Source organism: Cupressus sempervirens, chromosome 11 (assembly GCF_028749045.1).
Source record: "Cupressus sempervirens isolate cs-2001-9-10 chromosome 11, ASM2874904v1, whole genome shotgun sequence".
Taxonomy (NCBI): domain Eukaryota; kingdom Viridiplantae; phylum Streptophyta; class Pinopsida; order Cupressales; family Cupressaceae; genus Cupressus; species Cupressus sempervirens.
The window spans coordinates 694102940-694175028 of NC_143128.1; positions in this window are offsets into that span (position 1 = coordinate 694102940).

Sequence of the window (72089 nt, forward strand, 5' to 3'; positions counted from 1 at the left end):
GTCATCGGATGAATATATTTTTCTCTTGAAACTAGACTGTCATTTTTCCCAATTGACATTGTTTACACACAACATTGTTAAGTTTCTTCAGTTTAGGAAATCCTCTTACTCTTTTCATTTTACAAATGTTAACCAAATTGTTAAAATTTACATGACATAACCTTTTGTGCCATAACCAAATATCTTCATATTGTGCAATAAAGCATGTCTCATTAGATAAATCTAGGTAGAACAACTTACTTCTTGTTTGTTCACCACTTTCAATCAGTTTACCATCATCATCAAATATTTTGGCCTTTCTATAATAGAATTCAAGTCTGTAACCTGAATTGTTTAACTATGAAATACTCAATAAATTATAATTAAGTCCTTCAACCTAGTAAATATTGACATATTTAATTTTATCAGTTAGTTAAATTGTCCATTTACCTCTTACAAGACATGGAATATCATTACCAAAATTTATAAATCCACCTTTGTATGGTCCAATGTCCTCAAATTGACTTTTATCATTAGTCATGTGATTAGAGCAACCACTATCAATTATCCATCTATTACTTTTGTTTACATAAGAAATTGAAGTAGTTTTCTCATCTTCATAAGAATCTTCTTTCATGAAAACATAGACTACTTCTTCATTATTACTTTTAGACTCATTATCAATTTCTTTTTAGCAATATAATAAGATTTCTTATCTTTGTCCTTGTAGTTCTTGCTTTTCTTGAAGTCTTCGTCATATCTTCTTCCTTTTTACTTGCTCTCATCCTTGTATTATCAATTAGAACTCATTGTAGCAATATGGTTAGCCTTGTTGCATGAAAATAGATTATAGGAAGCTTACCTTTATATTTTCCTTTGCCTCTTCCAAATCTCCTAGCTATCATTGCCTCAAGTTCATCAATTTCATCATTAGAAGTTGTATCCACTAAAAATTGTCCTGAATGACTTTATTAATTTAATTAATACTAGTCACATTCCTCTACTTATTTAATTAAAATTATTTTAATTAAATGAGTTCATTTTTGCCTAAGTATTTAAATTTAATTTAAATACTTCCTAGCTCTAATGTGTTAATTTAAATTAACACATGATTCTCCACATATTCTTTTTAAAATAAATTTTATTTATTTAAAATTCTCCATATCCTATTAATTTCTTCTAGACCTAAATTAAATTAAATTTTATTTAATTTAATTTTTATCCTAATTTATGAGCCTAAGAGTACGTGTACTCTTATGAGTTGTCATCATAAGAATTTGTATTTCTTTTTAACCACATGGTGTCTACAACTTGAGAACTTTCTACACACATGTGCCACCTCATCATTTTATCCTCCTAAGAAAGGATATGAGATAAGGAGATAAGATGCTTAATCGTTAATCCTTATCCTTATCCTTATCTTCTAGACACCCTCTAGATGTTTCCTGAGAGTCTTTAAATAGAAACCTTGTCTCAAGCATTGCATATAGAGAGGATTATTGGATTGCATTGACATGCTGTCGCTTTGAGTCTAGAATCACCACATTGAGAGCTTGCATTATAGGTACATTTCCATTTGGAGTTCATAGGCTGCATCTTGGTGATTGGTTAGTTGGTAAGGTTTACATTTTGTATTGCATTTTAATTTTTTTTGTGCATTCATATTTAGTTTACACATTCACTTCTAGTTTTAGTTTTCATTCTAGTTATTAGCTTGCATTCATAGATAGTTTTTGTCATTTCATTGCATCATAGAGTACCTTTGAGTGTGACTTCTTCCATAGTCATATCTTGAATGTATTCGTCTTATCATATAGTCTAGGATCATATTGCACATCCATTTTGCACTCACATTCACATTTGCACTTCCACACAAGGGATTTACTTATTGTTGTGTTTGTGAGAGCATACCAAACATACCCTCCATTAGAGATACACCAACAATGGCTACACATAGCTGCCCTTGTTGAGTATTAGAAGTGGTTGGAATTTTGGTTTGTTGGTTGCTTTTGTGAATTTCTTTTGAATTAGCTTGATTCCTTAGGCTTCCAACAATTTGCACATTTTTCCAGCACACATTTTGGCACGCTCAGTGGGACCCATGTCCTTGATCTCGCTTCAGAAGTCTGCTAATATAATTTCCTGCAGTTCAGATTAGCGTTTTGTCATCTCTGATAGTCATAGTGTCGTCTACGTTGTGCGTCTCCGAGAACAAGCGTCTGCGCCGTTGCCAAAAAAAATTAGGTCAAGGATTTGTGTTAGAGGACGAACTAAAGGGAAAAAGACTGGGTCACATTTGAAATTGGAGCATTTTAAACAAGTACATTTAGTATAGAGCACATTTGGATTTGGGCCTTAAAATGAACTCACATTCAAAGCCTTAAGGAAAATTAACTTCCTTTCAGCATTTTCATTTTAGCATTTTCATTTCAGCATTTTCATTTTCAGCATTTTCTTTTAGTATTTTATTTTCTGCTATTTAAAGTTGGAAAGAACCTTGTATGCTCTAAACATGCGTGTCTTCAATTAGAATAGCAAACTTAAATTTTTGTGGATAACGAACAAGTGTCTTTTAAACCCCAAGTCCACTTACGTATTCTCTCCCCTCGTGCCTTTGGGTGACCTTGGGTGCACAAGAAATAAGTGGATTTGTTTTTCATTTTATTAGGAGGCCTGCTTGGGGATTTCATCACCCCTTGGGACGACCTCAACTCCAGCGTTCTGGCGGAGTATAAAAATCGGGAGGTGAATCGAAAGACACCTCTCTTGGAAGTGTAAATATTGTCACTCTTGGCTAAGCCCCAAAGAAATTTATACCTTTGGAAAGTGAAGGAGGAGATTGGGTTACTGTTTCCCCCCGGCCGTGTGGTAGTATTTCTTTTCATCTACAGAATTGGGCCTCACGTACCTAGTGTATATCGATGACGCCCCTTTAGCTAAGCCTTGTACAGCCTAGTATCAGCCTTATTAGGATTGTTGTTGTGTTTGGTGTGTTTGTTCAAATAATATATATATATATATATATATATATATATATATATATATATATATATATATATATATATATATATATATATATATATATATATATATATATATATATATATATATATATATATATATATATATATATATATAAACACAAAACAAAAACTTCAAACAAGCCAAAAAATGAGTGAAATTGTGAGGGAGCATTTTACAGTAAGATAGGTTAGGTGAGGTCTCTTTGACACACAATCATCTTTTGGAAGCTTTGCACTAGAGTCACATTTTGAGTTTTGGTTGAGTTTATTTTTGATGTCAAAAAGTTTGAGTCTTGTTTTGTTCTTGCCATGACCAAAAAAAGTCAACCCAATCAAGCATAAGAAAGTGAAACTGTCCAAACCCCTTGTCTACAAAGAAAGGAAGAGACTAACCCACGGTGACAAACAGTTTAGCTACGCGATCAAGGACATTCAAAAAGAAGAAGCTAGGCAAGATCGCTACGATAGGATCACCTATAACGGAAAACTTCGGAACTAGTCTGCTTTCCCAGGTGTAAACCCAAGGTTTTTATTTCCCGTCAATGAAAATTGAATCAACCGTACAAGTGGCCATCATACATTCATCTTTCTTATTCATTTCCATTTCTTCCATCTCCAAACTTTCTTCTAAGAGAGCTAAAAATCTAAAAAACATCTTTTTATCCTGACATTAGACCTTACATCCATAAGCAAACACTTTATCCTAATCACATTCTCTTATTTGGGACCACAAGTCAGTCTCCAAATAGCAAGCAATCCATTTAGTGTCCTATCTTACTTATAAGATCATATTTGACTATCTTTGGTAAGAGAAAGATACTTAAGTCTTACTTATTTGGGATCACAATTCAATCTCCAAATAGTAAGCAGTCTACTCAATACTTTACCTTGCTTATTTGGGACCACAAGTCAGTCTCCAAATAGTAAGTGATCCATTTGGTGTCTTATCTTGCCTACAAGATCATATTTGACCATCTTTCGTAAGAAAAGGATACTATTATCTTTCAATATCATTTTGTTTGCTAAACTAAGGTCTCTTGTTCAAATTTGGGTAGTTGACCCACTAATCATCTAAGGTTAAGAGCTCTCATTTTCATTTTCTATTTCTCTCATAAGCCTTCATTCATCATTTGGCCATTCTTGTATGGTAAACACATGATCAGGAAGGTTTACATTCAACCCCAAAACACATTTGTGGGAATCAACAAAGCAATCAGAAATGGAGAATCTTCCTCCTTCAGCAGCAACTTCATTAGGGGATGTGCTTCCCTCTAATCCGAACCTTGGTATGCCTAATATCCAAGAGCCACAACATTTTCATAATAGCAATCCAGGTGATAATGATGAAGAAGTATACCAAGATGAAGACCCTATTGATTTTGGTGATATTTCTAGTGAGGTTAAGACCTTCCTTGTAGACCGTTACAATGTAGAGATGATGGAGAAATCCATTAAGGCAAACAAGACCGACATATTCTTAAATCTGATCAAGGATGGTGTTAATGTTCCTACAAGTTTTGATGAGAACATCCTATTTACCCAAGTCAAGAAAGGTGGTGCTCCCTTAGCACCTAGTTCAAGTGCAAGGCCAACATCAAGCAAAGGAAAAGGACCTACGGTGACAACTAGTGCAATGCCCACATCTAGCACTTTACCACAACCAACGCTTCAAACCAACCCTGATATCTTTCAACAATTCATCAATGCTCTATTAAACTTTGCCACATATGCTAATGCTCCACAAAACATATCAACAACTTCAAATGTAGGAGGCGTTGGTATTAGTCAAGCACCAACTCAACCAATGGTCATTTCTACACAGCCTACACCTTCACCTCAGTTGCATGTGGCTACGACCATGGTAACAACATCGGTGCCAAATGCAACGAGTGCATATAGAAAGGGTAGTTCAAATGGAGCAACTCCACCACCCCAGCAGTCACAAGCCCAAACAAACTCTGAAGTAACACATCTCACTCAAATGATTCATGAACTACAAAATGAGGTGTGCAACACAAACCATAAAGGGGTAAAACACTTGTCTCTTGATGAGATTTGTCCTTTTGATAAATCTGTTCCTATTACTCCATTCCCGGTAGGTTTTGAGATTCCAAAGTTTGACAAATATATGGGAAAAACATGCCCTGTTGCACATGTAATGGAGTTCTATATTTTGTGTCAAGAAGTGGCATACAGTGATGATTACCTTAAGAGACTCTTTCCACGAAGTCTCAGAGGCCCTGCGTTTGAGTGGTTCATAAATCTGGATAAGGATTCTTATACTACCTTCGATGAATTGGCAAATAAGTTCATAGCACAATACTCTTACAACACGGACAATCAGGTTTCATTAAGTGACTTGTGTAATACTAAGCAACGAAATGGAGAAACTTTTGCCAATTTCTTGCAAAGATGGAGACATCTTGCTAGTCGTATGCCATACAAAATTGAGGACTCTCATCTTGTAGATATGTTCATCAAAAATTTGATACCTGAAATGTCTTTTCACTTGAAAATGATGAGTCCTGAGGACTTTCCTACTCTAATTAAAAATGGTAAAAACATTGAAAGTGGACTTTTAGAAAAAGGCACCATCAAACATTATAGTTCTTCATCTTCCCATAATGAATCGAACAACAATAACAAGCCTAGATCATGGTCTAAGAATAGGGGTGTTACACACGATGGTGTTACGGATGTCAAAAACCTTCGAGGAGGTAGCAACAATAATTACCGCAACCGTAACAACAATAACTCAAATCAAGACAACCAGGGTAATCAGCAAACTCGATTCTTTCTGCGTAACAATTACAATCGTGATTATGATCGAAATAGGACATTCACCAACTTCTGTGAACCATTGGAAGCCATCTTTCAAAAGGTGGTAGATCATAACTTGATGGTGTTTCCTAATACACGTCCTTTTGATGAAAATCAACCAAAACCTAGGTGGTATCAAGAAAATGAATATTGCAAGTACCATTGCGTCAAAGGACATGATACCAATAAGTGTTTCAAACTCAAGGTGTTTATCCAAAATCTTGTTGATAATGGAGAAATTGAAGTGGAAGGAGGTCCTTCCTCTAAAAATGCTAAGTTGAAAATATTTCAAAAGCCATTTCCCGATCACAACGATGGTAACAATAATACGAATCAAGCCTCCACATCAAATGCTGTACCTTGTGATTACTAACCACATATCAGGGTTTGACTCCTTGTGTGGTAAAATAGATACCAACGATATATGTGGTTTTGACTCCTTGTGTGGTCACATCGAAAGGGTAGAAACTCATGTGAATACCCTTGTCTTACAAGCAGCTGATTGTGATGCAACCACTTGACGTGGAAGACTCACTTTGCAAGCAGCTACTCCTAATAACAGTAATTCACCAGCTCTACACGCGCCTGCTGTGCCATCCACTCCAAAAAGGCCCGCTTCACGCTATGATGTATTATCCCAACTAGGTAAGACTCCTGCACAAATATCTATCCTTGAGCTTCTTACCACCTTGTCTGTACATAAGGAAATCTTGGAAAAGGCCCTTTTAGAGTCCCATGTCCTTGATAATATTAATGCCACCCAATTCACTGCCATAATTGGAAACCTTGCTGCTCAACAACATTTGGTCTTTACAGATAAAGATTTTCAAGCTCCCAATCCCAACCATAATATGTCGCTCCATATTGAAGTCCTTATACAATGACATAAAATAAAAAGAGTCCTCATAGACAATGGATCCGGTCTAAACCTTTGTACATTAAAGATGATTCGTTTCCTGGGACATCCAGAGGATCTCCTTGATTCTAGCAAAAGAATTACTATAAAGGCATATGATGAAAGAGAAAGGGAATCAAAAGGAGTTATTATGTTGCCTCTCAAAGTTGGACCAGCCATTATCAATACTGAATGTCATGTCCTAGATTTAGATTTGCCATATAACATCTTGCTTGGTAGACCATGGATACAGACTCTTAAAGTAGTGCCTTCCACATATCACCAATTATTGAAATTCCCACACCAAGGGAGAGAAGTTACAATTCCAGGGAATCCTACACCTTTTGAATTTTGTAGAAGATTGGAAGGTACTCTGACAAATCTTTGTCCCATAAGTGAGTTTTCTGCAATCATACCTAAGCCTCTTGTCATTAAAGAAACTGCTTCCCATACAGTACCAGAAGTAGCCCATGAGAGTTCAAATTCTCGTAAAGGAAAAGAGAAAGTTGAAGATGTTAAAGTTAGCACTACAGGGAAAAAGACTACCTTTACTGACTTGGGAATGGGAGAGTATAAGTTCGAAAATGCCTTGTGTATTGGACAATTACTACTTTCCCCTCGTTCCCATGGAAAGCCTTCACAATTGCCATCTTCTACTAATAAGGAAACCATGCAAGTTAACAAAATGACATTTGAACATTGGGGTTCCCTTAGTGATGAACACATGGAAGATAACATTTTGGATTGGCTATATTATGATGGCAAAGACAAACCTGTGGAGTTTCCTAAGGACAAATATGTCAAAGCACTTCCCATTGTTGAAAACATGGGATATCATGGTACTGGTCTTGGCCCAAATGAAAATGGAATTAGACAACCCTTAGAAGCTAATAGCTATCCTAAAAGACGCGGTTTGGGTTCCCTCAAACCTAAGGTTACCTTTGTTGACAACTATTTGGCCGAACCTGAATCTGAGATTGAAGAGGAGGAATTCTTCGAAGTGCCTTTCCAATACATTGAAGATGACCTAAACAATCATGTCCATACCATTACCATAAATGACCTTTCATCCATTGATCTACCTCTCACTAACCCTGAAATGATAGACTAGGACCTTCAAGATACGCCACCAAGTTTGGACATTGTAAGTCTGATGAGGAAGTGATGGCACTCTTTGGCCTTAAGAATCTCCAAGATTATGAGCATGAGATCCAATATGATGAAAAAGCCTACTTTGGTAGCCAAATCAACTCTCTTAGTTGCAAAAATGAAAAGGAAAATGAAAATAAAAAAATCAAAGAAACATCCTCTAGTGAAAACCCTTCTAGGGTGCTTTTGGATGATGAAAAAGATAAAATAAAGGATGCATCTTCTGGTGAAAACCTCGTAGAGGCGCCAGAAGAGAAAGAGTTGAATTTTCCATTCAGATCCTTGCTGCCAGAAAAGTCATCCATTTAAAATGAAGACACCATTGCAATAAACTTGGGAACATAAGATAATCCACAGATTACCTACATTTCTGCCACCTTGAGTCCTGAAGAACAAAAAGCCATGACAATATTCTTGAAAAAAGGAAAGATCATCTTTGCTTGGACCTATAAGGATATGCCTGGATTGGATACAGATTTAGTGGTACATCATTTGACAGTTGATCCCAAAATCAAGCCAGTCAAACAAAAGTTGCGTAAAATGCATCCTAAGGTAGCACTTCTAGTCAAGGCAGAATTACAAAAAATGCTAGAAGCAAAGTTCATTCGACCCATTGATTATCCTGAGTGGATCTCTAATATTGTTCCTGTAGGAAAAGTGTCTGGGGGCATTCGCGTTTGTTCTGATTTTCGAGACTTAAATCTCGCATGTCCTAAGGATGATTTTCCACTACCCAACATAGACATCATAGTGGATTTGACAGCTGGACATGAGATGTTGTCTTTGATGGATGGATTTTCTGGTTATAACCAAATCAAGATTGCAGAAGAAGATCAACATAAGATGACATTTATCATGCCTTGGGGAACCTTTTGTTATCAAGTCATGCCCTTTGGTTTGAAAAATGCTGGCGCCACATATCAATGCGCGATGACTACCATATTCCATGATCTTCTACACATCATAATGGAAGACTATTTTGATGACATCTTAGGAAAATCCAAGACTAGAGAAGCCCACATTGATGCCTTACTACTATTTTTGAAAGATTGGAAAAGTACAAAGTGCACCTTAATCCAAAAAAGTGTGTATTTGGGGTCAAATCTGGTAAATTATTAGGCTACATTGTATCCAAAACAAGAATTGAAGTAGACCCTGCAAAAGTAAAGGCCATCATGGATATGCCTCCTCCTTCCACATTAAGAGAGCTTCACAGTTTTCAAGGAAGATTACAATCAATCAGAAGATTTGTGTCACAGTTAGTTGATAAAGTTCATCCCCTTCAGCATTTACTTCGTAAAGGAAATCAGTTTCAATGGGATTTCTTGTGCCAAAAAGCATTTGAACAAATTAAAGCATATTTGACTAATCCTTCAGTCTTAGTCCCTCCAGTAGTAGGAAAACCATTGATCTTATACATTTCAGCTACTTCAGTTTCCTTAGGAGCACTCCTGGCACAATTAGATGATAATGGAAATGAACAAGCCATATATTACCTCAGTCGAACACTAGTTGGTTATGAGCTGAATTACACTCCTATTGAAAAAGCATGTTTGGCCGTAGTCTTTTGTACACAGAAACTACACCATTATATGCTTAATCATACTACATTTCTCGTTGCCAAAATTGATCCACTCAAATACCTATTATCAAAAGCTGCTCTCACTGGTTGAGCAGCAAAGTGGGTCTTAATCCTAAGTGAATTTGACATTGTGTATAAGGATCGTAAAGTTATTAAGGGACAAGTAATCGCAGATCAGTTAGCTGAAGCACCTCTTCCAAGCAATCACCCTATTGTGGCAGACTTTCTAGATGATACCATTATGACTATAGCCCCTAGTATATCATGGAAACTATTTTTTGATGGATCCTTTACACAAAAGGGATCGAGGGTAGGAGTTTTGTTTGTAACACCACAAGGGGATTTAATTCCTAAGTCCTACAAAATTTCATTCCCTTGCACAAATAACATAGCTGAGTATGAAGCATTAGTGATAGGAATGCGTCAGGCCATTAAATGGAATATTAAGAATCTTCTTGTCTTTGGAGACTCACAACTAGTTATTAAACAAGTGACTAATGAATATCACACCAAAGATGAGAAATTGTTGCCCTACCACCGAATAGTTGAGAATCTTAAGCAACACTTTACAGAAATTGTCTTTCAACAGGTTCCAAGGGCTAACAATAAAGTAGCAGATGCCATGGCCACTATTGCTTCTATGATTGCCATGCCAGAATATAGTCCAAAATGTGAGTTTCTCATTGAGAATCTTGTTACTCCTACTTATGAACAGAATGATTCTGAAGTGGTGTGCGAGATTGTTGGTCCTGAGTCTCCATGGTATGCCGATATCTTTGCCTATCTATGTCATAAAACTATTCCCATAACCCTCACTCCAAACCAAAGTAAGACCTTTATTCACTGAGCCGCTTGCTATACTATTATAGGTGATACCCTTTTTTGAAAACACTTTGATGGAACCCTCCTTCGATGTCTCAATTCAGATGAAGCCAAACCGGTGTTAGAAGAGGTTCACCAAGGGATTTGTGGTGCCCACTCTAGTGGCTTTATGTTAGCGAAAAAGCTTCTTAGGACAGGTTATTATTGGCCCATTATGGAAGCAGATGCATATCATTTTGTGAAAAGATGTATCCCTTGTCAACAGCATGGCGATTTGATACATGCTCCTACCCAAGACTTGTAACCTACCATCACACCATGGCCCTTTTCCTGCTGGGGATTTGATCTTGTTGGTCAAGTGTATCCTAATTCCTCTAATGGACACAAGTATATTATTGCCGCAACTGAGTATTTCACAAAATGGGTTGAAGCCATTCCCTTAACCTAAATCACCAGCAAGCAAATTTCTATTTATCCTAAACTATATTATTTGCCACTTTGGTATACCTCAAGATATTATCTCTGATAATGGAACCCCATTTAAAAACCAAGAGGTAGCCACGTTATGCTGGAAATTTGGAATAACCCATCATTTCTCCACCAAATACTACCCTCAAGGCAATGATCAAGCCGAAGCCACAAATAAAACCCTCCTGAAAATCTTAAAGAAAACTGTTGATGCAGTTGGCCGTAATTGGCATCTCCAGATTGCTCCCACACTTTGGGCCTATCGAACCTCTATTCGCACCCCCACAGGAGCCACTCCATTCTCCCTCATTTATGGTTCTGAAGCCATTTTACCCATTGAGATTGAGTTACCCTCCCTTAGAGTCTCTCTACAAAACCTCATATCTGATGAAGAATACCGAGTTTCTCACTTGCAAGAGTTGGCACTCCTTGATGAGAGACGCCTCCATGCCCTTAACCACCTCCGTGTGTATCAACATCGCCTCCAACTACAATATAATAAGAGGGTCCAACCGAGGGAATTTGAAGTGGGTGATCTAGTGCTACAACATAATATGAGGAACCTCTAGAACCGTGAAAAGAAAGGAAAATTTGAGGCAAATTGGCTAGGTCCATTCGTTGTTACAACAAAATATGGTTCTGGGGCATATTAGATTGCTACACTTGAGGGAGATCCGCTCCCTGAACCTATAAATATTCAGCATCTCAAGCGCTTTTATGCTTGAGCAGTTGTAGATCTTGTACAGTCTTTAAAAGTCCTGAAAAAAAAAAGAAAAAAAGAAAAAGAAAAAGAAAAAGAAAAATGCCAATCCATTGTCTATTCAAACCATTTCTTTCATTATTCCCTTTTTGCAGAAGTAGTACTTAGTCTTTCGCTTGTTGCTCAATCCAACAAAAGACCTCTTGTCTGCGAGGCCTCATTTTCATTTCCATTCTTGCATGCTTCCTATCAAATGGTTGTTTAATTACATTCTGTTGCACACTTTTACGATAGTGACCACAGTTGGATACACATAAAATCACCTTTTGGAGGCTTAATGATTTGGGAAGTTCATTTATTTCACAAACCCCTGCCGGAATCACACAATCATATTATCATAAAACACTTGATTCAACATTTCCCCGTAGGTTGAGTCCTTCCTGTAGGCGATATGGGGACTTTCACTTTTCCAGACTTAAGGCTCTTGGCAGGAACTGTGAGATAAATGACTACTTGGTCATGAGGTCTCTTTTGTTTGGTTTGTCATATTTTCTTTATGTCTTTTATGGTTTTTACTGTGTGTCTGCCTCGGATATTAATGCCTACCACAATGGAGGCAATTACACAAAGGAGCTTTTAACATTTATGCTTCTATAGCATATAATGTATGTACTCTTTTGCAAAATAAAAATAATGGTGTGCTCTCCACATAAATACAACAGAATCCCTTGTTTTCACTTAGTTAGGGTCCATGTAGTATAGGGTTGCATTCGAGTTGTGCTTGAGACAAGGTTCTATTTATGTCCTACTCCTATGCTATGCTCCTGGATCTTTATGGGCGATGATTTTGAAAGATATTCATTAGGTTGCATCTTTAGATGGAGTGTTCATTTTTCATCCTTTTAAGTTATATTTCAGTATAGATTGCATTAATTTATTCATCAAATTAAGTTTCTTAATGCTCATTACATAGTCCAGTTCATTTTAGCATTAGCATTACATTTAGGGGCACATACATATCATGATGCATAAGTTTCATAATCGCCAGCCAATCTGCATCACACATATTAAGCATCATATAGTAAATAGAAAAGATACATCACATCCTGCATCATAAACGTCAATCTCATAAGCATCACATAAAATCCATACATATGCATCATAAACACTCATACACATATAGAATCATCAACTCATGTCATGTATATATATCACAAAAGAATCACTGTCTGTATAGTCCAAATACATATAGAATCATATAGTACAAATGCATCATCTGCATCTATCTATCAAAATCTTGGATCTCTATACAAAATCTAGGAGCCATGCTATGAGGGTCCTGCTCCTCCTATGTCACCCCCTCAAGGTGGTCGGCTCTGCCCTACTGACTGCTCTGATCTGGCTCTACCACCAGTAGTCCAGGAACTAGCCCCTCTCTCAAAATTAGGCTGTCGCTGGTCGGCAGGCATGACATCATGATATAGTGACCTGTAATAGGCTACTTCTCATACTGCCCATGCCTCAGATCGCTTGGCTGAGATGGCCTCCTGCATCACTATCATGCTAGCCCCCAGCGTAACCATCTACCTCGCTATGTCTCGCTGCCTGCGATACTCATCGACCTGAGCCTGATATGTCGCTCGCTCGGCATGCAAGGTAGCCACCTCTCCCTGTAACCTCGCTCGCTCCTTAACATCAGCACACACTGCCATATCCAAAAAATCTCTGGCATCCACTCGTGCCTGTAAGGCTGCTAATGCCTCCTATGTGCTATCTGCTCTGACTCTCTGCAACTGTACCTCTACCTATAGCCTAGCAACCTCTACCCGTAGACTATCCCGCTCAGCTCTGACTATGTCTGGCTCCTCTCCCGGTACTTGTCTCTGTGGAGGCACCTGTGGTGGTCCTTATGCCTGTGCCTGAACCTCAGGTCCCCTCTGTGGTGGTACTTTTCCTTATGCATGTATCTGAGGTCCCCTCTATGGCGGCACCTGTGCTGCTACGACACCCCTCCTAGCAACTGCCCTGCGACCATCTGGTCCCTGCTGTGCTCCCTGAGTTGGCACTGCTACCATAGTAGCCTATTCCCCATCTCTTGTACCATTTCCCTCTCCTTGTGCCTGCTCTACTGGTGGAACTACTCCAGGCACTATCAGTCTGACTGGCTGGTGTGCTGCCCACCACTGCGCATATGCCGCTGTCATACCAGCATCGCCCCTGTCCTGACCATGCACCCATGGCACTCTATCCAGCAGTAACCATGATGCCCGGGCAAATTGCAGTGTTGTCCCCTGACCCCACAGTCGACCATACTCGCAAGTCACTACAGGATACAGGAATCTGTCTAGAACCACATCTTGGCTATGCCCAAACTGTCGTCGCACCCGAGAAGGCATATATCGCATGATCACGTGCACGGATCGACCAATAATCCAGCAATCGGTCTGAGTAAAGGGGAGATACATCTGATCCTCTGTATCATCCTCACCCCCTACTACCTGTACTCTCCCCCAGTGCTCCACTCCATCATAAGGAGTCCAGTCAAACATGATGATCTCATCTAGGCACCTGCGCCAGAATCCCACTGACTCTATCGATGTATACTGGATAGGAGGCCGATATCTACATGCATATGGCTCTCCAGGCTGCCTGGTCTCTCTTTGTGTGATGGGTCGAGTAACCCCGATGTGCTCCCAAGACCAGACCATCAATAGTGTCAGTCCTGGTCCCATAGTGCGCTGTGTCTGGTATGCGCACATATGTAGATCATGGTATAACTCTGCTAGGATGGTATGTCTCCAGTAGTAGACCTCGCCGTCCTCCTATAATAGGGTGCTCAACACCCGTGCCCAGCCAATAGGCCACCCATGTCCTGCATGATCTGGTAGCATCTGCCATATCAAAGAGGCTAGATATACCGCCAGTCTCGATAGTCTCTGCTCTAAGGCTCCCCGCCAGAATAACCAGGATCGCTATACTCGTAGTCTCTATCGTCGCCTACCAAAACACTCTCTTAGGAAGGGATCAGCTCTCTCAACTACATACTCTGGATATGTGCCTCTGATAGGCACTCTCAGGATCTGCCATACATCAAGGAGAGTGACGGTAGCCTCCCCTATCGGTAGATGGAAGCTCCTTGTAGGCATCTGCTATCGCTCTATGAGAGCCGATAACTATGCTGTGTGAGCTCTCAAGTCTGGCCACTCATGGACATGCTCCAGTCCACACAGTCGAACGTGTCCCCAGTCCGCGTCTATAAGTCTCTCCTGTATCACTATGGTCGGTGGATAGTGCTCCTGTGACCTAAACAACACCGTGCCCTCCTGCAGCATTGACATGCAGTAAGTTAGTCATTTCATTTTCCGAATGGGGCATTTCATGCTTGCCATTTCTCATGTCTATTTCATCCGACGAAGACGCTGATCGGTGGAGACGCTGATCAACACAGACGCCAATTCGCAGAGACGCTGGTCTGCGCTTACGCAAAACCTATCTTTCATCTCTGCTCTGCTCGCGCAAACGACAGCCTAAGGTCTGTTGTCTCCGAGGCCACTTACCTAGCGTGTAGACGACAGACTATGGTCTGTCATCTTCGTGGGTCTTATCGCAGCCTTAGCTTCTGCACAGACGACAGGATGTTCCTTGTCGTCTCTGCAGGCGCCGGTATCCCTTCTTTGTCGTCTATGCAGACGATAAGGTGGAGACTGTCGTCTCCACCCGGTATTGGTTTTCACCGTATTTAGGGCATCATAAATGCTTCTAACCTAATCTACCTATCAAATTATCAGAAGGATCAGATGACTCATCGGTGCCCCCATCGCGGCTGGTCTCTAGTGCTCCCGAACGCACTCACCAAGCTCCAATCTCTCAATCGAGTCCATAGCTGCTCTGGATGCTCTTCTCGTGGTGTGACAATGACCTTCCTATAGGTCCATTGGAGGCTTATGTATACCCCATGGACCCCATTTGCACCTTTCTCCGCTCTGAGTCGTGTCTGTCCCATGATTCCTCCATATTTTCATTCTATTTTTTTCGTTTCTTTCTTTCCCTTTTTTCCGTTCCAAGACCTTTTCACGAAAATTGCCCAAATTTGTATTTTTTTTGCTCAATTTTTGTGAGGGGGCATCAGGATTCTCCTTCCTTCTCTGGGGCAACCTACATTTTATTTTCTTGATATGATGTCGTCTTGACATCACATCAAAGAGGGGCAAAATGTATATACTAAAAATTGTCTTGAATGACTTTATTAATTTAATTAATACTAGTCACATTCCTCTACTTATTTAATTAAAATTATTTTAATTAAATGAGTTCATTTTTGCCTAAGTATTTAAATTTAATTTAAATACTTCCTAGCTCTAATGTGTTAATTTAAATTAACACATGATTCTCCACATATTCTTTTTAAAATAAATTTTATTTATTTAAAATTCTCCATATCCTATTAATTTCTTCTAGACCTAAATTAAATTAAATTAAATTAAATTAAATTTTTATTTAATTTAATTTTTATCCTAATTTATGAGCCTAAGAGTACGTGTACTCTTATAAGTTGTCATCATAAGAATTTGTATTTCTTTTTAAGCACATGGTGTCTACAACTTGAGAACTTTCTACATACATGTGCCACCTCATCATTTTATCCTCCTAACCAAGGATATGAAATAAGGAGATAAGATGCTTAATCGTTAATCCTTATCCTTATCCTTATCTTCTAGACACCCTCTAGATGTTTCCTGAGAGTCTTTAAATAGAAACCTTATCTCAAGCATTGCATATAGAGAGGATTATTGGATTGCATTGACATGCTATCGCTTTGAGTCTAGAATCACCACATTGAGAGCTTGCATTATAGGTACATTTCCATATGGAGTTCATAGGCTGCATCTTGGTGATTGGTTAGTTGGTAAGGTTTACATTTTGTATTGCATTATAGTTTTTGTTGTGCATTCATATTTAGTTTACACATTCACTTCTAGTTTTAGTTTGCATTCTAGTTATTAGCTTGCATTCATAGATAGTTTTCGTCATTTCATTGCATCATAGAGTACCTTTGAGTGTGACTTCTTCTATAGTCATATCTTGAATGTATTCGTCTTATCATATAGTCTAGGATCATATTGCACATCCATTTTGCACTCACATTCACATTTGCACTTCCACACAAGGGATTTACTTATTGTTGTGTTTTTGAGAGCATACCAAACATACCCTCCATAAGAGATACACCAACAATGGCTACACATAGCTGCCCTTGAGTATTAGAGGTGGTTGGAATTTTGGTTTGTTGGTTGCTTTTGTGATTTTTTTTTGAATTAGCTTGATTCCTTAGGCTTCCAGCAATTTGCACATTTTTCCAGCACACAGAAGTATCACTATCATTTTTCACATATTTTCCTTTTTCCTTTCTTTCTAAGAACCAGTTGTGATTTAAAAGAATATTCAATAGTAGTAGAGTGTAATTATGAATATGTGACATCTCAAAAGTAGCAAGCCTACTAATTACTCCTAGAGTTAGGTTATTACTTGGTGTACATCTTAGCTCTTGTATTGAAGAAACACTAATAGCATAAATATTAAGTAGAGTTCTCAATATCTTGCTGATTATTATTTCATCTACAATCTTTCCATGAGCTCCTCTAATAGTATTGACAAATTCTTTGATTCTCATATAATATTGTACTATGTTCACACCTTTTGTCATTTTCATCTCATTGAACTTACCTCTTAGGGTTTCTAATTTGGCTCTCAAGACATTATAATCTCCTCCATATATAGTCTTTTCTTTATCCTACATTTCCTTTGAATTTTTGCATTCCTTTAGGTCATCAAACTCATCATAGCTTAGGGCTAAAACAATCTCCAACATTGAGTGATTATGTTCTTTCTTTTCTTTCAGTTGTTGGGTAGTCAGAGGGATTGTTGTAATGTCTACATATGCATTATCTAGAAACTCCAGTGCAACATCACTAATGTTGGCTATATGTAATCTCATCAACTTATTCCATGCAGAAAAGTTAGCTTTGTTCAACTTTGGGTCCTCTCTCTTGTATACCATGATCTTTAACTTTGAGTACCTTAAAACTCTTCTTTACATGCACCAATACTCTGATAGCAATTGTTAAAATATTTAAAATAGCTTAGAGGGGGGGTTGAATTAGTTATCGGAGGTCCAAATGTACCAATTGAAAAAACATACAATTTCATATCTTATCATTCCATTGCTTAGACTTTACTGTAAACTATTAGCAACATTAACTGGCTATCCATTGTTTTTAAAAATAACAGACTTGCTGAATGTCAACATTTAAACAATAAAGCATCATAATAACATGTAATGCCCCACTTGGAGATCCTTGGAACAAGGATGAAATACAAGCCAAGATTTTTTTAACAAGTATGAGTGCACATGACAACATCGTACTCAGATCACATAGATCACAATGGAAGACTTAACCACCATCCTGACAACAACAAATTTCAAAATGCCACTACCTGAATTGACACACACACAATAGAAAATAGAAACCCAAAAAGAAAATAAAACAAAGAATCTAAGATTTGTTAAGGCATGGAAAATTAAGTAAACCCAAAGGGTACTAGAATCACCAAAAATTGATCCCAAAAATTAGTGGAGATGCCTCCTTTTTTTGCATGAGGACCACAAACTGACATATTTTTGTGCAAAGATGTGCAACATGCCATGTGAGGAAGTATTTTCCATGCAAAGGATGTCCACCATACAAATCAAGAAAGTACTTGACCAAACAACCAAGATACCCAAAACTATTGTTGAGTTTTGCATGAGAAAGTGCCAAAGGCCATGCAAGGAAACCCAACAATCTATGTGAGATCTTGCATTCTCACATGAGAAAGGATGATTTAACATGATATCCCAAGACACCAAACTAGAAAAAAAAGAGATAAAAAACTAAGGAATGAAGTTCCTCCACACTAGGGAGTATTAGATCCACATTATGAGGCATAAACACTCAAACAATAACTGAAAAATGGAGAGCCAAAATCTTAATCTAACGAGTAAACATAGCATTGAAAGGAAAGTACAAAAGGTAACATTGTAGTGTACTAATAGTAAAGCATAAGATAATCCTACAAATCTAGATAACATTATCTATCATATGCTAATCGACATAATAAAGAAATGCTTCAATAACTAATAACATCTAAATATGATATACAAGCATTCCAATGAAAGCATAAACCACAAGAAAGCATACTCTAGAACCTAAAGTACCAAGTAAAAACATCCATCAACAATTGTACTAGGAAAATAGACCATCTCTATACACCAGTCCCTAACAGTGATATAGGTAGTTAGACCTCCCAACCACATGGAACCTGTAGGACCACTCTCATCGTGCTGATGGAGATAATGATCCAACTACAAACACATAGAAAGAAAATGTCGATAGCTAACACATATGCTAGACAATATATGATTGAAATAAAAACCATAAAAAATGCATAAACTACAGGTCCTAGTTAGACACTCAATGGGCTACTAAGTAGGGGTTAATATCATGGAGAGTCACTTAGCATCAAAAAGCTCAAGCTAGTATTGACAACTGAACTCCCAAATAGGAAATGCACACTCCAGTCTGTAGCTCTTCCCAACAAAAGGCACATGAGCTCAATTTTTTAATTATCTTATATTTATTACCACCCAATATTTTAATTTAGTTATCACTTATATAAAACTTCCTCTGCCAACTAGTGGGAAATAGTCACTAGGTTGTGAGATAGAAGCCCCTCCATGTGCTACCCTACCCTATCCAAGCTCATCCAATGATGAGTTCCCATAGGCATGAAAATTCCCAACCCAACCCAAATGATCATAAATTTCGAAAGTACCATGGAAGATCAAGACTTGCAAGTCACTCAAAAAATGTACACAAATGTACTAATGTGTGGCACATCACCATCACAAAGATCGTAACATAAGGACTGGATAAGAACACAAAGCAGAAAGTCACTCAACCAAAAATAGGCTCAGGAGGATGGATGTAATACACATCCCAATGCAACATAAAAGTACAATAAAGGTTCGAACAACATCCAAACAGATGATCCAGGTCCATGACCAAACTCATGCCAAGAAGACCTAAGAAAATAGGTTGACACACAAAATGAGGTAAAAACCCCAAAATATTGAAAAACTTCAAAATTAAAAACCATTTGGTCCTTGGGTACAAAAAATCCAAATATTCAATAATATTTAGGTTTAAACATAGTATGCAAAAATGGCCAGCATAATGGTGCGAAACCCCAAACCCCAATCCTAAAAATAGGGAAAATGTTCATATCTAACCAACTAGGCAGAACCAACAAATGGCAATGGAGGGGAACACTAGTTCTTAGCCTCCTAACAAACTACTACCAGAAACAAAAGTTGAAATAAAACAAAAACAAGAAAATAGGAAAGTCCTACCTGACAGAAAAAGGGATTGAAATTGAAAACAACACAATAAAATAATCTGCTTGCTAAAATTGCTAGAAATCATAGCAAAACAAGGTCTCCCTGAGCTGGATCCAACAAGTTTGATCTTGTGAAAATCCCATGCTTACAACTTTTAGAATGAAAAGAAAACCAATCCTTCAGAAAGAGGATTTCATAAAAGCTCTTCAATTTTCTAATTTGCAAAATAGAAAAGTGAGAGTACAAATCCCTTTTTCAATACTTATTCACATTTTTGAGTGAATAGTCAATTAGGGAAAATAGCCAGTTAGATTAGCTAGACTCTAAATCAACCCATGAAAACAACTTATTCCTCATAATGGGAATTCACCTAAGGAAAAGCTACCATAAATTAAATTTGAGAAGATTTAAAGCCCAAAAACCCAAAATCACAGAAAATCACTTAACAACTTTTGTGACAATGTGAACCTCTAAATGCACAGACGTGCTCACTAGTCTAATCACATAATGTAGATGAGTTTGAATTTAATAATCACCAAAGGGTTTAATTAAATAATTAAAATAAGGATACGTCAACCATACATGGACGACATTGGTAAAACATGAATAGTTTAATCACTAACTCCATGTGCCACTACCAAGGATATGATTCCTACACACTAAAACACACTATCAAGTGCAGTTGCATAATAATATCATAGCTGAAGCAATAATGTATTAAATACCTAATTAATCCATTTACATCACTCATGTTTGAATAAAGCATAAAGAGACAAGAATGAAGTAAATAACCATAACATAAAATCCATCACATAACATAATTAGAAAATGTGTCCAAATACTAGATAATCATATATCATCATAGATCTACTGTCATCTCTAAATGGCATCAACATGCAAATATGATAACTAAACAACATAGCAGTAAAGCATTTATGGTACTAAATCAAAGTATAACATTCAACCCTCAGATCATCTCAAAGTACATAAAAAAGAGTATCAAGTATCTCTCAAATAAAAAATAAACAAGGTACAAAATGCAAACACGAGAGGCACTACATAACTTCCACACAAATTTGCCACTAAGATTTTACATGAAAACCTAATTTTGGGAAAACCATCAACAATATGTCACCAATTTTCACTCTTCTAAAGTGAGCCTAGTTAGGAGCCAACCCTGTTAAAGGTTACAATACATACTATTAAATGTAACCTTGTTAAAGGATTTAATCACCATATTAGGAGTGGCCTTGTTAGAGGAATTTAAAACATTCCATTAGAATGTCACCTGGTTAAAGGATTTACATAGATTGTTCAATCCTTATGATTGTTAGGTTAACCTTGATTAAAGGATTTTAAATACTATTCACAATGGTTAGAAAGTACTAGTAGGTTTGATCTATTTAGTACAACTAACTTTGCATGTTCAAATCTATGTTCAACTCCTCATACATATTCATTTTCTGGCTCCATTACCATCTCAATGTTAGATTGGCAACTCTTCAAGAAACCACCCTTCACTTCTTCACAACTCAATTTAGCCTTCTACTTAGATTTGCTAGTCAAAAACATCAATAATAGCTTCAAATCTTTGAAACTCTTTCAAACACACACTTGTTCTCTACTTTCTTCTCTTCCACATAAGCATACTGAAAGTGATGTAGGAGCATCCTTGGTTTGCTAGAAATCCTACATGTTGGCATGAATTGACCTTGGAGTTGGAGGACTAAGTCAAAGAATGAAGGATGACTAGGTTGATATTGAGTTAGTTTGGTTGTTTTATTACCTAACTGACTTGATTAATGAAGATGTTTGGTGATGCTTAGGCACTTTCCAGATATTGGGAGCTCAGTTTGCATTGGAAGCTCAACAGTAGTTTTTCCCAAGTTAGCTTAGTTAGTGAAGGAAATTGGTCATGTCTAGTGGAATGCTAACACTTGGCATAGTTTTCTTTGACAGCCAGTTTGGTCTTTGTTCTTGTGGTGCTTGAGTTGTTAGTGAGCCAACTTTTGACATTTTTTAATGTATGAGTATTTAATTTGTGTTGCAACCAACTTGTGGCTTATGGAAACATCTAATGTAAGGGTTGATTTTAATTTGTAATGGGCTAGGTTGACCTGTGGGTTAGTTGGGTATAAGTAGGGGTATTTTGTGGAGTCTTAAGGAATGAGATAGTAGATCATCTAGCTTGGAGAAGAGGATGAAGTTTAGAAGCGAGTTTTGAGAAGGGCTAGTAGCCGAGACTTAGGAAATAAGCAGATTGCTTGGTGGGCTTGCAAGCACAACTTTAGATCTTCCTTGGAGGTTTCTACTAGAGTGTGGATTTGGACTAGATAAGGTTAGTGTTGTGAGTTTGATCTTGAGAGATCTTGTAGAACTATTTTGTAATTTCCTTTTGTATTTAACCCTAACCTAGAAGGCCTTACAGTTGGACATATGGCATTTAAACAATTGCTTTATAAATAAAGAGTTGCATTGGTATCATATTGTGTATCTTATGGCTATACTGACACTGTGTGGTTATTTATAGGGATCCAAATTACCTCCAATAAGGGTACCCTCATATTCTCACTCCATCAAGTGGTATTAGAGCTCAGTTATTCCTAAGTGTGTAGATCGAGTGCTGAAGTTGAGGTAGTTTGCACCAAGACTTGGGTGAAGGTTGGAAGAGAAGGTCGATCTTTTGGAGCTGATTGATCTTCTAGATTTGTTGCCTTGGGTTTGCAAAGGATCTTTTAAGATGCCTCCAATAATATTGGACCCTAGAAAAATTGATGATCTTACTGTTGTTGTAGAAGAAAGGATCTCTAAGAAGATTAAAGCATAATTCAAATCTAATATAGCATTGATGAAGAGTGACATGATTGCTAAAATTTTGAGTGTTATAGGTGGTGTACCTTGGCATGTGGGTAGTGAAGCTGGTTATGAGGAAGTGGCTAAACACTTTGAAGTTACTCGATCTAGTGGTGAGGACAAAACTAATCATGTGGAGAGACATATTGAAACTAGGGCTGGTCAATTTGCTAGACCTAGATCTTAATAAAAGTTGAATCATAAAATGGATGTTTCTAATTTCTTAGGTACTTTTACTCCTAAAGACCTGATTGATTGGATTGGTGAATTGGAATACTACTTTAAACTTGAGAATATTGAAGATCCACTCAGTGTAAGGTTGGTACAAACTAAGTTTAAAGGACATTCTAATCTTTGGTGAAAAGAACTACAAAGAGACAGAGAGGAGGAAGATGAAATAAAGATCACTAAATGGAGGTTGTTGGTAACTAAATTTATGGATGAGTTTATTCCTACTAATTATGAACTTGAGTTGTTCAAAAGGTTACAGAAATTGAAACAAAAAGGTATGACTATGAAAGATTATACCAAGGAGTTCTATTCAGTTTGGGCATAAAGAATTGTCAAAGGAGAAGGTAGCTTAGATACATTAATGGTTTGAGATTCAATATCAAATATGAGGTTGGTATTTTGAAGATTGATTTGATTGAGGATTCTTATTAGTATGATCTAAAGGTAGAAGATAAGTTGAAGAGGAAATGTCAAGGTAATTCTTGAGGGAAGGAGAAGCAAAATATCTTGGCAAAAGCTAAACCAAGTTAAGAAGATGAACCAAAACCTATTAATCAAAAGAGAAGGATAGGTAGAGGTGAGTTTAAAGGTACTTTCTATTGATATGGTGAAGTAGGGCATAGATCATTTGAATATCCTCATAGTAGGAGAGATGTTGAGAATGAGGTTGAAGGCCATGATAGTCAACCTAATCAAGGAGAGAGTTTATTGGCTTGATTAGTGTTGATTGGTTAGAGGACAATGGAATCTTGTTAAAAGAATGGTTTTTTAGGACTCGTTGTAAGTTTGGTGGTAAAGTCTATAAGGTGATTATGGATGGTGTTAGTATTGAAAACCTTGTTGCTGAGGAGATGGTTCAGAAACTTGGTTTGAGAAGAGTAAGACATTTTTATCCTTATAGAATTGCCTAGTTGCAAGATAACTATTTTTTGGAAGTGAGGGAGCAATGCCTTATTGATTTCCAGATTGGGTAGTATAAGGATCAAGTATTGTGTGATATTGTGGACATGAATAGTTGTTATGTGTTTCTTAGTACACCTTGGTAGTATGATTGCATAGATGTGCATGATTGTGTCATGAATGTGTTTATAATTGTCAAAGGTAGAAAGAAGCATTCCCTGATTCATTTTTTGAATGAGGAGCTTAGTAGGAGGAACCTAAGTATTAGAAGTCAAGTTGAGTTGGAAGATTCTAAGAGGGTTGGAGATCAACATGGAAAACTGACCTATAGCACACCAAGGATAGATGAAAAGATAAAAAGAAGCAGAAGAAGAGAAAGGAAAAGGATGCATAAGTTGAGGACTTGGAGGATATGTATGTGAAGAACCAAATTGGGATTTATATGTTGAATCCTAGAAGATGTTCTTCCAAATATTGAGAACATCTTTTCAAACCTGGGGTGTCTAATGCAGCAACATCCATGGTTGGCTAGCAATCCTACATGTTGGTATAGATTGACCTTAGAGTTGGAGGACTCAGGAAAAGAACAAAGGGTGGCTGAATCGATACTGATTTGGTTTGGTTGTGTTAACCGAGTGTCTCAGTTAATGAAGATGTTCAATGATGCTTGGGGCCCACTCGATAGATATTGGGAGCTTAGTTTACATTGGGAGCTCAAAAATAGTTTTTCCTAAGTCAACTCGATCAGTAAAGTATCTCGATTATGTATGGTGGAATACTGACACTTGACATGGTTTTCTTTGACACTTAGTTTTTTCTTTGTTCCTATGGTGCCTGAGTTGTTAGTTAGCCAAATTTTGGCATTTATTTTATGTATGGGTATTTAATTTGTACTGCATCGACTTGTGGTTTATGCAAACATTTAATGAGAGGGTTTATTTTACTTTGTAATGGGATAGGCCAACCTATGGCTGGCTTAGGTATAAGCAGGGGTGTATTTTGGAGTCTCAAGGCATGTAACAATAGATTATCTAGCTTGGAGAAGAGGAAGAAGTATAGGAGCAAGTTTTGAGAAGGGGTAGTAGCCGAGGCTTGGGAAACAAGGAGATTTCTTGGTTGGCTTACGAGCACAAGTTTAGATCTTCCTTATAGGTTTCTACAAGAGTGTGTATTTAGACTACTTGGGTTTAGTATTGTGAGTTGGACCTTGAGGGAGCTTGCATAACTATTTTGCAATTTCTTTTCGTAGTTGGCCCTAACTTAGAAGGCCTTACAATTGGGCTTATTGCATGTAAATAATTGTTTTATAAATAAAGAGTTGCATTGGTATCATATTGTGTGTCTTGTTATTGTGTTTCCACTATGTGGTTATTTGCAGAGATCTAGATTACCTCTAGTAGGGGTAACCTCAAATCCTTGCCACATTAGAAAGTTTTCCTTTGTACCTCCTTAAATATGCAATTATGATCTTTTGCAACTTAATCAACACCGTAGATCTTAGGGTTTATGATTCAATCTATCAAATACAACATATCTAATCAACTTTTTGGTTATCTCATCTTTTTGAGAAACATCATTAAATTTATTTCTTAGATCATTTACTTAATCCTCTCCTACAATTAAATGATCCAACTCATCAATCCTTATATTCAACACATTTTCCATATCCAAAGAACTCAACATAGTCGGCTAGAAACTATGATTCCTCTCAAATAATTAAAATGGTGTTCCTTGGCCAACACTAAGTTCTGACACTCGATCATCACTAAATTTCTTGATCACTATATAAATTCTTTCTTGACATCAACTTTGTCACTCAGTCGATACTGATACTCGGTCAACACTAGATTTTCTTGGCACATATAGTGGCTTGGTTAACACTAGCATCACTCAAAATGTACATTAAAATTCCTTGGTCTTTTACTCTATTGCTTGGCCAAGCCTACATAAGTGATCTATCTTTACTTGCAGTTGTCAAGACTTGAACATCACTATCTTCTCTTCTATCAACATGATTTAAACAATCACTTTGTCTTGTTAAAGTATAACTAATCAAATGTCAATTTGTAGTTTCCTTTTCATAACTCGATATTTCCTCTAGATACTTTTTATATGAAGAATTTCTCAAATCCTCTTCATCAATTAAATAAATATAACATTTAGTTCAGATAATAAATTGTCTTATCAATAGATTTGACATTAGTGACAACACAACAATTTTTTGAATTTTAGTTTCCAAAAACCTATACACATGTACATGCATTTAAACATTACACATGTTGATCTGATTACTTACTCAATATATATGGGTGTTTATCTATAATAGTTATTCGATATATATATGTGTGTTTTTCTTGTTTATATATATGTAAGAATTTTCCTTAAGGAAAAATTCACCCAAGAAAAAAGAACTCAAATACAAGCACAACTATAGACTAGAAAGAGTATGATCAAAATGATGATATATTCATTCATTGTAATGAAAGTACACTAGGAGTGCCTATATATAAAGGCCTTTGAGATGCATGTAGAATGCCTAAGAATTAGCTACATGATAAGTCATATTAACCATGTACATGTCCACTAGATATGGGTTATCCTCCATTAAGCACGAAAGTAAGTGCGATGATGAGGGGATAAGCCTACAAGGGTGTAACACACAAATTTATGTTGTAGACAACATGTGATATAAAGGGAGTGCAAATAACTATGTTGTCTACATGAAAACTTAGTGAATGATGCAAACTCTAGTGTTGAAGACACTATGTGCTAAATTAGAGTTGCATACTTCTGTGTTGTCAACATGACAACTCATAATGGTATGCAAACTCCTAAGTGTCTGACAAAATAAATAATAGGATAATGCAATATAATAAAACAATGCATTAACTTAAGTAAAGTAAAGTGTTAATAGTAAATCCATATTTACACCAACACCCCTCCTTAAGTGTAACTTAGGGGAATGCCCTTAAGCTTACGAAAACTAGGGTGAAATGCATGATGGGTCTCAGCTACTAGGCCATGTTAGGTACCCATGTACATAATGAAAATGCAATCTCTCATAAAGCAAAGAAAGAGGGAAAAACTCATGGAAAAAACCCTCCCGCAAAAAGAGAGATGAAAAGGGATGCATGGATGGATGTTATAATCAAGACCCCCTCATTACAATATACATATAGTATATACAATAGTGAAGAATGAGAAGAACAAGACCTCAGAAGAGGAAAAAGTCCCCCCCATAAGAAAGAAAAGAAAGAGAGACAAGGTAGTCCCCCTACCCCCCAATGAAGAATGTTGACCAGTGATTGCTGCTCCAAGGAAGAAGCTAGTCCATGAGTGCAGAATGATGTTCCTCCCCTTTGGAAGAAAAAAAGGCAAAAGTACAATCCTAAAGATTTATGGTGTCCCTGAAACCTACTTAAGTGTCCCTGTGTCGATTCTAATGGTTACCCCTTCCAACACTACTAAAAATAATGAATGCTGATCTAGCAAGGATGTCTATTGAACCTATCCCAAGGAGCCAATTATCTCCTCAATTGATAAAGAGACCTCTAACAACTACTATTCATAAGGATCTACACTCACATCAACCTATAAAGATTGATCAAGTAGAGAATGGACATGAGGTTTAGAGTGAGCCCTCACAACAACTATAGAAGGATCATCTTTATCAAAGAGAAGATGTGAATCATCAAGGATGTCTCCCAAATCTATGGTGTGTGACTCCACAATCAAACCTGCAATGTCTGCCATGTAGCTGTCAACTAAAGCTAGAGCTAGAAGACAAGAAGTACCTTGCTTTGTTGGACCTATCACTATGGAAATGTATGCATGTGGACTATACTGATGCCATGACCTCTTGCTGCAACTATCAATAGAACCCCACATCTGAATCTATTAAAGCACTATCACTAGTGTCACTATTAGTTTCCATAGTGTATGAAGTGCGAAGAGGATTGGAGGATAAGTTGGGTGAACTTTCCTCAAAGTGAACATCCTTCTCCACAAAAATCTCATGAGTCTTTGGATCCATAAGTCTGTAAGCCTTAACACAGTCTTCATACCTAATGAAAGTATAAGGCCTAGGTGTTGGTGCCTTATATTCCTTGGAAGATAGGTTTTCCTATGTTGGACAACCAAAGACTTTGAAGTGACTCACAACTGGTTTTCTGCCACACCATGCCTTAAAAGGAGTTTTTCCATCTAAGGCATTATTAGGAGACCTATAAGGTATCTAAGTAGTACTACTAATGGCTTCAACTTCAAGTATTGGATCAAGAGACTTGGTTTCTATCATGTAACTTGCTATTGCCTTAAGAGTTCTAATCCTCATAGCTACAACATCTTTCTTGTGCGGACTAAATGCTGGTGGGTTCTGAAGATCAATCCCCTCAAGTTTGAAAAAGTCTTTAAGTCTTATGTCCACATATCTTCTTTCATTATCTATCCTTAGAACCTTGATGCCTTTCCTTGATTTGTGTTCAACATGAGTCGTAAAGGCTTGAAGCTTATAAACCACTTCACTTTTGTGATGATGAAAGTAGACCCATGTGAATCATGAAAGGTCATCAACAAAAGTAAGGATTTAGTGGCCTTGGTTGACTGATGTCATTGCAAAGGGTCTTGCTAAAACCATGTGAACCAACTCGAGAACAACTAGTGCTCTAGAAGACTTCCCTTTATCATACTTCTCCTCAATATGCATATCCACTAAACATGATGAATATTCATGCTTAGAAAATTTGATGTTAGGTAGAATTTTGACCATGTGTTTGAAGCAAATTTGCTAAAGGTAGCAGAAGTCAAGATGACCAAACCGCTCATGCCATAATGTAGTTTTAGAATTAGAGTCAGTCAACAAGGCTTGAGAAGGAGATTTAGGCACAAAGTGGGAGAAGGAATAAAGCCTCTTGTCATGATTGACTTTCCCCACTACAACCAATGAATCATCTCTAAGATTGCACACCATCACTGAACCTTGAAGGAACTCAACTTTGTGTCCATCTCCAAGGTGAGTGATTTGATAAACTAAGAGGAGATTGGAGCTAAGGTTTAGAACATAGAGAACATATTTGAATTCCCCATTTTCCATTTCCACATGTCCTCTTCCTTCAGCTTCCATTTTGGTATCATCTCCCATGAAGATGTGTGGTACTTATGACTGCTTCAATGAAGAAAAGTCTCCCTTTGAAGAACCCATATGATAGGAGGCACTTAAATCAAGAATCCACTCTAAAGAAGAACTTGTATTTTCCATAAGTGCTTGCCCTTTTCCATTTGAAGAGGTTGGAGTTGAATCCTTGGAAGTACTTGGCACTTGAAATTTGTTATTCCTAAGTAGATTTTTCAACTCATCAATTCTTTTAGTCTTGCAATGATGCTCATCATGATTTGGCTTTTTCCAATATGCACAAAATTTTTTTTCCTTCTTTTCATTACTTCCCTTCTTATTGGAAGAAAAATTGCCTTGTTCTGAGGAGGATTGTTGTGTCTCAAATTGTGATATTTGCTTCCACTACTTCTTCATGTTGTTGCTAGAACTTCTCCGTCCTTGAATTGATTGGTGCTCATCACTAGCCACCAATTCTTTGGTCTCTGATGTTGTGAGAAGTCCCAAATCTATCAAGTGAGATTGCTGAACAATTAACATCTCTGTAAATGCATCAAATGTAGGCTTTTCCTAAGAACTTCCCATGGTCAACCTATGAGTATTATAACTCAGAACAAAGGAGGCATACTCTATAGGTGTATGGGTGAATATGTGGCCTCTGCTAACACACACACTTCAACACAGTCATTATATGTGGATTCATCACAGAATGAACATTGGATTGTTCATCCAAAAATCAGCCTGCAAAGCGACCTGTTGGCTTCTATCTAAAGGGAATTGCTTGTTAGATATCCTCAGATTTGAGGTGTTTAAGCAACCATACCCTGTAAGAACGAAGGATTTGAATGCAATTTAAGCTATATGAATGTGCAAGTAATCTAGATGAAGTACAACCAATTAATCTAAGAAATAAAAGACATTAAACTTAAAATGTATGCATTATTAAGCTAGATGAATTTAAACTAAGAATGCAAGATGTATGTAAAAATATGAGCAAATGTGAGTATGAATTCCAGCAGCAATTTGATGCAAATTCTCCAAATTCATCCTCTCAAAATGAAGAGATGAGGGTCTCTTAAATAGACTTTCCTGGAATCCATCAACGGTTGAGATCAATTTCAATCAACAGTCAGGATTAAAGGTGAAGTTCATTCATAAAGGGTGATTCCCAAATTAAAGGGAGTTAATAGATTTAATTTGAGTAGAAAAAGGAGTGGACTGATTCAATTTGAGTAGAAAAAGGAGTTAACTGATTTAACTCATTTTTGATCAATAGTGAATTGAAAATTTTCCTTTTTGAACTGAAGAGAGATTTTGTTGAGATATTTAATTTAATAAAATGAGATATGCTCTCATAATTACTTTTTCTATTTAATTAAATAATCTTTTAATTAATTAGAGACACTTTTCTTATTTAATTAAATAACTCCATTTAATTAATTAGGAATGACTTCCTATTTAATTAAATAACTTTGTTTAATTAATTAGAAGTAAGTACTCCATTTAATTAAATAATTTTGTTTAATTAATTAGAAATACCTTTCCCATTTAATTAAATAATTACATTTAATTAATCAAGATAGGCATATTTATTAAATTAAATAAATTTAATTCTATAGTACATTAGCCTTAGGAAATAATTTAATTTAATAAAGTATAAATACTTTAAATTAAATTATAATTAAATCAAGTAGGTTTAATGTGACTTATATGAGTATGCACTATAGGAATTAAATAAGAAATATGATGAATTCAGATTAGGGTTTTCTGCATCTAGCAATTAAGTCAAGTAGCGAATAGTAGAATGAGAATTGCCTATTAGAATAGGACTTTAGGATTATTTAGAAATAGACCAGAATTGGTATTAGGGCGATGAGCCAATTCTGGGGTATTACATTTTTCCCCTCTTTGAATGAATGTGCGAGCAACACATTCAATTCAAAGAAAATCAGAAAGCATGATGCAAAGATGAGATTGGTTCCAAAGTTGATGACACGGAGACCAATTGATAAGCTTTTAAGGACTATCTCTAGAATATAGCTTAATCCTAAAGAATCCAAGTAGAGCACTTAGATACCTAAGATTGGTAGCATTTAAAAGACTATCTCCAAAATAGAGCATAATCTTTAAGGATCCAAACAGAACGTCTAGATACCTAAAATTGATAAGCATTTAAAAGGTTTCTTCAGAACAAAGTTTAACCTTTAAGGATCCAGATAGAACATCTAGATACCCGAGAATAATAGCATTTAGAAGACTATCTCCAAAATAGAGTGTAATCTTCAAGGATCCAGATAGAACACCTAGATACCTGAGATTGAAAGGATTTAGAAGATTATCTCCAGAACGGAGCTTAACCTTCAAGGATCTAGATAGAACACCTAGATACCCAAGAGATTGAAAAAAGATAACAAGGTCCAATCATGAGCCATAGAATCATCCCTAGAACGAGGCTTGATCCTCAGGAGTCGAGGTTTAGACTATCCCAATACCCATCTATCGAACTCTGAGAAGAGTTGTTATAAGGTTGATCAATTGATGAAAATATAAGATAGATGGCAAAGATGCCAGATAGAAAGGAACAAAATGCCCCGAGTGATGAGATGCCCCAAGTGATAAGGACATAAGATGGGAACCAGATGCCCCAAGCAATAGGTATTCAATGATGTAATCATCCTGCCCCCTCAAGAGCGAAATGGAAAGATGACACACCAGAAATATGATTTGAAGCAATACATCATGAGATGTAGAAGAAATATGAGATTCAACAGAATCTAGAAGAGATCATAACGATCTAAAGAAGATTCAGGGTTGAGTTGAAATGATTGCGAAGTCGCAAAGACCAAGTTTGACCAGATTTAGCCACATTTGACTTAAGTTGACTCTTTTCAAAATAAATTTTGAAAATATGGAGAATGTAAAGTTGAAAGGATTCTAAGAATCACAAAGTATTAGAAATATTTGGGCTACACAAGTGTTTGATCGCATCGGTCCCTAAAATTTTAAAACACATTTTTGAGGCTCTTATGTGTGTCAGATTTCAAATTTGATCTCGAAAATGGATTCAAAATGGTCCAATTAGCCAGGGGTGTGATTTTTGCGTGAATTCGAGCACTTTGAAAAATTTGGTCAACACATATATAAGGGCTCGAAGGGTCATTTTCAATTCATTTGTGCTTTTGTCTTGTAGTGATTTTTAGCTCTGATAGAGACATGGCAGTGAACATGAGATATCATTGTTTTGAGTGCTCTAGATGACATAGCTGGCCAATAGACTACAGATCACCGGTGAGTCATCAATTTCTCATCTTTGTACTTTTGTTTTCATGCATTTTGAGGTCATTTATTGCACGTTTTAGCATTTTTTTAGGAGTCAAATCTTTCTTCGCGTGAGACTGATCTCTTATCACTCGAAGATCTTCTTTCTTCGCACGAAGATTCAGGGATGTCTATTTCTTCATGCGCGGCGGTGAGGATCTTCGTGTGAGAGGCATTTGGTTTTGCATGAAGAAAGAGATTCTTTGCACGAAGCGATTCCGTTTTTGCACGAAATCTTATTTTCTCGTGCGGACATTGATTTCTTTATGAGAGAAACTCTTTTTTCACGTGAATGTGTGATTATTCACACGAAAAAATAATGTCTTTTTGCAAAAATGTATAATTTTGTGCTAGATTTCATGAATTTCGCGTGAAATTCCATGACAGTTTTGACTTTCACACTTAAAAATTGCATTTTATTTCATTTTGATGCTTCATTTTGACTTGATACTAATCGTTTGTTTGTCATTTTTTTATTGTGCATGCAAGAGGTCTTTGGAGACATTGCATTTAGGTCACACTATCTGCCATATGGAGAGTTATTGCAGAGTCTGGATGATGCAGATCGGGCAAACATTGCCCGATTGGGTTTGTCTTCTCTTTGCCGAATTTCAGCCGTGATGGTGAATCATGGCTTACTCACAGCTTTGGTGGAGCATTTCCATTCGGAGACAAACACCTTCCACTTGCTGATGGGCGAGATGACCATCACTTCGGAGGAAATTTGGAGGATTCTGAGGATTCTTTTCCATGACACTCGAATCATCTATGATACAGTGCCTCGAGCAGGGACAGAGGCATTATCAGTTATGTTAAGGAGAGAGCTACTGAGGGGGAGGGCCATCAGCTAGGATGAGCTCATGCATACCTATGGACCGACACACAGGCTGGCATCTATGCTAGCTATATTCTTGAGCTGTTTCTTATGTCCTGATAGAGGACAACATGGTTTGGAGTGCGGGTGGGGGGTCATGCTCTGTAGGATGGTTGAGGCACCCGAGATCTTTGGGTGGGGTCAATGCATGTTGGCCCATCTTTTTCATGAGATGCATGCGGTTGTCTTTCACGAGAAGAAGACCATGGTAGCAGGAGTATATGTGTTACAAATCTAGGCCTAGGAGCATCTCCCTATATGTAGGTCAATTTTTGAGGATGCCTGGGAGCCCATGGAGCCCTATATTTGCAGATATTGAGGGCATATTACCCAGGCCCACCTGGGTAAGATAGAGAAGTGGAGTATACATCTTGATGACCTAGTATCTATTGTATGGCGACCCTGGCGAGAGATAGAGGACTGGGATGATGCTCCCAGAGAGTTACCATGGATGTTTAGTTCTCGACCACTGGTGGGTAGGACGACATCTATTGTGGAGAGATTTGTGATCTCTCGAGTGTGGTGGCAGTATGGCCGACCACAAGATATTTTTCCTTAGTTCTACGCCTATGCCAGGTTGCAGAGGGACATCGAGCGAGGGTGGCCAGCACGGATGGATCCAGGATGATCCATGATAGACATCCATAGCCTAGATGCAATTTAGTGGGATTACCTGCCAGTGATAGCAGATGCCAGGATGACGCCTACATATCAGGCATTTTTGATTAGCCATCTATTCCCACATTTTATAGATCCAGTGGGGATGGCAGGGCAAGCAGTGCAAATAGAGAGACAGGCACCCCAGCAGCAACAGGCACAATCATAGCCTCCAGTTTAGCCACAATAGTAGTCACGAGTCTGGTACTGGGTTCAACAGATGAAAATTCCCCCATGTCAGATGGGATCAAACCTAGGTGCCGGGGGTAGTGGGAGTGGACAGAGCCGATGTCGCAAGCAGAGGATAGAGGAGGAGGCTCCTCAGTAGGAGGCTCCATAGTAGTAGGTGCCACCACAGCCACAAACACCACCACAGCAGCAGGCACCTGAGATGTTAGATGAGGATATGCCGAATCAGCCAATAGGTGGGGTATATGATGTGGTATGGAGGTACCAAGAGCGGGTTCGTGCGACCTCCTGACAGTTGGGAGAGTTGCAGATTGCAGTAGCAGTTCGGGATGCGCAGCTAGTGGAGAGACAGCGAGAGATAGATTGTTAGAGGGAGTGCACAAAGACTACAAAGTGAAGGATGGAGCTGGTGCAAGATTAGATCCACTTCTAGTCTGCTTGTACTGTGTATTACTATGCTGCATACACCAGCACCATGCTAGATGAGACATTGCAGGTGCAGCAATTTTCTTAGTACGCGCGAGAGTCTAGAGGTGCACAACCTCCTATCAGGCCAGATATGCCACCACCGCCTCTGCCACCTGCTACCCCTGCTCCTCTTGGAGTTGAGGGTTTAGGATAGAGTTAGATGCTTTGTGCCTAATTTTTGATTTTGATCCCTAGCTATGTATCAATTGGTGTGCTAGCACCACATGTATCATTTTTGATCGATTGCACTCGAGTAGTGCCCATTTTTGTACTGACCCATTCTTTTGATATATATATACAAGATTTTGAGCTGAGTATTCCTGTGTACATGTCATTGTCTATTTTGTTTTTCTTTGATGTACATGATATGTATGTTGTACTTAGATAGAAAACATATGTATGAACTGACATCTTACATAGTGTTGCGTGTTTTTGTTTGACAGTCATAGGTATTCCATTGAGGAGTGTGAATCAACAAACCAAATGCTTGTGCAGCCGTGGAGGAATCTGATGCATGTGGAGTATGAACAGAATTATCATCGAATTACATGTTAATGCAAATGGGGTATGTAATGCAAGACTATGATAAATTGAAACCTAGGTTTGGTTACCAAGCCTCGATACTTAATCATCACTAGATATAAAATAAAGCTCATATGTTATACAATTCCCACTGACATTGCAATCATGAAAATATGAATATAACATACATTATTGGGTTGTCGGGATTAAATGTAAGCATTCAAGGCACAAGAAGCCAGAATGACCAAAACATTTTTCCCTTTTAATTTAGCAAGTTAACATAAGCATCAAAGCATAGACGCTAGGATGACCTGAATGTTGCTTACATGAAAGGCACATCAAACACACGAGAGATACCTCTTATGCTAAGCATTCAGTATTCATTCTGTCTACAACGACCCTTGTGTTCGTAACCTAAGATAGAAGTGTGCTAGATATACTTGCAGTGACCCGTACATTCACTTAGTAGGACGAGTATCAGTATTTACTATTGCATGAAGAGTTCACTCCAACAAACAAGGAGAAACACCAACATTATTAACGTATTCATATAAAAGGAGTCGAGGTACACACAACCATCCAATACGAAATTGAGGCTCTTATCGTGGACACCCCTCTTATAGGAATAAATTAACTTATTGGAACTAAACCGCAAACAGAAAGTAAAGGAAAAGATCATGCCCCCAGTCATTGCTTCTCTAGTCAAAGATGACATCATCAAATTTCTCGAGGAGACATGATAAAGCAAAACAAAGCAGACAAAAAAAATGCTTAGCATATCCAAATAAGTATATCATTTTGTGAATTCAATGTTTTTGGGATTGATGTCAAGTGTCAATGTCTAGAACAAGTTTGAAAGAAATCTCTTTAGTAAGGTGACGACAGTAGGCAAATGTAGTCAGAACGACTGGTGACTAAGGTCAAAGAGGAATCTTTACGATGAAGAACCTAAGACGGATTGAGCGACAGTAGGCAGACACAGCTAGGACAACTGGTGACTGACGCAAGAGATTTTCCATAAAGGAATCTGGAGACATGACTTAGCAACAGTAGACAGACACAATTGAAACAATTGGTGACTATTGCGAAAGAGATTTTATGAGGAGAATCTCAAAAAGAGAGTGACATTGGCGATAGTAGGCAGATGGAGCGAGGACCACTGGTGACTGTCGCAAAGGAGATTCTATGAGGAGAATTTCCAAAAGAGTGACACTAGAAATAGTAGGCAGACATAGTCAGAATGACTGGTGACTGTCGTGAAGGAGATTCTATGAGAATCTCGAAAATAGTGACACTATCGATAGTAGGCAGACACAGTGAGGACCACTGGTGACTGTCATGAAGGGGATTCTATGAGAATCTCGAAAATAGTGACACTAAGGGGGAATGCCCCCAAGCTATGACAAGACTCAATCCATGGATACATGAGTAGGAAGTAGGAAAGCGAAAGCGACTATATAGAATAGCTAGAAGATATGCTGCAAGACGAGGCATTGGGAACAAGCGACGCCTATTTACCAGGTTTTCACCTTGGCAAGTTTTCTCTTTTTTTTTTTTTTTTGGGGGGTATTACCAAGGCGCCTATTTCAAGGTTTTCACTAGGGTAACAATTTTTTTAGGACTTTTTCTGATTTTTTAGATTTTTTTCAGGACATTTAGATATGTACAGAGAGCTTTCTGAGATTAAATCAACTGTAAAACCGCTTCAAGTGGAGAGTGTTCATAGGCTCTTTAAGAACTCCTTCAGCTATGAAAAGCTGACAGGAACCAGATCCATATACTATAGTAATGATGTAAGGACCTAGCCAGTTTGGTTCAAACTTTCCCTTTTGCATTCATTGTTGTTACAAGGTCACCCAGCTAGAAGTCACATGGCCTAATCTTCCTATTGTAGCTTTGTGCCATTCTTTGTTGATATGCTCGTAGATGATCACATGCCACTTGTCATCTTTCATCTAGTAACACAAGCTCTTGAAGCCGAGCTATCCTATAGTCATCATCAATGATAAGGCCTTTCATGGAGATTCTCAAGGTAGGAATCTTGACCTCTATTGGAAGCACAACATCTGCCCCATACACCAACACAAAAGGAGTTGTGCCCGTTGGAGTTCTAATGCTTGTCCTATATGCTCATAGGGCTGGGTTGATCTGGAGATGCTAGTCTCTCCCTGACTTACTGACTGTGCGATGAAGAATTTTGAGGATTGCCTTATTGGATGCCTCAGCTTGGCCATTACCCTAGGGGTAATAAATGGAAGATCAATGTTGTGTAATCTTGAATTTCTTGCATAGTTCCTTGAGGTCTTTATTTTTGAACTATCCTCCATTGTCAGTAATGGTTGAGGATGGTATACCATATCTACAGTTGATGTAGTTTGTGATAAAAAGTGCTACAGTTTTGCAATTAGCAATTGTGAGAGGGACTACCTCTACCCATTTCATGAAATAATCTATAGCGGTGATAATGAACTTATGTCCATTAGAAGAGGTTGGTGAATCTACCCCACCAAGTCAAAGGCCCATTGTTGAAATGGCCATGTTGTAGTAGAGGGAATCAACTCTTTGGCTGGAGCGTGAATAAGATTCCCATGTAGCTAACACTACTTGTAGGATCTAGCATATTTAATAGCTTCTTGCTCCATTTTAGGCCAATAGTAACCAGCATGAAGGAGTTTGCGAGCTAGTGTCAGGCCATTGGAATGAGATCCGCAAATGCCTTCGTGAATGTCAGTTAGTGTGCATTTGGACTCGTTGGGTTCTAAACACCTAAGGAGTATTCTGTCGAGACCTCTCCTATACAGATCGTCAACAATAATGACATAATGTGAAGCATTACGGATTAGGTAACATTTCTCATTCCGGGTCAGACCTTCTGAAATGGTTTGATTATGAAGGTAGGAATAGATGTGATGGTAGCGGGATGATTCTTGTCCTATAATAGAACAGATAATCTTAGAATTAGGTGTGTCATAGGCTGGGTAGTGTAACGCTTCCACCAAGAACTCATGTAGTAGATCATTTTTTGACATTTGTAGAAGGGAGGCTAGAGTGGCCATAGCATCAGTCGCTTTATTATCGATGCGTGGAACTTGTTGGAAGGTGATGTGTGCAAAATAATTTGTCAATTCATCAACCATGCATTTGTAACGAATTAGTTTCTCATCCTTTGTTTGATACACATCATTTACTTGGTTGATAACAAGCTTAGAGTCACCGAAGATATCCAACTGATCTACTCTCCATTCAGCTACAATTTTCATACCATTGATCAAAGCTTCATATTCAGCAACATTTTTTGTACAAGGAAACAAAATCTTGTATGCTTTGGGCAATGAGTATCTCTGTGGTGTAATGAAAAGTAATCCAGCACCTGATCCTTGTTGTGTGAAGGACCCATCGAAGAACATAACCCATGTATAGTGAGTGAGTGTTAGAATTGACTCATCTAGAAAATGAATATTTATTGGTAGAAGACTCTATATGGGTGCCTCGGCCAGCTGGTCTGCAATTGCTTGCCCCTTTATAGCTTTGCGTTCAACATATTGGATGTCAAACTCACTTAGTATCTTGCCCCATTTAGCCAATCTTCTTGTGAGAGTTGCCTTACTGAGAAAGTACTTTAATAAATCTATTTTAACCACAAGCCATGTAGTGTACACAAGCATGTAGTGTCTCAACTTTTGGGAAGCAAAGACAACTGCCAAGCAACATTTATCAATAATTATGTAGTTTTTCTCATAAGAGACTAATGTTCGGCTTAATTAATAAATAGCTCTTTCTTTGTTGTCATTGTCTTCCTGAGCCAACAGGATTCCCAAAGATGTTTCAGTGGCTGAAATGTATAAAAGAAAAGGCTTCCCATCCATAGGAGGCATCAGGATTGGTGGATTGACAAGATATTGTTTGATCTGTGTTAATCTTTGCTCACAATCCTGGCTCCAATTGAATTTCACACCCTTATGTAAGGTCTTTGTGAAGGGTTGTGATTTATCTGCCAATTGTGAAATAAACCTGCAAATAGATTGAAGCCTTCCCTGTAGTCCTCTCATTTGACTAATGTTTTGAGGTGGTGGCATGTCCATTATTGCTTGTACTTTTTTTGGATCTACTTCAATTCCCTTTGCAGAAACAATATGTCCTAACAATTTTCTTGATGTGACATCAAATGAGCATTTCTTAGGATTGAGCCGAAGACTAAATTTTTTCATATGATCTAGGATGGGACCCAAATCTTGTAGATGAGTATTGCATTTAGCACTTTTGACCAAGGTATCATCAACGTAGTCCTCCATGGTTCTATGCATCATGTCATGGAAAATTGTAGTAACAGCTCGCTGATATGTAGCTCTAGCATTCTTTAAACCAAATGGCATCACATTCCAACAAAAAGTTTCCCATGCACATGTGAAAGCTGCTTTCTTTTGATCTTCTGGTGCAATTTTTATCTGATTGTATCTAGAAAAACCATCCATAAGTGAGTACATCTCATAGCCAACTGTCATGTCCATTATTATATCTATATTAGGGAGTGGAAAGTCATCTTTAGGACATGCAAAGTTAAGATCACAGAAGTCTGTACAAACTCTAATAGATTTATTGTGCTTGGACACAGGGACAATATTGGATATCCATTCAGCATAATCAATTGCACAAATAAAACTAGCCTTTAGAAGTTTCTCCAATTCGGCTTTGACGAGCAATGCAACATGAGGATGCATTTTCTGAAGCTTCTATTTAACTAGTTTGAAGCCTGGTGCCATGGACAAGTGATGCATGATAAGATCAGGATCCAATCCTGGCATGTCAGAATATGTCTAGGAAAAATTTATTTTCTTTGCCTTGAAAAATGCAATGAATTTTTCCTTCTCTTCAGGCGACAATGACTGCACCAGATGTATCACATGAGGATGTTCTTTTGTGCTCAGGTTAATTGGCTGTGTCGGCTCTATTAACATTGATGATCTCTCCTGAAAGTGACTGGGAAGGACATCAAATATCTCATCTTCAGGCGCCTCAGAGAGGTTTTCACCCTTGGATACATCTTTTGTTTTTACTTTTTTGGGAACTGACACTGCCACAATGTGGTTTTCACCATCGGACCTCTTGCATTTTTTCTTTTTAATTATGTTCTTGAGATATTTGATGTCAGCCTCAGTCATGTTGATACTTTTCTCATTGGTGGAAGATGTTACAGGTTCAATAGCATTTAGGTAACAGGAAAGAGCATAGTCATTTTGGAACATGGGGACTTTGTTAGATGCATTGGGGTTCTAGTCTATAAGCTCAGGATGTGTGAGTGAGAGAGTAGTGGCTAGTTCAATTGCATTCACAGTATAGTCATTAAGTGCATGGACCAGCAATTTGAGACCTACGAAGACCTCATCCGCAGGTGTATTCAAATGCCTCAGAGTATGAACATTAGTAATTGATGACTCTAAGACATTAGTTGGATCAGACCCCCATGACCTAACCCTAGACATTTCACTCACTTCGATTTGATTTTCATAGACATCCACTTGGTCAATGTCTTTATCAGTAGTCGCCCTGAAAGATGTCAAATTCATATTCATGAGAATTGGTGCTACATGGTGAGAGACTATAGAACTTCCCAATAGTGATAGGGACATACTCTGCTTTAGCCTCTGGATTCTTAGAAAAATACTCAATATGGCATGACTGACTAGATTCTCCCTTTTCTAAATGATATTTGAGTTGCTTAGTATTATCCTCAGAAGAATCACTAGTATCATCCACAGTGCTAACACGTGGCACAAAGTCATCTGGCTCAACAAAGAATTTAGCAAGATCATAAGTAATAGGATGAGGGTGAGAATCCTCATCATTAGATTCTTCCTCTTGAGTACCTAACTCAGATTGTGACTCATTTTTAGATGAACTCATAGGTATGGGTATGAATTTATTGGATCCCAAATGGAAAGGGACCTTCTCAAACCCTAGGCCAGTTGTATCACTGTTGCTTCAAGCTGTTGCTTTGATAGGATCTATTAAACCATTGGTATTGCACACAATAGGTCCGGTTCCCTTGTAACCAAAATGCTTCATAAGCTTAAGACCAGGTCCATATTTGTTAGGATTGATTTCTCGAGCTTGTTCTATTAGGTCTATTAGAGCCTCTTCTTTGTAAAGCCATGCAACAATGGCTCTGTTTTTACTTTCATCTTCTAAGGGAACTGTAGCTTTGACAAAAGAGCCATTAAACTTGGTCTGAGGTGTTAGCACGAATGGCTTCTTTGCCTCTAAGGTTCTCCCAAAATGTCAAGGGGACTATGGGAGAGATGTTAATGATAGCACTGGTTCCATGTGGTACTCTCCCATACTAGTTTCTTTCAATTTAAATGACTGCTCAATTTGTTTTAGCTTATTTTTGTGACAATCAGTAGACTCATGTTAGTAGGGATGAAAGAATCAGCAACTTTGAGCATATTGCAGGTGTAGCTAGTAGTGGTAGGAATAGTAACTTCAGAGCCATGAAATGGGAATTTAATACATTGGTGGTATGTGGATGGCACAACACACATCTCATGTATCCATGGCCAACCCAATAGAATGTTGTAGGCTAAGGGAATGTCAAGCACCTGATAGGTGACATCCCTTTCGACAAGACCGATGCAAATTGGTAAAGTCACAAGACCTAGTGACTTTCGTTCTACTTCATCATACGCTTTAATAGTGATCTTTCATTAAGGATCAACAGAGTCCTTAGAATAATCCAATTTTCTAAGCAAAGAAGCAAAAACAATATTTATGCCAGTACCATTGTCAATGAGTACCTGACAAACACGTGTCTAGTGGATCATAACCTCAATTTGTAGAGGCTAATTGTGTGGGTGATTCAATGAGTTGTCATCCTCCTTGGAGAGGGTCATAAGATGAGGTGAGGTCAAGTGACCTACCATGGATTGAAATCACTCAAGATCAAGATCTTGAGGAACGTTTACCTCAGTGAGGGCTTTGTCCAAAATTTTCCTGTGAGAAGGCGAGATTTTAAGCAGCTCAAATATGGAAATGTGAGCATTGGTTCATTTTAACTGATCAAGAACACTATAACTAGTTGCAGTCAAGTTCGTTGTGTGTTTTGCACCTTTACCGGATGGACCAGCAAGAGCTTTGTCCTTGTGTTGTTCAAGATTTGAAGTAGGAGGTGCAGGACCTTTGAGTACCAACTTTGCATGAGAGCGAGTAACAACATTAGCACAATGTTGTGAAGATGCATTATCCATGTGATTGGAAGTAGGGCCTCTTAAGACAAATAGTGTCTTTGGTTTGTCAATATCTTGCTTGCCCTTTATGGTAATAACATCGCAGTATTCAAAATCTACAGGTTTAACCATGTGAATAACATTGTCATCATTGGAATATGTATAGTTGACCTTATTGTAGGGTTCTGGTTTTGAAGTCTCTCCTTTTTCATAAGCTGGGGAAAGGCTCTTTGAACGCCTTGTGGTCTGAGTTTTTGTTATGTCCATCTACCACAAGTTCACCAACATCAATCATGTCCTAAACTTTATGATGCAAGTTTATACAGTTGCTAGTTTTGTGTCCCTTGTTTTGGTGATACTTACAAAATGAGGTCTCATTCCACCATGGTGGATGTGGTTGTGGATCATAGGGATGAGGGTTATCCATTGGTGAGATAAGCTTGTGTTGTAGCAATGTTTTGTAAACCACATCCAAAGGTTCTCCCAAAGGCATATACTCTCGCTTGGGTCGTGTTGCCCATGAGTTTCTCAGCTTGTTTCTAGATGTCTTATTGTCAAGGGGAGGCTTCTCAGCATTTTTGGATGCTTTGAGGCAGTCTGTGAGATTAAATGCTGCTTTATCAGGTTTTGGTGTGACATTATCAACAACCCCATCATGTACAATTTCTTAGTTCTTGTTGACATGTTTGGTTTTATCCCTATTGGAAGTGGAACCTTGTTTTGTGTCTGACTGAAGAGTGAGCTCTCCTTTCTTGACCATAAATTCTTCGATACAGATAACTTGTGTAATCATTTCTTCAAAGGTACATGGACCTTGTAGTTGGACTCTATACCCAAAATTAGGTAAGACATTATTAGTGAAAATGTCAAGCTTCTCCATTTTAGGGATTTTACGGGAATACTTAGTGTATAGTTGTCTCCACCATTGGAGGAAAGTGAGAAAAGGCTCACCAACCTTCTGTTTAAGGTTGCATAGATCTCAAATTTTATAGGATGTTGAATGTTATGAGAATATTGTTGAACAAATGAATTATCAATTTCATCAAATGTCTTGATACCAGGAGGTAAATGTGAGAACCACTCCAAAGCCTGACCACCTAGGCTTCTAGGGAATAAACGCATGAGGTACATTTGATAGTGTATAAACTCCATAGACAAAGCACCAAATTCTTGCAAGTGATCTTGGGGATCAGTAGTACCAAAGTACTTGTCATATTTGGGTAGTTCTACGCCTCATGGGAAAGGCAACATGTTTATACTTTTGTCAAATGGAAATGAACAAAGAGCATCCAATGTGTACGTCTTTTTAGGTTTCTCCTTCTCATGCATCATCTGAGCCAACTGGTCTTGCATAATTTTCAATTGTTTTTGGAGTTCAGCAGTCTCAGTTTCTTCTTCATGTGTGATAATAGTTTCCACATCAAAATGTGTGGGCAGCTTAGCTCCCTCTTGGGCAAGTTTGAGAGAGTACTTTTCTTTCTCTTTGTTGAGTAGGATTCCCATGACCTTTTGAAAGTTTTTGTCTCTTCAAAATTTTGCTATGTGTTCAAGAAGGATTTCCACCTCTTCCTATTCCTCATTAGTGTCATATTCTTTCTCTTTCTCCTTGTCATCCCTAGGTGGTTCTTTATATCGACTATGACTACCCCGTTCAGGTTCATGATTAGTCATTATAGGAACTTGTTTTGTTTTTGTATGTTGTATTTCAAAAGGGTCCGTGGAGAAAGGATCATATATTGTGTTTGGGAATGTAGGACCTCTACCTGTCTCAGTATCCTCTTGGTAAAAATGATTCCTAATTTGTTGCAAATTGGAAAATGTTCGTTGAACTTGAGATGACCTTGCAGGTGAGGAAGACCGTGAAGACGCCTCACTAGCCAAACTAGATTTAGATTGTGTAGCAAAAGGTAAGCTACCTCTACTGTGATTATGACCCCTAGCATGACCACGTCTAATATTATCAGGATAAAACACGTTGCCAGTTCTGGTTGTGACAGTCATAGGCAAGGACAAGAAGCTAGAACCTGGACAAGGACTACACTAAGACTAAGTCTCAAAAAGGAAAAGATAATAGCAAGAATGTTGTTCACTAAGGCACAAATGGTCTGATTTAAAGGCTAGAATAGCCAAAGATTATGACCACTACAACACAAAGTAGGACAAGCATTAACACAAAGACCAAAAAAAATACTTATGAGAGGAGACTAGTCAAGGTATAAGACACAAGTCTTCAACTAATCGAAGTGTCACTGTTTCAGGACTATTTTGCAAATAGAGAGTGATAAATGGACGCAGAAAAGGACAGTGTGTAGGCTGTAGATAGCTAGATCAGACCCAAATTGGTAATGTTGATACAAAGTCTTGCACGAAAAACTTTTACGGGTTGCGCGAAGAATTTTTACAGGTCGTGCGAAGAAGTTTCTATCTTGCATGAAGGTCAGTAATAGTGGTTTAATTTTGTGCAAAAATGTTCACAGGATCGTGCGAAGATGCACAACAGCAATTTAATTTTGCATGAGGACAAAATAACTTTGTGTGAGTGCTAGATGATTTCGCGCGAGACCCAAATGATTTCGCACGAAAGGGAAGAACAGTTTCACAACAGCGACTGATTTTGACAAATTTTTTTATCATTCTAATAACTAGGAAGATAAAAAGACATGTAGAATAGCAAACAAGTGATTTCAAGCATGTTTGAAAACAATGAGCAAGGGAAAAAGCAACATTGTGCATGAACAATCAAGTGAGTTAGTTTGTGCTAATCCCTAAGAGAGCTATTTGTGTATGTTTTCAAAGAGTTTTGCAATCACTCATACATCACTAGAAAATAAAAGTTGGCCTCTCTAAGGTTTTTAGTAATGGTTTGACTCTACAACTTTTATGACTCACAAGGGTGACCTCCAATCTTGGGGCACCGAGGTTTTGACACAGTCTGAGAACTTAATCTTCAAGAGCTGCTAGGGAGATCTGACAACCCATAATGAACCACACCCATGGAGATTTCTTCCACAAGGACATTTATACAGCGGTTGTCACTACCATGGCAAAAATGGCTATTACCGCTCAAGGTTTCGTCATCACAATTTTCCCTGTAGAGGGATTGTCTGCTATGGTTAACCCTCTCTAAAGGTGACCGACTCACAATAGTATACCACAAGGGGACTTAGCTTCTAGATTCAAGGTTTTGACACCTTTTCACCTTTAGCCCAATCAAAGTAGACAAATTAATCCAACACGCTAAACTAAGATTATCTCTTAAAGATCTATGATATCATCTCCCAGTGATCTATCAACCTCTTCGAAGAAAGGATGCTTTAATCAACAAGTTGAAGATTCATCTATCTGTGAGATGCTCGAAGTATCCTCCCCACCTATAAGGAATCTGTCTTAGAGAGTAGTTTCACTAGGAACCCACTCCCTCAAGATCCACGAATAGTGTTCATGGGGGCTTAATTACTATATGTGCACAGATGTTAATTCGCGAAAGAAAATCTATCCAAAATTAATCAAAGAGCACAAGGTGGTACACTTAACGCTTTAACTAATGTGAGGTGAGTCCAAAGATGTGAAACATTTAACCCCTCACACAAGCTAACACAAGTCCACAATTTAGAAACTAGTGAGTTCTAGAAAGCACAAAAGGGTTGCCTAGTGGAGCCTTTAACGCTTCTGTCCTATAGACCCCTCCCCTTTAATGTGGTGCTGATCTTGCAACCACAGGGTGGAATGAGGGGCCAGTGAATTAGTGAGTCCAATAACCCAAGCTAGCTAATTAGATCTATCACTAATAACTAAGCTTGCTAGATGAAACTAATAGAGATCAAAACCTAGTATCAGTATTATGCATGTGTTGTAAAATGAGAACATAGAAGGAAACACACACAAGCTTGACACAAGAGATGATCATTTTAGCTCCAAATGAAGTGTTATCAGTCAAAGAGAATTACTTGGTAATCCTTGCAACGTGCTTAGTAAATGTTTTACTTGTTTCTGGAAACTTTATCACACTTTTCTAATTATCCTGCAAATTGCTGTTATGCTGTTCCAAAAAAAACAAAAAAAAATAGAAATACTAGAAACCGTGAACAGTCAGCAGAAAAACCAGAAAATATGAAAATCAATGCAAAAAGTTGCCTTTATCAGTAGAGTTTTGCATGAAATGCCTACTAGTCCGTGCGAAGAAGTTTTATGGCTTGCGCGAAATCAAATTAGGCTCATATGAAGAAATAGGTTCTGTGCGAAGTTTCGCGTGCCCAAGAACTTTCTCACACGATGCAAAAATAATCTTTGCGCGAAGATTTTGGATCCTCATGCAAAAATGAATAGTCTCGAGCGAAGATACCTGAATTTTTACAGAATAGTACGGACAGAGAACAAATAAATGATTAAAAAAATATAGAAAGAGGATAGAAAAATTGATTTTTAGGCCCCACGGTGGGCACCGGAAATGTATGCGTGAATATGTGGCCTCTGCTAACACACACACTTCAACACAGTCATTATATGCGCATTCATCCCAGAATGAACATTGGATTGTTCATCTGAAAATCAGCCTGCAAAGCGACCTGTTGCCTTCTATCTAAAAGGAATTGCGTGTTAGATATCCTCAAATTCAAGGTGTTTAAGCAACCAGACCTTGTAAGAATGAAGGATTTGAATGCAATTTAAGCTATATGAATGTGCAAGTAATCTAGATGAAGTACAAGCAATTAATCTAAGAAATAAAAGACATTAAACTAAAAATGTATGCATTATTAAGCTAGATGAATTAAACTAAGAATGCAAGATGTGTGTAAAAATATGAGCAAATGTGAGTATGAATTCCAGCAGCAATTTGATGCAAATTCTCCAAATTCATCCTCTCAAAATGAAGAGATGAGGGTCTCTTAAATAGACTTTCCTAGAATCCATCAACGCTTGAGATTGATTTCAATCAACGGTCAGGATTAAAGGTGAAGTTCAATCATAAAGGTAGATTCCCAAATTAAAGGGAGTTAACAGATTTAATTTGAGTAGAAAAAAGAGTTAACTGATTTAACTCATTTTTGATTAATAGTGAACTGAAAATTTCCCTTTTTGAACTGAAGAGAGATTTTGTTGAGATATTTAATTTAATAAAATGAGATATGCTCTCATAATTACTTTTTCTATTTAATTAAATAATCTTTTAATTAATTAGAGACACTTTTCTTATTTAATTAAATAACTTCATTTAATTAATTAGGAATGACTTCCTATTTAATTAAATAACTTTTTTTAATTAATTAGAAGTAAGTACTCCATTTAATTAAATAATTTTGTTTAATTAATTAGCAATACCTTTCCCATTTAATTAAATAATTACATTTAATTAATCAAGATAGGTGTATTTATTAAATTAAATAAATTTAATTCCATAGTACATTAGCCTTAGGAAATAATTTAATTTAATAAAGTATAAATAATTTAAATTAAATTATAATTAAATCAAGTAGTTTTAATGTGACTAATATGAGTACTTACTATAGGATTTAAATAAGAAATATGAAGAATGCAGATTAGGGTTTTCTGCATCTGGCAATTAAGTTAAGTAGAGAATAGCAGAATGAGAATTGCCTATTAGAATAGGACTTTAGGATTAGTCAAAAATAGACCAGAATTGGTATCAGGGCAATGTGCCAATTTTGAGGTATTACAATAGGTAGCCTTTTCAGGATGTGATGAATCAACTTGTCATCCTTCATGGGATTTCCATAATCTTTAAGTAGTGCCCTATACTCATTGGCTTTGTTGATGTAATCCTGAACTGTGTCAAAGCTCTTTGGATCCAAGAGAAGTAGATTGTCCTCAATCTCAAATCCCTTTTCCCCATCCACCTTACCATACAATGATTCAAGTTTGTCCCAAGTAGGTTTGGATTCTGTGAAATTGGCAATGTGGAAGAAGAGATCTCTATGTACACAACTCTTAATAACTCCTAAAGCCCAACCATCTATAATTTTCTAATCAATGAGTTCTTTAGCATTAGTGGGTTTTGGAATTGTACCATCAACATAAAGATTTAGACCTTTTACCATTAATCTACTCCATACAATATCTTTCCATGTAGAATAATTGTGTGAAGTTAGAGGTTAACATTTAGGTGAACCCATGATGTAGAAATGAAAAGAGCACAAAAGAGAGACAAAAAACACAACCTCCCTTTTCACTCAATCAAAAGAAACACCCCCCCCACAAAAAAAAAAAAAAAAAAGATGTTGCACTTTATATGTAGTGTGTGTACAATAGGCCACTTGTCAAAATGTACAAAGTGGACTTCTAATTTTTCTTTTTACAACTACTTTTTGAGGCTAAAATCTGTCACTAAGCACTATAGCTCAGATGTACAATAACTCTAAAAAGTAATCAAATCAATATAATGTAGAAAAGCCCTAGTTCTAAAAGTGAGATTTTTTCCACACAACCCTAGAATTTGACTATAGATCTAGAAAGTAGACAAAAAATAATGCACTTTCAAAAAAAATGAAACATGAAAAAGTGTCTAGATGAGCCCGTATGGAGTGTTTGAATTTGCAAAATGTAGGATTAAACAAGTATAGTCACTGAAAAATGCAATTTTTGAATAATCCTTCCACCAAAACTAGAAAAGAACACCACCATTGAAAATTTCAAAAAATTCTACCCAAAATATTAAAAACCACACCTGATTTGGAGTCCGAATGACCAGTTATGGTCTCACAAATTCAAGTTGCCAAATCAAAAATCAATCTAGAGAGGGGTTTGGAAAGAAAATTGCATGCTTAAATTTGATGGTCAAAAGACCATCATAGTAGCTATAAAATGCCTAAAAATGATAGTTAGCGACCATTAAATTTAACCTCGTGTTTGGCTAAGGTTAGCAAAAAACATTTCACTAGGGTGATGTGGTAGCTGACAAGACGTATTATACTATAAGAAACAATACACGTGGCATATGACATGGGTATGGTAGTATTACATGTCAATGTGTGGAAAAATTTGACAGGGCTCCTATGTGGTGGACAACTTGCTACCAAGGGTTGTGATGTGGCAAAGTGTCCACATGGCATGATGGGCCTATTACATTGTCCGCGTGGTAGGTGGCTGGGTCCAACATGGAAGGTTTGAAAAATAGGGCACCAAAAAATTTGTCACGATGCCAAAACTATTAAAGGAACTACTAGAATTTCTATGTGTTGGTGGGAATAGTTATTAGATTATCACAGAAGGAATCTCTTATATCATGAGAGAACCTTGTACATCAAAAGTTTGATGGTGATGCTAGAATTGTTGGCATTGCCAGAATCGTTAAAAAATGGACCAAAAAAAGAAACCATTGCCAAGTTTGGAAATCACAATGCCAGATTTGTTGAAAAATAGTGGTGGGCACAATGTTTAATCCCACATTGATAATGTGGGAAACCTTTTAAAGGTTTTTAAAGAATAGCCCATAGAGAGCAAGGAAAAGAGGTCACTAGTAGGAGGTGCCTTCACTAAAATTTTGCTGGGCCACCAGTTATACATGTGGTGCCAAAATTTATAATTCCAGAATATGCTACCAGTCTATTCTATACTGTGAATAGTTAATAGAAGTTTTGCGTGCCCAAGAAATTTCTCACACGATGTGAAAAGAATCTTCACGCGAAGATTTTGGATCCTCGCACAAAAATGAACAGTCTCGCGTGAAGATTCTCGAATCGGTATGGAAGAGTACGGATAGAGAACAAAAAAATGATTTAAAAAATACACAAAGAGGCTAGAAAAACTGATTTTCAGGCCCCACGGTGGGTGCCAGAAATGTATGCATGAATATGTGTTCTCTGCTAACACACACACTTCAACACGATCATTATATGTAGATTCATCCTGGAATGAACATTGGATTGTTCATCTAAAAATCAGCCTGCAAAGCGATGTGTTGCCTTCTATCTAAAGGAAATTGCTTGTTAGATATCCTTAGATTCAAGGTGTTTAAGCAACCAAACCTTGTAAGAAAGAAGGATTTGAATCCAATTTAAGCTATATGAATGTGCAAGTAATCTAGATGAAGTACAAGCAATTAATCTAAGAAATAAAAGACATTAAACTAAAAATGTATGCATTATTAAGCTAGATGAATTTAAACTAAGAATACAAGATCTTTGTAAAAATATGAGCAAATGTGAGTATGAATTCCAGTAGCAATTTGATGCAAATTCTTCAAATTCATCCTCTCAAAATGAAGAGATGAGGGTCTCTTAAATAGACTTTCCTGGAATCCATCAACGATTGAGATTGATTTCAATCAATGGTAAGGATTAAAGGTGAAGTTCAGTCATAAAGGGAGATTCCCAAATTAAAGGGAGTTAACAGATTTAATTTGAGTAGAAAAAGGAGTTAACTGATTCAATTTGAGTAGAAAAAGGAGTTAATTGATTTAACTCATTTTTGATCAATAATGAACTGAAAATTTCCCTTTTTGAACTAAAGAGAGATTTTGTTGAGACATTTAATTTGATAAAATGAGATATGCTCTCATAATTACTTTTTCTATTTAATTAAATAATCTTTTAATTAATTAGAGACACTTTTCTTATTTAATTAAATAACTTCATTTAATTAATTAGGAATGGCTTCCTATTTAATTAAATAACTTTGTTTAATTAATTAGAAGTAAGTACTCCATTTAATTAAATAATTTTGTTTAATTAATTAGAAATACCTTTCTCATTTAATTAAATAATTACATTTAATTAATCAAGATAGGCGTATTTATTAAAATAAATAAATTTAATTTCATAGTACATTAGCCTTAGGAAATAATTTAATTTAATAAAGTATAAATACTTTAAATTAAGTTATAAGTAAATCAAGTAGGTTTAATGCGACTAATATGAGTATGTACTATAGGAATTAAATAAGAAATATGATGAATGTAGATTAGGGTTTTTTGCATCTGGCAATTAAGTCAAGTAGCGAATAGCAGAATGAGAATTGCCTTTTAGAATAGGACTTTAAGATTTTTCAAAAATAGACCAGAATTGGTATCAGGGCAATGAGCCAATTTTGGGGTATTACAATAGGTAGCCTTTTCAGGATGTGATGAATCAACTTGTCATCCTTCATGGGATTTCCATAATCTTTAAGTAGTGCCCTATACTCATTGGCTTTGTTGATGTAATCCTAAATTGTGTCAAAGTTCTTTGGATCCAAGAGAAGTAGATCATCCTCAATCTGAAATCCCTTTTCCTCGTCCACCTTACCATACAATGATTCAAGTTTGTCCCAAGTAGGTTTGGATTCTATGAAATTGGCAATGTGGAAGAAGAGATCTCTATGTACACAACTCTTGATAACTCCTAAAGCCCAACCATCTATAATTTTCTAATCAATGAGTTCTTTAGCATTAGTGGGTTTTGGAATTGTACCATCAACATATAGATTTAGACCTTTTACCATTAATCTACTCCATACAATATCTTTCCATGTAGAATAATTGTGTGAAGTTAGAAGTGGACATTTAGGTGAACCCATGATGTAGAAATGAAAAGAGCACAAAAGAGAGATACAAAACACAACCTCCCTTTTCACTCAATCAAAAGAAAGCCCCCCCCCCCCCCCCCAAAAAAAAAAGATGTTGCACTTTATATGTAGTGTGTGTACAGTAGGCCACTTGTCAAAATGTACAAAGTGAACTTCTAATTTTTCTTTTTACAACTACCTTTTGAGGCTCAAATCTGTCACTAAGAACTGTAGCTCAGATGTACAATAATTCTAAAAAGTAATCAAAGCAATATAATGTAGAAATGCCCTAGTTCTAAAAGTGAGATTTTTGTCCACACAACCCTAGAATCTGACTATAGATCTAGAAAGTAGACAAAAAATAATGCACTTTCAAAAAAAATTAAACATGAAAAACTGTCTAGATGAGCCTGTATGGAGTGTTTGAAGTTGCAAAATGTAGGATTAAACAAGTATAGTCACTGAAAAATGCAATTTTTAAATAATCCTTGCAGCAAAACTAGAAAAGAACACCACCATTGAAAATTTCAAGAAATTCTACCGAAAATATAAAAAATCACACTTGATTTGGAGTCCGAATGACCAGTTATGGTCTCACAAATTCAAGTTGCCAAATCAAAAATCAATTTAGAGAGGGGTCTGGAAAGAAAATTGCATGCTTAAATTTGATGGTCAAAAGACCATCACAGTAGCTATAAAATGCCTAAAAATGATAGTTAGCGGCCATCAAATTTAACCTTGTGTTTGGCTGAGGTTAGCAAAAAATATTTCCCTAGGGTGATGTGGTAGCTGACAAGATGTATTATACTATTCGAAACAATACACATGGCATATGACATGGGTATGGTAGTATTACATGTCAATGTGTGGAAAAATTTAACAGGGCTCCTATGTGGTGGATAGCTTGCTACCAAGGGCTATGATGTGGCAAACTGTCCACATGGCATGATGGGCCTACTACATTGTTCACGTGGCAGGTGGCTGGGTCCAACATGGAAGGTTTGAAAAATAGGGCACCAAAAACTTTGTCACGATGCCAAAACTATTAAAGCCACTACTAGAATTTCTATGTTTTGGTGGGAATAGTTATTAAATTATCATAGAAGGAATCTCTTACATATTGAGAGAACCTTGTACATCAAAAGTTTGATGGTGATGCTAGAATTGATGGCATTGCCAAAATTGTTAAAAAATGGACTGAAAAAAGAAACCATTGCCAAGTTTGGAAATCATGATGCCAAATTTGTTGAAAAATAGTGGTGGGCACAATGTTTAATCCCACATTGATAATGTGGGAATCCTTTGAAAGGTTTTTAAAGAATAGCTCGTGGAGAGCAAGGAAAAGAGGTCACGAGTAGGAGGTGCCTTCATCAAAATTTTGCTGGGCCACCAGTTATACATGTGGTGCCAAAATTTATAAAGCTAGAATATGCTACCAGTCTATTCTATACTTGCAAGAATATACTATGATGCTTGCAGATTAGAATGTGCTTAGCTGAATGAATATTCAAATTGTAGGGCCAGGGCATGATTGCCTAGTTCTGCAAAATAATTTTCTCTATAGGGATGCCTGGCCTAAAAAAATTCAAAAAATATATCCGAAAAAGAAGATAGACAAATAAATTACAAATTAAAAAAATAGTTAATTAGATCTGCAAAATGACCATACTTGAGTTGAAAATTGGGGCCTCCGGGTGCCAATTTGTAAATTTTTTTTACCTCATGATCAACTTTGGCCTAGAGTAGTCAAATTTATAGCCAATTTGCATCGAATCAATGTTTCAAATGCAGTGGCAAGGTTCGTTCTAGCTCTAGGCACTCCCAATTTTTGTGGTACTTTAGATTTGGGTCAAGGTGCTGAAGCAATAATATTCTCGAATGACTATGTGAAGAGAGATTCCCCAGGCTTTGATACCATGTAAGAATTTTTCAGATGGCAAAATTCACCCAAGAACAAAGAACTTAAACACAAGCACAACTGTAGACCAGAAAGAGTATGATTAGAATGATGATATATTCATTTAATGTAATGAAAGTACACTAGGATTGCTTGTATATAAAGTCCTCTAAGATGCATCTAGAATGCCTAAGAATTAGCTACTTGATAAGTTACACAACCATGCACGTGTCCACTAGATATGGGTTATCCTCCATTAAGCACGAAAGTAAGTGTGATGATGAGAGGATAAGCCTACAGGGGCATAACATGAAAATTTATGTTGTATATAACATGTGCTAAATAAGGAGTGTGAATAACTATGTTTTCTACATGACAACTTAGTGAATGATTTAAACTCCAGTGTTGTAGACACCATGTGCTAAATTAGAGTTGCATACTTCTATGTTGTCAACATGACAACTCATAAAAGTACACAAACTCCTAAGTGTCTCACAAAATAAATAATAAAATAATGCAATATAATAAAATAATACATTAACCTAAGTAAACTTAAGTAAAATGAAAATAGTAAATAGTAAATGGTGCTTTCTATGTCCTAATCTATAGGTGCTACTAGATGACCTAGGTCATCTCATCAGTTCTTCAAAAGATCTTATTGCTTCACTAGGATTATTTATCCTTTCCACAAGTTTCATCTCAAATCTTATGTCGGTCACTTTATGATCTAATATTTTCTATCTCCATGTCTTTTCTATATAGTTCTTGATTTGCAAGTATCAATTGATCATCATGTCTAGCTAAGTGTCTATAATATTTTGTACATTAGATGACCTTTCTTCAAGTCTAGTAACAATTTGTTTTTTGTCTTCCTCTACTACAAGTTTATCTTTTTCAACTTTCTTATTTTTCTTGGTCACTCCATATATCCTTACTAATGGAATTTCATGTTCTTTTTTCACTAATCTAACTTTATCATTTAGAATAGTATTCTTTTCCAATTGATCTTCAATAGGTACATTGATTTCATTGAAATTTTGATGCAATGGAGCCAAAAATATAAGTCTTCAAGGACAAGAGTAGCCCTCAAGATGCTCTTCACTAAAGTGCTGAATAAAAGGTGTCATCCACAAGCCAAGATGCCTTAAACACATATCACAAGTGTTGGAAAAGACTAGTTTAAGGTTATCATGACTCAAGTGAACAAGGTAATCCTAATCACTAGGATGCTCCAAGTTCTCCTAGACAACTAATCACTAGTTGCTTACAAGGAAAAATGATAGCTTTTGTCAAAAGACCCCTAAAACATAAACTAGGACCAGGGGTGACTCTAGGATGGGAATCTAGTCTATTTAGGTCCTAAGTAGAGTGGGATGATGGATAGATGCATACTATTTAACTTTATTCCAATAGTTGCATAATTCACAATTCATCCTCTAGGTTTATAGCCCTTAAATATTGTAAGAAAAACTTGAGTTGAGAAAAATCCACATAACCCCATACACTACGCATGCATTTTCATACCCTTTTGGGGTTCACTAAACATACCCAAGCATTAGGACTTGAGGACATAAATAAATTAGGTTTTACTTACTTTCTCTCCTAGGTAATTAGCCTTATTTGGCGTCCAATAACAAAGGAAGTATACTTTCTCTTTTCCAAAACTCCAATTTAACAATTGGATCATGAGGGGTCATACAAGTCTAGGTCATAAACTAAATCCTGAGTCCTAATAATTCTCTAGAGTGAGTTATGGGAGTTGTTGTTCAATTCTAAGGGCATGAACATGGGACTTGCATGCCTAGCACATCAAATTTCATCCTGCCTCCTAAGTGTTATTTTCTAAAACCAAAAGCATCTTAAAATATAGGTTCAATACTTGGATTTCACCAGAGGCCATTAGATTCCGATGGTGGAATCCTAAGATATGACTAATTTTGTATGAAACCCTAAGTCTAGAAATAAACTATGACAATATTTGCAAAAACATAGATATATGGAGTTCAAAAATGATTTAATTATTAAAACCAAATTAATTTGAAAGTTAAATCATCCAAGAATCCAAAAACATGACTCAATGCTTCTAACCTATCTATACATGTATATACAATCTATTACAACATTGAATTTGCAGGAAAATAGTGTTATTTTTATTGATTCAAAATAAAAAGTATGCATTATGTCCTACCAAATACTTGAAGGGGTTTATGTAGGTATCCTCAATGGTCATAAAAACTTGTCAAACCAAATTTGGTTGTTGGGGAGTGAAAAGATGATTTTTTCTTCTTTTTGTTAAAAGTTGCTTGACAACTTTTTAGCAACTTTGCAATAAATGTGTTAACTTTTGTAAGAATTGATTAAATAATGATCAAAGGTAACCTAAATGATCCAACATGGATCTAAACATGTTAAGAAAATGAAAATAAGAAAATATTCTAAAAACTAATATTATTTGAATCCTTTGACCAATAGTTGACCAAGGGCTTATAATGTGCCAATCATAGAATTAGGTCTTACAATTGGGTCCAAATGAATAACCTTTATTCCTAACCTATCCTAATAGTTACAAGGACATCCATGAAGTCAAAAAAGTTCATAGAAACACTCATATTTATGAAGGTGCTCCTGCACCATACTCCCTAGATTTTTAAACTTGAGTTCCCATTTGAGGTTAACTATTCAATAGAGGTGCCATGTTTTATTTGATCCTCTGTCATCCAAGTTGCATCAATTTTGAGGATGCCTTTCCATTTCACTAAATTCTACTTGAAATGCAACTAAGAAAGTAAACTTTGAGAAGTAGGGGGGGTTTGAATCAATCCTTCAAAACTTTAACCATAAAATCATTCACCATGCATCCATTTCACAATTTGTATATAAATTGAAATAGTTAGTTAAATATATTCATCCATAGCATGAATATGATCTTATTTTGGGTCAAGAGTTCATATGCCAAGCCAATGCTATGATCACTCCTCACCTAGGATCCATTATGTTTTTGCATTTTTCTCGACCTTGTATGCTGTCAACAATTTTAGCATATGATATGAGTAAGAGTGTAAGTGCACTTGGGTTAAAGAAGTCAGCAAGGAAGTAAGTAGGGGATTTATTCTTAGCTACTATTGTTGGTGGGTGGGTTGAAGGTGAAATCTTTGATCCAATTGATCTCAAAGCCATCAAGGATGATATTACCAAGTTCTTTGATGTGATTCATAATTCCCTACCAATAGGACTTCCACCTTAAAGGCATGTCAACCATGTAATTGAGCTTGTGATAGATGCTAGGCCATTAGCTCAAGCTCATTACCATCTCTCCAACCCAAAAATAGCTAAGTTGAAGAGACTGTTAAGTGAGCTTGTGGGGGCTAGGTACCTCAGGCCATCACATTCTCCTTATGCAGCATAGGTGCTATTTTAGAAGAAGAAGGATGGCTTGGTAAGATTATGTGTTGACTACTAAGATTTGAATAAATTTACTATCAAGAATATATATCCTTTGCCATTGATTACAGTGAGGTGAGGTACTTCACTAAGCTTGATCTCCACCAAGGCTACTATCAACTCTGAATCACTCCTGGTGATGAAGAGAAAATAGAGATAACTACTAGGTTTGGGAGCTTTGAGTTTTTGATTATGTCATTTGGGCTAACTAACACCCCTTGCCTTTTAACATTCTTATGAATGATATCTTTAGAAACTTGCTAGATTGTTGTGTGGTAGTTTACCTAAATGACATATTAGTGTATAGTAGATCATTTCAAGAGCACCAAGAGCACTTGTTAGAGGTGTTCTCAATTATGAGAGACAACCAGTTGTTTTCCAAGAAAGAGAAGTGTTTTTTTTCATAGCACTAACTAAATTTCTTGGGCAATGTTGTTGGATACGGTAAGATTCAACCAGAATTAGATAAACTACAAGCCATTTTGGATTGGGAGCCAATTACTATAGGAATTTTGTATAAGGGTATGCTAGGCTTATGACACCTATCATAGATTTTCTTAAGAAAGATAGAGGATGGGCTAGAAGCATCAAGAGTTGTTTGAACTACTCAAAGAGAAATTGACTTGTGAGCCAATTCTATCATTATTAAAGTCTTGATGAATCAAATTTTGCAATCAGTGGAGTCCTGATGCAAAATAGTCATCCAGTGGCATATGAGTCAAGGAAATTGAATGACCATGAGAGGAATTACCCTACACATGAGAAGGAAATGGGAGCCATTATTCATTGTCTCAAAACATGGTGTCATTACTTACTTGGTGTGCCTTTTATCATCAAGACTAATAATGTGAGTTCTACATACTTCAAAACCCAAGCCAAGCTAACACCAAAGCAAGCTTGATGAGAGGAGTTCATGGTAGAGTTTGATTTTGAATTGGTCCACAATCTCAACTGACACAATGTTGTAGTAGATGTGCTAGGAGTAGTGGCCAAAGTAGAAGATATGCAATAGTTTGGAAGTCGACTAGAGTTGAACAAAGATATGATAGGTCAGATTAAAGAGGGACTTGAAGCTAATAATAAGGCTCACCAAATTATGCTCCAAGTTTGAGCTAGGTGAATGAGAAGGTTCAATTATTTTGGTGACATCTTATACTTTGTAGAAGGTAGAGTATACATTCCTAAATGGAAGGAGTTGAGGAAGGAACTATTGTAGGAGTGTCACGATTCTACCTAGAGAGGGAATCCAGGGTAGTATAGAACACTTACTCTCTTAGAACACAAGTTCTTTTGGCCAAAAATGAGGAATGATATTGCGTAGTATGTAAGGATATGTCTTTTTTACCAACAAGATAAGCTGGTTCTTTATTACCTAGTGGTTTTCTGCAACTATTGCCTATTCCTATTCGACCTTGGGTGAGTATTTGCATCAACTTTATAACCTAGTTACTTCTTGTTGATGGGTTTGAGAGCATCATGTTGATAGTAGATTGATTCACAAAGTATGGGACATTCATTAAATGTATGTAGTTGTGTACTATTTAGGTAGTGGCTCAACTATATTTTAGTAATGTGGTGAAGTTGTGGGGTGTACCTATTAGCATGATCAATGATAGGGACCCTAGGTTCACTTCTAAGTTTTGGACTCAAATGCTCAAATTATTTTTAACTTGGTTGCTAATGAGCATGAGTTACCATCCTCAAATGGATGGGTATACTAAAAGGGTTAATGCATTGCTAGAGGATTACTTGACACATTTTGTGAATGGTGATTAAAAGAATTGGCTAGTGTTGTTGGAGATTGCCTGGTTTAGATATAATATGCAAAAAAGTGGTTCGAGCTAGTACTCACTTTTGAGTCAGAAATTGGTTAGTAACCTCTAACACTACATACTTTGTTAAGTGTTTATTAGGATAGTGATGCTACAACAATGGATGTGGTTAGAAGGTGGAATAATCAAGTTGATTCAACAAGGTATCACCTCATGGTTATTGGTGATTGGATGAAGAAATTTGTGGATCATAGAAGACATGAACTTGAGTTCAAGATTAGCAATAAAGTATTATTGAGAATGAACCTAGATCAATTTAAATCTCCTTTTAGTATCATCTCATCTTTGGTGCGTCATTGGGACAGGCCATTTGAGGTGGTGGCCAAAGTGGGTATACAAACTTTATCTACCTCTACATTTAAAGGTCATCCAATATTTCACATTTCTTAGCTAAGGCTCCATAAAGCTGACCTTTGTGATCTTACTCAGAACATTCCTATGCATGGGCCAACAAATGTGCTGCATAACCCCACTTCTTGAGTGAAGGAAATTATGGGCACAAGGGTGCGTGTTATTGGCAAGAAAGTGGTAAGGGAATTCTTTGTGATCCGGGAGGATGCAAGAGAAGGAGATTTGATATGGAAAAAATGGAAGTTCTATGGCACAATGAGAAGAAAGTTGTGTAATTTCTCATAGGGAGGAATTCTGCTTGGCATGATTAAAATTGGACACTTGATCTTCCCTATAGTCTTTGGAATAAGAATGCACCAACGTTAGGGTGTTGCCTAGTTTAAGTGGGGGAGAATAAGCTGAGTTCAAATATTTCAAATTGGGTTTCCTAGATGAAAAATAGATGCACAGAGATGATTTAGCTAGCACACTCCTCTATTGAGCTTGAGATAGAAGTGTATTTCTTTGAAGGTGGAATGCTCCATAAGAAAGCACACTTGGATTGAAGGAAATTTGATGGGTTGCTGAGGTTTGTGAATAGATCTCAACAAATAGATTGAGATCAAATGGTTTGATATCATTTAGAGGAAACACTCTTAGTTTCCCTACTTGTGTGGTAGGATTGGTGATCAAGCAAGGTTGTCATTGGTGAAAGTAAGTAGCCATAGATTACTAATATTCCACTTGCTAGTTTGTTAGCCAACAAGATGGATCTTTGAGATCTTCTAAGATACTTTAGATCTTCCTACTTAATCTGGACACCTAGTCCATTTTGACAAAAGGAGAGAGAGGGAGTTGTGTTGAGAAGTAGAGTTTTAATTTTAGCTTACTAGGATAGTTTGATTTGAAGTTTTCTGATTTTTATTAAGGCAACATTGGATAGATAGGATTACAAGATTCAATCAGTGAATTTGGCATGATGTCTTTTGGGGCTGTAACTTGACCACAAGCATTATTAGTAGAATCTAACATGACATGATGGATGCAATATTGTAAGTGATTGATATCTTTTATGAATGATGAATTTTTGTTGGCCTAAACTATTTTATTGTCATAATCCTGATTCTTTAATGCATGCTTGTTATAACTATTCATTTTTTTGGTGAATTGACCTAGTTTTGAGGGCCAAGAAAAGTGGCATCTTGGTGCCATAAAAAAATCAAAATATGGAGATACCACTCATCATGATGGAGCTCAAGTGTAACCTAGTCAAATTGGTGCCCATAGTCATCCTAAGACTAAGGATTGGCTGCTTGATCATGATTCACATCTTGAAACCTTGGAGGCCACAAAATTTGAGGAACATCTCAACATTATTGAGACTTCCCAACTTGAGCTAATAAAAAAGGCTAAAGAAATTGAGGACACCATGAAAGGTTTCAAACAAGAGTTACGATTCTTGAAGGAAGGCTATTATTTGCATAGTTCAATGTTGCAAGGTAACACTAGTGTCACCAAGCTAGCAAGCCTAACTATAGAGTATGATGGATATCAAGATGATAAAATGGTTGACGATTTCCTTTGGAATGTGTATGAGTTCTTGTCTAGTACCATAGATATGGTGGATGATGTTTAGCTAAATCAAGTCATAGTATATTTTACTTGTAGTACCAAAATTTGGTGGAGGACCCATCTTAGCAAGATGTGAGCAAAAAGACCAACTCAAAAGATCAATAATTGGCAAGGTTTGGAGGTTGCTCTTCAAGAACAATTTTGACCTAGGAATAGTGATTAGGTAATTTGAGCTAGTTTTAATGAGCTCAAGAACATAGGTAAGGTTTGTGAGTATGTGAAGTCATTTTAGGTTCTTGACCTTGAATGTAGAAAGCTTAACAATTTTAAAAGGTTCTACTTGTTTACGTGAAACCTTGAAACTTGGGCAGCAGACAAGTTACACTAACAAATGGTAGAAACCTTAGTAGATGCTATCACAATAGTAGATCAACTTCTCGACTACAAAGGAGATGTAGCCAAGGGTTTTGGTAGTGCATGGGAAAATCATGGTCAAAGAAATAACTTTAGATCTTGGTGAGATCAGTGAAATGGATTGCCTTACAAGAAGAACAATGTTAAGCCAAAATAGAAGTCTGCAATGAGAAGAGGATCAAAATAGTAGTCAAAGAAGCAGGCCCTAGCTACTGAGAGAAAAGATGGAAATGGGAAGGCTTCCTTTATTTGCAACAAACTTGATCATTGGGCACATGATTTTCTAGAGCGAGCAAGAGTAGCAGCAATTCTTGAGGAGAAGGTACCTGACATGGGTGTCTTGCATTTTATGAATACACTTAAAGAAGCTCTTGATAGCTAGCTGACCAAGCATGACCAACATGAGCTATGTTATGTAGAGACATTCTATAAATATTTTTTAAAGTTCTCACCATGATTGACTTAGGTACATATCACAATTATATGGCAATAAATAGGGCAAAAAATAGTGAAATAAGTTTGGGTTTGCAAATCAACCCATCTGATACTTGTTTGAAAGCTATTAGTAATCTAGCTAGGAAGATTGAGGGTGATGCTAAAATTTTTATTATGAAAGTTGGTTCTTGCCAAGGTTTGGTAAATCTTGTAGCCATAAAGATGTAGGAATATGATTTGATTTTGGGTCAAGAGATCTTACACTGAGCCATTGTTGTGATTACTCCTCACCTAGGATGCATTATGGTTTTGGATTCGGCTCAATCTTGTATGGTGTCAAAAATTTTAGTATATGATACAAGTAAGAGGGTAAGCACACTTGGGTTAAGGAAGGTAGCAAGGAATCAAGAGATGGAGTTTTTCTTGGTTACGATCATTGGTAGTTGGGACAAAGGTGAAACTTTCAATCCAACTAATCACAAAGCCATCAGGGATGTTATTACCTAGTTTTTCAATGTGATGCCTAATTCCCTACTCATAGGAAATCCACCTCAGAAGCATGTTGACCATGTAATTGAGATCATGATAGATGATAGGCCACTAACTTGGGCTCCTTACCATCTCCCCAGCGTAGAAATGGCTAAGTTGAAGAGACAATTAAGTGATCTTGTGGAGGCTGGGTACCTTAGGCCATCACATTTTTCTTATGCACCACTGGTGTTATTTTAGAAGGACGGATTGCTAAGATTGTGTGTTGACTATCAAGCTCTAAATAAGTTTACTATTAAGAATAAATATCCTTTGCCACTGATCATAGACATCTTTGATTATTTTCTTGAGGTGAGGTACTTTACTAAGCTCGATCTCTACCAAGACTACTATCAAATCCGAATCGCTAATGGTGATGAAGAGAATATGACAATAACTACTAGGTATGGGAGCTTTGAGTTTTTGGTTGACATTTTTGCTAACTAATGCCCCTACCACTTTTAGCACTCTTATGAATGATATCTATAGACACTTGCTAGATCATTGTGTGGTAGTTTACCTAGTTGACATATTAGTGTATAGTAGATCATTGCAAGAGCACCAAGAGCACTTATCAAAGGTGTTCTCAATTCTAAGAGACAACTAGTTGTTCACCAAGAAAGTGAAGTGTTGTTTTGCATAGCAGGAAGTAAATTTCTTGGGCTATGTTGTTGGACATGGTAAGATTCAACTAGAATTAAATAAGTTACTACAAGCCATTTTCGATTGGGAACCTTTAAAGAATTTCCATTAGGTGCAACAGTTCTTAGGATTGGCCAATTACTATAGGCATTTTGTACAAGGGTATTCTAGGCTTGCAACACCTATCACAAATTTTCTTAAGAAAGATAGAGGATGGAATTGGGGCTAGAAGTAGTAAGATTCATTTGAACTACTCAAAGAGAAATTGACTTGTGAGCCAATTCTATCATTATTGAAGTATGGTGAACCATTTGAAGTGCAAAAAAATGCATCAAATTTTACAGTCAGTGGAGTCCTGATGTAAAATGGTCATCTAGTGGCATATGAGTCAATGAAATTGATTGATTGTGACATGAATTACCATGCACATGAGAAGGAAATGACAACCATTATTCATTGTCTCAGAATATGGCATCATTACTTACTTGATGTGTCTTTTCTCATCAAGACCAATAATGTGAGCTCTACATACTTCAAAACCAAAGCCAAGCTTGCATTGAAGCAAGCTCAATGGTAGGAGTTCATGGAAAAGTTTGATTTCAAGTTGGTCTACAATCCTGATAGACATAATGTTGCAGTAGATGCACTAAGTCAGAAGACTTAGTTAGGAGTAGTGGCCGAAGTAGAAGATATGCAACAATTTGGAAGTCAACTGGTGTTGAACAAAGGTATGATAAGTTAAATTAAAGAGGGGCTTGAAGCCAAAAATCAGGCTCACCAAATTATGCTTTAAGTTTGAGCTGGGTGAATGAGAAGGTTCAATAACTATGTTGTTGTCTTAATTCCATTTTCGTTAGATGTATCACTTCTATCCTCTAACTTATCTCTTATGTTTTCCTTTAATTGGTTCTGCAATGTATCTCAATTCACAATTCCTTAGCCACCATGAATGATCTATTTGCACATGCAAATATCTCTCTCCACAAATACAATGTTTAGCGCTTTCCTTCCTTTAGAAAAACTAGGTGACTTAGGGTTAGGTATGAATCAACAATTTTGATTCACCCATTTTGTCACTTCTCATTTTGTCACTTAATCCATCCCTTTTACTAATTGGTTGTATGTACAACATAGGGATCCTTAATATAGATTTGTTCTTATCATTTAGAATCACATAAAAAAATCTTTAGTTGGCTAAAAAATGGTTTACATAGAAGTTTGTGCCATTACAAACAACTATGTCCAAAATTATTTTACTCAACACTTGAAGTCTCGTATGTGCAACATCCATTGTATCTTGATTGTTGTAACTCAACCTCAAATGACTTGTCATCCATTATATCACTCAACATCAACTATATGCTCAACACTTGAGTGACTCAACACATACTAGTTACTTAGTGCATACTGTATATCTCGCTTAGCATATACTATCTAACAACTTATGCTCGACATACATTACTTGTTTGGCATGAACTAAGTTCTATCTTGTAAATGACTTAAGTGTATTATAACTCATATGTCAAAACCAATCTAAGATTAACAATCTCCCCCTTTGACATGAGTGGCAAAACCACTTGGTTATGCATGAATATCCTTAACTTATGAGCTTAACTTAGATAATCTCCATTTAGTACTTGGTTTACATACAAAATTTCAAACCTTCAAAATTTTGCAAAACTTGTGACTTATCAGTCATACCTCAAAATTGTTATAACTCCCCCTGAGTTGATTGTGCTTTTCTAAATATGACTGAATACTCCTACTAAGTAAATTTTCATTACTATTGTGTTGGATCTATTTATATACTAACTCCCCCTTTGTTTGGCTCCCCCAAAACTTATGCATTCTCCTCTTTCATCTCATTCTCCCTCTTTTTGACACTTATGTGATGGGTGGTACATGAATAGTGTGTTTTTCTAGGAATGATTTATGGAACTTTATTATGAGCTTTAGTGTTGCATCCTAATTTTCACATGCTACTCCTAAAGATTTTATTGGAATAACTAACTTTGTAGCAAGGTTAACTAGGCCTTCATGAGTAGAATGATGGGGATATTTATTCATCAAAGTTTCTATAAAGGCTAGTTCCTTATGTAACACCTGCATATGAATGGTCAACATGGACTACATGTTGATCAGTGTAGCCCTAATGTTGGCATCTTGAGCTTTCAAAGATGCTAACTAACCTTGTGTTGACAACAATTGTCTAAAATGAGACTAACTTTGAGCAGAAGATTATTTTATTATTTTACATGTAGTCTTCAAATCTCCCCCCATGTTTTCAATGTGTCTCTACACTTCTTGTGTGAATAGGGGTATAGCACATAACTTGGTGTAGAGAGAGAAAATATTCTCCAATACTTTCTTCACACCATCAATTTTGGCTGCTAACTCAACTTGACTAAGTGCAATAGCACTTTATATCTTTTTAGTTGCCTTGGTATTAAACTTCTTCTCAGACCATTCTAACAATTTGATATTTGTGTCTAGGTCTTCATCATTGATCTTCTCCATAATATTTTTCAACTCCTCAATGATTGGCTTGGCTTCATTAGATGAAAGTAGGATGAATGCATCAATAAATATGTCCTTGGTGTTATGAAGTGCTTGTTTATGCCTATGCTCCCTTTTGAGTAGTTATTGGTGCTTCTTTCTAGATAAAGCATCCTACAATATGCCCATTTTCTCTATGGTGATTGATGTAAGATCAAACTTTGGCAATTCAATCACCTTATTTAAGTTGATATCACCATAATATGTGACCTCATCAACCTTAGATGTTCTAGGACTAGGCCTTGATGAATACAAGGGTGTAGCTTCTATAGTTGGCCTATGAAGTGCTTGACTAGGAATAAGATTAGTAGTATCTGGTAGGGTAACTAATGTCTAAATTACTATTAGTTCCTCTAGTTTTGTAATTAAGACTAAATCTTCAATCCTATCCTTCTTCTTTTCTATTATCTATGTATCACCTAGTGCTTGTGTTGTAGGTGTAGTACTGGCTTCTTGACCTATTTGGATTGGTGTCCCATCTTTCTCATCTATTTAAACCGCATGTACAAAAACATTTTGCACCAATGTGCCTACATGTGAGGAGATTGTGTTCCTCCTTTGATATACTACCATAGGCATGGTATATTACACTTATGTAGATTGAGGAGGGACATTAGATAATTCTTGAGTTCTCTCCCTTGTAGATGCCAATTCTACATTCTCAATCTCATCCACAATCACCAATATAGGATGACTGCATAGTTTTGCCTTGGTGGTGTTATCAATAAATATCTTCTTCATATCCTCCTCTATTAAGGGATTGATGTTTAGAGTAGATTTTTCAGAGACATCCTTGATCTTTATTGTTTCTATTTGTTGATCCTCTTTATCCACATGAGGTGGACTAACACTTGGCATATCTACCTTTGGTACATTCTGATCTTCTTGTTACTCTTCCTCAGCTGTAGCCTCTATATCTAATTCTTTTATAGTGCCTTCCTCATGTCCTTCCCTTATAAATTTATCTTCCTTATCCTCTTCTTCTTCATCTCCTTCTACCACTTCATCAAATTTTTCCTTGAGATTTTTCACAATATTGTTCTTCTTCCTCATCATAGAAGTTGTCTTTAAGTCCATTGTGATTTTAGACTTGGCTATATCATAATTTCCAAATGTAGTAGCACTCTTATCTATTTCCTTTGCCAGTAAAGCACTAATGGTTGTAGATGCCTCATCCACATTAATTTTATAAGGCAATGGCCTAAGCCATCTCACGCTTGGAATAATATCTTGAACATAAGTGAAATCAACATCAACTAGAAAACAAACATAATTGAAATGTTTCTCTACTAGTGATACTGGTATCCTCAATCTTTATTTCATTGACTTCTTAAAGTCTTGAAAATAACTTATCATTATAGTCTCAAAGTTATCTCCAAGTTTCTTTATGTATTCTCCAATCTAAACTACAATAGACTTGTTGGTCTTCCAAGCAACTTTCCCAAATGAGGGAAATGTGTTTTTTACATAGAAAAATATACAAACAAGTATAACCAAATTTGCATTGTGCACTTTTTGCCTTTCTTATGGCTCCCAAGTTTTCTAATAACTGCTGGAGTAGTAACTTGGAAAGATCATAAGAATGGTCCTTCTTTACTATCTTATAGCCTAAATCCACAACTATGAAAAAATTTATGTGTAATGACCCTTAATAAAAATTTAGTTAGGGGATTAGTTATTGTGTCTATGGTCATCTCTCTCTTATTCTATACTGCCCCTGTATTCTTTTCAAATGCCTCTTTTGCATCACTCCTCATAGTCTTTGTTTTGTCTAGGGTAGAATACACTAATACTCTAAAAAGAATTCTCTTTGTGATCTTGATAGGGCTTCCTTCTAACCATACAAAGTTATCATGTATTTTAATTTGAAACTATCTTTATCCACTTTGTCTTGAAAATGTTAGGAAAATCTAGGGCATGAGTTAACCCTTTTCTCTCCAAAATTTTGTTTTCCTCTTTTAGCATTCCGATTTCACACAATTTTCCATACAAGTGTTTGATTTCTATGGCTCCTATACTTGATACCTTACAAGTGTAGCAACACCTTACATCTTGTATCATTAAAACTTTTGGTAGTATCATAGATAACACACTAGACATGTCTCCTTTATATGCAATGTCCAAAATTGCCTAAAAATGTGGTTTTTTAATCTCATTAAGAATTGATTGAACATTTAAAGTTTCCTTTCCTTCACTAACCATATGATTAGAAGAGCTAGACACCATAAAAACTATCTAGGGTTTTCATAAATTCAAATAGCGTAGCTTGACACACAATGAATACCTTGAGAAATCTAATGTTTGGCAGTGAGTAGCAATTGAATTCAATATGAAAATGCTTGAATTGATTTCTCCAATTCTCCTTATGCTCTTCATTCTCTCCTCAATCTTTAATGATTGCAAATGAGTCAAAAATTGACCATATACCCATTTAAGCTTCACAATAAATTCTTAGTACTTACATAGTTGTAAGCTCGGCTCCAATAGAAACATTGACTCAATCAACTTCCATGTGATTTCTTTCATGCTCAAAAACCATGGTGAGCTCACCCAACAATATCACTTTTGATAACTTGGCAATAACTAAACTTTCACTCGACAACATCAATGAAATTTTTTGAGTTCTAACCAATACATTTCATCTTACTTCATGCATATATGATCTTTTCATAATTGAATCCTTCGAACTGATGTATAATTGAAGTTTGAAATATTATTCCTACACATACCTCTTGATTGCCTAGTTGGGGGTAGTGTGATCACCTGATCTATTGGATGAAGTGATCCAATATAAACTTGATGTACTACAATATTGCTTTTTCTTCCATGTCTTGGTCATTTGCATTTTGACTTCTTCAATGTCAACCTTTCCTTTTCCTTTATTGAATTCACTGCTTGGACAATTTATGATTATGTGACCAATCTTCAAACAACTAAAACATATAGTTTGACTCAACCATCTATTGTAGTCACTTGTGAAAATTTTTCTAATGAAATTTTTAGTAACATATTCATACTCTTAACAATAGTGACAACTATACCTTGTATTGTAACCCCAATTGTAGGATCTGTCAATATGGTTTACCTTGGCTTGCTTGTTTGATGATCAGTTAGACTTGGATCTACACTCATATGATCTATGTCCATATTTCTTATAGTTGTTGCAATAACCTTCAAATCTTTGTGTGCTTGATGTCTTGGTATTGCATTCATGTGCTTGATGTCCTTGATTGTTTCACTTATGATAGTTACCCATGAATTTCTTCTCAAGGTTCTAATTTGCATCATTGCTCCTGTAAACATTTGTTGGATGTCCTATCTTTCCACAATCATGACAAGTAGGTTTGTAGTTCTTACCTTTTTTGCTTCTTTGTTCACCATTTTTAGATGATTCTCCTTCTTTAGTTCTAGTGTAACCCAATCTAGTAGTATCATTGTTAGATTTAGGATATCTCATCAATTTCTCAAACTACTTGATCTCTTCACTAGGTTTGTTGAAACTCCTAGCAAATTCTTTTTCTCTTTTTAGATCATTTCTAAGTTGTTCATTCTACAACTTTAGTATTGTGATCTTAATACCATTTCCATTCAATTCATGATTAGAAATCATCATTTGATTCATTGTTTCCAGTTGCATGTGATCAATCTTATTCACCTCTGATCTCTTCTCTTCTAGTCTATTGGTCAGTATCCTTTTGTCATCTTCAATCATGACTTTGTCTTCTTCAACTTTATTTTTCTACTCGGTCACCTTACATAGAAATACTAATTGGACTTCTTGTTCCATCTTAAGATTTTTGACCTCTTTAGTTAGGGCACATTTCTTTTCCATCAGGTCTACAACTACTACATCAAATTTACTCGAGTTTCCATCTACAAACAATTCACTAGTGCCAATCTCTTGGTAATGAATGCCATTCTCTTCAATAGCTATCTCTTTCCTTCTCTTTAATGAGTTCTTCAAATAATCTCTTCCTTCATTTAGCTAATGTATGGAAAGTTGGATTTCAATATTTTGATTTCCAATAGTCTTTTCCAACTTATAGACTTCTATCTTCAAGATGTTTCCTCAAAGATGCAAAGCTTTCCTTTCCAAAGAACCAGGCTCTATAACCAATTTTTGGAAATACAGTAGGGAAAGTAAACTTTGAGGTTGTGGGGGAGAGGGTGAATCAGTCCTTCAAAAATTTAACCATAAAATATTTCATCACACATCCATCTCACAATTTGTATGTAAACTAAAATAACTAGCTAAACATATTAATCCATAGCATGAAAGCAAATGACATTCAAAAAACATATGTGTCACAAGATATTTGGTTACCCAGAAACCCTCCAGTGAGAAGGTCAAACTAAGGTGGGGATGATACCCACAAATCTTCACTACTACAGTTGTAAAGTGTATCCAATGAAGGTTACAATGTTTGATAATACACTATGATCTAGCCTATGAAAGATATGCCTTGTTAAAGGCTTAAAAGATTTTTAGATCTTAACTTGTTAGAAGTGTTCTTGATTAAAGGAATTAAACTTACAATGAATTAAGAACCTTATTAAAGGTTTTACAACAGCCTTTTAGAACTACTTTGTTAAGATATTTAATTGATTCACCTATTAGAATGTCTCAACAATGACCATGCAGTTAGCACTTTGCTACTAGATAACATATCACCTCTTTGCATGTATCCTTGATCCTCTCTAATTAGATGTATTGCTTCTATCCTCTAACTTCTTTCCTCTATTCTCATTTTATGGATTCTATAATGTATCTCAATTCACAATTCCTTGTCCACCTTGAATGCTCTTTTGCACATGCAAACTTATCTCTCCACACATACAATTTATAGGGTTTTCCTTCCTTAAGAAGACCTAGGTAACTTAGGGATAGGTACATGAATTAATGATTGTGATTCACCCATTTTTACACTTAATCCATTCCTTTTACTAATTGGTTGTATGTACTACATAGGGATCCTCAAAATAGATTTGTTCTTATCATTTATAATCATAAAACAATCCTTAAGTTGGCTCAAAAAAGGTTTACATAGAAGTTTGTACCATTACAAACAACTATGTCCAAAACTATTTTACTTGGCACTTGAAGTCTCTAATGCATGACATCCATTGTATCTTCAATGTTGTAACTCAGCCTTTGAATGACTCAACATCCATTGATCACTCAACATCTAAATCACTTGGTATCAACTATCTTCTCAACACTTGAGTGACTCAACACTTAGTAGTTACTCAACACATACTATATATCTCGCTTGACATACTTGACATATACTATCTGACAACTTATGCTCCATATACATTACTTGTTCGACATGAATTAAGTTTTATCTTGTAAATGACTTAAGTGTATTTTCACTCATATGTCAAAACCAACATGAGATTAACAAATGTTTCCTATATTTGTTGTGTCTTATTGTTTAAACAACTTGGTTTCAAGTATTTCCTCCAAATAAACTAGTTTTCTTTGAGGGAGGTTGGTAACATAGTCTTCATCCATTTCATCATGTGGACACTATTCACTTGTTTATCCTAACATACTTTTGTATGGGGTGAGATTAGAAATATTGAATATTGGAGAAATCAACAATGTAGGGGGAAGATATATTTTATAGCCATTCTCACCCATTTGATTGAGGATGGTGCATGGCCCAACCATCTTCATATGTAGCTTTTTTATATCTACCCTTGGGTAGTCTCTTTTTTTTTCATGAATGCCCATACCTTGTCTCCAATTTTGAAATGAATTTCTCTCCTTATCTTATCTATGTGTTCTTTATACTTCATAGTGGATTTTTCTAAATTTTCCTTTACTTTGTTTTTCATTTTGGTGATTAGCTATGCTAGTTCCTCTCCTTGTTTAGTGGCTTTGAAATTTGATGGTAATTTTATCAAATCCAAGAAACCTTTAGGGTGAAGGCCATAGATAGTTTGAAAAAGTAGTTTGCTAGTTGATTTGTTCATAGAATCATTAAAAGAAAATTTTGTTTGAGGAAAAATCATATCCCCACTTTGTGAATGTTGTTTAGTAAGGAATCTTAAGAGGTTTTCTAGTGACCTATTTACCACTTCAACCTTCCCATTAGTTTGTTTGTGATAGGCAGAACTATAGGTCAAGTTTGTTCTAAGTTTCTTGAAAAGAGTCCTCCAAAAATGTCCTTGAAATTTGACTTTCCTATCTGAAATTATTGCTAGAGGTAGGCCATGAATTCTAACCATGGCCTTGAAGAAGAGATGTGCTATGTGGGATGCATCATTTGTTCTTTTGTAGGGTATAAAGTGGACCATCTTACTAAACCTATCCACTATTAAAAATACATTTTCAAAACCTTGTTTTGTTCTAGGAAAACCCATTAAAAAGTTCATTGAAATTGATTCCCAAGGCCTTTTGGTAATTTTTAAAGGTTGGTAGAATCCTTGGTTAGTGGATATACTTCTTTCTTTTTGGTAGATTGTGCAAGTTTCAATGAATTTTCTGACATCATTACCCAACTTTGGCCAAAAGTAGCTTCTCTTTACCATATTTATTTTCTTATCTATTCCAAAGTGACCACCCAAGCCACCAAAATTATTTTCCTTAATAATGTTTGTCCTTATGGAATATTTAGGTATGCAGAATTGAGCCCCCTTGAATAGGAGCCCATTCTAAATCAAGTAATCAAAAAAATTAGTATGGCATTTGCCTACCATTTGGGATCGTACCTCAAAAGCT